Here is a 51,203-nt window from a genome sequence, read left to right as displayed (position 1 = left end):
ACCCATTTTTTTAAGTTTATTAAAAATACTATGATAGGGATGCCTGGGTGGTTCAGTCAGTTAAGAGTGTGTCTTCTGGTCAGGTCATGATCCCAGGGTCCTGGGATTGAGTCCCACACCAGGCTCTTTGCTCAGCAGGGAGCCTGCTTCTCCCTCTGCCTGCTGCTCCCCTTGCTTGTGAGCGCTCTCTCTCTCTCTCTCTCTCTGACAAATAAATAAATAAAATATTTAAAACAAAACAATATGATGTCTTGCTTATCCTATGGAACCATATTGTGCATAATTATATTTAGGCCTTTAGACATTAGCTCTTTTTTCCCCCTCCAGTAGGAAGCTCAGAAGCAAATACTATTCCCCTCTGACTCCAATGTCTGAGCTTTCCTATAGACAGCCCTTATCCTTTGCCCTGGCCTGTGAGCAGAGCATCCCTAACATTTATAACCTAGGACAAAAGTAAGCATGGAGGCCCCAGCCAGTTCCACCACCGCCCATTTTCAGCTCCCCCATCCGATACCCTAAGCCTGATATCCCGGTCCATGAGGCCAAGTTCCATCCGTATTCCCCAGCAACCATTCTGGCAACCCTTTCACTGGCAAAATCAGTCATCAGGGGAATGAATCTGGGAGAGCACTGTGTTCAGGGTCTGGAAGCAAACTTGTGGCCCTTGTGACAGATAATAACAGGATCCCAGGTATTGGAGCAAAATCACAATACAGAGACAAGGACTCCTGTTCTGAGGGTTCGAGTGCTGCTGAAGGAGGGCCAGATCACATCCCTCTGAGGTCACTGCCTATGGCCTTTCTCCCTCCCCATAGACCCATCCACACCACCTCCATTCTGCTCCCTTTTGTGCCTACTCAAGTGACACCACCAAGAAAGAGTACTTCTGCAAAACAGCTGCCAAATATGAGGAGCTAAAGCTTCCAAAACAGGAAGGGGGGAGAACCCAGACTCCCCACACTTAACTTCCGAATTGCCCCAGCCACACACACACACTCAAACTCGAGATGACCACAAACCCTGTTCCTGTGTGGCCTCACATGTACCTGGTCTCCCTCCTTTTTCCCAGATCCCCACTTTCCCTTTGTCTGCTCCTTCCTCTCCTTCCTTTCTGGTTATAGTGCCCCAGGGCCCCCGACCCTGAGCCATCCTTAGATCCTACAGTTCCTCTCCCATCCCTCATCACCCAGCCTGCCACTCTTAGAGAGAAGCTGTCAACTTTGAGACTGCTCCTGACTGAGTTAGTGGGTGTTGGGTACATTTGGGGGACTATCTGGGCCCTGAGGATAGTGATATTCTGAGCTTCAACCATCCCTCTCTGGCAGGAAGCCTGGCAGATCTCTGGGGTACCTTCTTCCCACTTCACAGAGGCAGGGAGGCGGCTTTTGTAGTCAGGCCATCTGCCTTCCTTGTCCCCCCACCTCTCACCAGCAGCTCCTTTCCTAGGCTTGGCAGGGTTCCCCCAAGGACTGGACTCCTAAGGGACTACAAGGACCCCCTTAGCTCTGGACTTGGGCCATCTTCAATTTCTCTGCTTTTAATGTCTGGCTTCTCTAGTCTGTAAATATCAGAGACAATTTTTCTTTCTTTTAAAAGATTGTATTTATTTATTTGAAAGAGAGAGTAAGCGAAAGAGAGAGAGAAAGAGAGAGTATGAGCATGGAGAAGAGTGGAAGGAGAGAGAGAAGCAGACTCCCTGCTAAGCAGGGAGCCCGGATGCGGAACTCGATCCCAGGACCCTGGGATCAGGACCAGAGCCGAAGGCAGACACTCAACCCACTGAGCCACCCAGGTACCTCCACAAACTTCCTCCCTCCATACCACATTAGCTTCCTATGACCCACAGGCTCTCTGGCTGGATCCTCTTTCCCCAAGGATAGGACTCTATGAAAATCCTCCTGTGGGTAAGAGAAAAGTTATCAGCATCCTCTTTGGATATAGAGGAAAACTGCCCTTCCATACAGCCCCTCTCAAAAATCCTTCTTACCCCACTTTCTCTTGCTGTCCGTTTCTTCCCCCCTGAGCACTGATAAAGGCTTAGCTCCCACCTCTGCTCTCTTAGTTCCAAGCTCCAACCTCTTCATCTTATTGGCTGGTCTGGCTGGGGAAGGGGTCTACCTGGAGAAGTGGGGCAGATGGAAACCAGCCAGGTAGAGTTACATGGCAACACTGAACAGAGGCAGAAAAAGGCCAGAGTGGGGGCTTAGGGTTAGATAAGAGGCTGTAGGGAATAGGGGTTTTGGTGCCCAAAGGGATGGGGACATTCTAGGTGAAAAATAAATATAAGGAAAAGTGGCAAGAGTCTAGACCCAGAAACATTGAAATACTTGGTAAGCATACAAGGTACAAAGGGTTTCAGCTCCCCTTCTCTCCACAGGGAAACTGAGTCATTCCCCTCCCCTAGCTGGAACATTTTCTTTGGAAGCTTGCCTGAGTCCCCCTGCTCTGGGGAGTTAATTGGCAGCAGAGGCATGAAGAGTTGTTCCCACACACTCATACACAGCTGGTTCCAAACCAATTCCCTTCTCCAACAGGTCCCACATTAAAATCTCCACTTTCTTTCTATCTGGGAGAGAAGAGGATGGGGGAGAAGCCTACAATGTGGACCCACTTTAAAATAGTTCCTGGATTTCCCCTGCCCTACAGAGGTCCAGAAAGAGACCAGCCAGGACAATGAAAGGCAGAATTTGAACTAATTATTGAAGTAGCTTCCTCTCCAACACCCTGAAGGATGCCTCCCCTTTCCACACTCCTTCCTAGCTCAGAGAAGAGACGTCCTGTGATCCTGAGGCCTGGACAGTGGCAGGGAAAGGAAGCCCGCTTGCCATTTCCTTTGCACCACCACCCCTCCCTTCAGGCCCTGAGAACCACTGTGTGCTCCTGGCCTCCACACCAGCTTGTCCCATCTCCTTTCATTGGAGGGGGAGGGCTGCAGTGTGGTAAGGCTCAAACCTCTTTCTTTTCTCCATTTCCACTACCTTTTCTCGATTGAAAGATCTCTAAGGGGGAGAAACATCTGGGGGTTGGGTTCTCTTAGCTGGTTTCCCCTGCTGCTTTTCCAGAACTCCCCAATAAGTGGGGCTGTGTCTGCAGAGTCAAGGGGTATCCGCTGGACACCTCATCACTTGCTGACATCACCCAGAGTGCAGGAGCTGGAAATGGGGGAGAGGTGGGGTTACTGAGGCTTGGGCCCTGGCAGTAGTTCCAGGGCAGGTTGGTCCAGGGCCTGTCCCTTGTTTCCCTCACCCCCAACTGTTTGTGGCTTCTTGGCAGGGGTAGAGGATACTGTGTGGGGTCTTAGCTTCCAGGCTTTTGGGGAAGCTCTTCAGAAAGATATTTGGATCCTCTGGCTTCTAGGGGGGACCCTGAGAAATCTTGGGGTGCTTCCTAGCAACAGTCTGAGAGGAAAGGAAGGAGGAAAGGAGAGAAGGCGGGGCCCAGGCATAGCTGCTCCGATGGGAGCCCAGAGAACAGGCTGTTCCTGCTGCCTCCTTGGCAACCAAAATCTAAGAGGGAGGGGGCCTTCAGGCAGATCCCCCTCAGAGGGTCTTTATCCATCCTTACTTGTGCCCCACCCCCCTACTATCCCCAGGGATTGGGCCCTAAAGCAGAGGTGGGGGGGATGAGAGGAGACTGCGGCCCCGGGTGGGGGTTTCCTGGCAAGGAGACAACAAAAGCTGGGGCTGAAATGACTCTGAGAGGAGCTAGAAGCTTCAAGAAATGGGGGTAGGCAGGATGAGTGGGGTGGGAAGGGGGCTGATGCAATAACAGGCAGGGGCTATAACTCCAGACCTGGGCTGGATCCCGGCATCTGGCGGGATGCCTGCTTTGGAGGCAGTGTGCCCTTGACTTTGCCCTTGCCCAGGTCTGTTACCAGCCCATATTGGGAGCCAAGGAAGAGAGGTAAGGAGAAGATGGGAATGGTAAACTTTGGTCTTTGAGTTCAAGCTGCCCCATTCTGCCCCTGGGGGAGGTAGGGAGATGGATCAGGAAGCACTTCATTTTCTATGGCTTTGGGTCTAGGATTTCAAAAAGTCTCCCTCACTAGATATCTTTAGGGCCTTTCGTCAGAGATGTGGGGGAAGCCATAGTGGAAGGGAGACAAAACCATAGCACTTCGTATTCCCGCTCTGGACTCCGTCACCCTGTCCTAATCCAGATTAGTGCCAAACTTCCCCATTGCCTCCTGGTTCTGCCTGACGGGTGCACAGTATAAATGCAGCTCATCTCATAAATGTATCCCATGCACAGGGATTCCATCTCAACTCCCTGGGCAGGCTAATCCCAAGAGACTATTTCCATACAGGAGAGAGCATGCACCCTAAGCATTGCACATTACAGCCTTGCTCCCCCGGGTTTCAGCCAAACATGATCATCGAGGACGTGGCATTGACCCGAAGACAGTCACTTCGCACTGCACACTGCCCTGATGCTGCACGATGCAGCCTACTGCCCCACACTGAGCTGGTGCATGTCCACTGCAAGCCCAGGCTGAACCCACAGGTTCACTTATTGCATGCTGACTCTGCACCCTGCAGGCTCCCTTCACCCACTGTATAGTCCTCATCACCACCCACTCTGCATCCTGTGGGTTTCATCCCAGCTGCCCCTCTCATCCCCAGGATTCCAAGGGGTCCCAAGAGAGGCACCCTCCTCTCCCCTCCTCTATGCATTGCAGACCCCAATTATGCTCTCCCCCCAAGAGGAGTCGCTCCAACAGAGCTGAGGAGGCAAGAGCCTGAGGATAATATGAACAAGGGCAGCCTGACTCAGATAGACTTAGAGCCCCACTTGGCAAGTGATTCTGCCCATTATAAACTGGGCAATTGGTAGAGCAGCTCCCCTTAACACACACACACACACACACACACACACACACACACACACACACACATACACACACACCTTCCCAAGAGCAGACTATAGAGACTGGGCTCCGCCCTGGGAGCCAAGGGAAGGCTGTGGCCCCCGCTGGTAAAACTGGGCTAATGATAGTGGGGGAACCGGCGGGACCAGGGGGGTGCTGGGGTAATTAGGGTTCTGCCTGGCGCTGGGAGATCCTGAGATGAAAGGGGCTCTGGCGTCACTGAGATGGTTTTATATCCATGAATGCAGGTGTGTGTGTGTGTGTGTGTGTGTGTGTGTGCACGCACATGGGAGGTGGAGCTGGAATGGCGGAGACCTCTCCTTTGGGGAAGAAGATCCTTTTTTTGCAGCCTGCCCTCCTCTTTAGTTTGGCCCTAGTACCATTTGGATTTGGGTGGGGGCAAACACAAGAGGAAATACCACCACTGTAGGGCTGAGAGTTGAGGAGGTAGGGCAGGCCTTGCCCCCTCCCCAGCTCACCAAGGGGACCAGTTGTTGAGGAAATAGCTGGTGGCAGTGAATAGAAAGCCTATATTGAAAGAGGGTGACATTTGAAAGAGGAGGCAGTGGATCAGGTAATAATGTTAGAAATGAGAAGGGGAGGGGGTAATAGGGAGTAAACCTCCAAAAGGATTAAAAACGTGGGATGATTGAGGGAGAAAGGACCTCAGGGGTCACTTGCCCAGCCCTAACATTTTAAGGTTGAGGAAGCTCCGTCCCGAGAGCGGTGGTGATTTGCTCAAGGTCACACAGTGAGTAACTGGCAAAGAAGGGCCCCTGAACTCAGAAACAAATTCTAAAGCTCCTAGGGCTTGGTATTTAGACTTTCTCCCCGACTTAGAAGGTGCAGGCGGCCCGTCTATATTCCCTTCTCCATCCCCGTGGTGCAAACCCAAAAACCTCCGATTCTTCCAGCAAGCCAAAGCTATTTTTTAAAATATGTCACCGAGCACCACTCCTGCCGGCGGCGCCGGGAGTGGGGCGGGCGAGTGCGAGCGGGGCGGGGGCAGAGGCGGCCGAGGGGCGGCGGGGCGGCTGGCCGGGGTCCCGGGGCGCGGCGGGGGGCGGGGGGCGGGGGGCGGGGGCCGGCGGCGGCGCGGCGGCCTGCAGGGAGCAGCCGCGAGCCGGCCGGGCGCGCCGAGCCCGAGCCCCAGCCGGAGCGGGGCGGGGGAGGGAGGAGCCAAGAGCGGCCGCCGCCTCTGCCGGAGGAGCCGCGGGGCCGCCACACTCGCCCCCCGCCCCCCCCCGCGCTCACTCGCACTCACACCCGGGCGCTGGAGGCGGGCGGCCCGGGCCCCACCGGCCCCCCATGGACGCCCCCGGCACGGGGCGCTGAGACCCTGCGTCGCTGCCCAGCCCTGTCCAGCGCGCCACGCCGAGGTAAGAGGGAGGGAGCGAGGGGGCATTAATATGCAAATGCCTCGCAATTGATTATGCAAAGCCGTGGGGCTCTGGGGCCAGCTCCCCGGCGGGCTGGGGGCGCCGGGGGTACCTGCTGCCAGCCTCGGCTCTCCCCGGCGTCCCGGTCACCCTGTCACAGTCCGGGAGCTCGCAACTTACACCCTGGGGAAGGGAGGTGTTGCTGGGAGGTCGGTGGGCCCCGGGGTTCGCCGGCAGAGATGGCGTCCAGGCCTCCCCCTCGAGGGCCCGCCCGGCCTCTGTCCGGCCCGTCTGCTGCGCACTCCCGGGCCCGGCCCCGCTGCCGGCCGCCGGAGCTCCCCCGCCCGCCGCGGTTTGTTTACGGTGCGCCGGAGGCCTGCCCCCCCCCCCCGCGCCAGCCCCCACCCGTAGCCTCCCAGGCAGAGGCCGAGGCCGTGGCCGAGGCTGAGTGGCCTTTGCAAAGGCGCCTGCAGCTGCGGATGGCTGTTTGAGTGGGGTGGGGGTGGGCTTGCACAGGCCCCGGGAGAGGGAAGCCTCCCCCCCCATTCCACCCGCCTCCCCAATTGAGCATGGCTCTCTGGTTGCAACACTCCTAATTGCAAAAACGCTGCTTGGAGGGGAGGGAGTGTGTATGTAGGGGGGAGTGTATTTGAGGGTCCCTAGATGATCAGGAGAGTTGCAAGCTAGTATGGTTGGGGAAGAGAGGGAGGAAGGGACCTGTGTAGTCTGCCCCCCCTGTTTCCCTCCCCTTGCAACGTGTCTCTGGTGCCCCTTCTGTGCCTGGGGCCCTCCCTTGTCCGGTGTGAAAGAAAGGCCTGGGGCGGGGGACAGGGATGATAGGGCCAAAGGAGAGAGCCACCGTTTACAGGGGTGGAGGTCGCAGAAGGAAAGCCAGTGGGATAGGAGCCTGCCCCTCAATGCTGGCTCTGGCCCCGGGAAGGGGAAGGGATGAAGGGGGCTGTTGTCCTCCATGAGGGAGGGGAAGCAAATGTGACATGCAGGCACAGAGATATGCCCACACAGACAGCCACATGCATGCACACCCAGGGACACCCAGGCAGACTCAAGGACAGGAGCTGTTGGACACACCCACATGGGGACAAGGGAAGAGGCAGGCTGCCGCTGCTGGGGAGAGCTCACAGGGGTGGGACACACCCACGGGAGACCAAGAGTGGGGAGACCAACCTATGCACATACCCACGCACAGGGTCACACGGAGATGCTGTCACACACAGGGGCAAGGAGGAGTTGCTGTCACCCACACAGAAAAAGTCACTATCGAATGCATGCATGAACACAGAGCAATTGCACACAGCCGCACATTACAAAAGACCCTGTCACTCACAGGCACACACGTGCTAGCATGAGCCCAGTCACACAGGCATCATTGCCTGCCTTGACAGTGCCTGTCACTCAGTAAAAAGCAAACACAGTTACACATCAACACATGTGTATACAACTTAGCAACAAGTATTTTCCTGGACTCTTACTGTGGATCTCTAAGGTTCTGGATACAACAAAACCTCTACTCCAAGGAAAATCAAATTCATCTCTGTGAAAAGAGTCCTCCTGCATAATGGTGCAACACATGCATTCACGATAATATTATCAGTCTCTATCACTTGTCATCCCCCCACTGCTTAGGTGGTGAGCTCCTTAAGACCTCAGAGAATCACTCCAGGAGCTCTGGATCCCACCCAGAGCCTAGCACAGGAAGTGCTCTGTAAATACTTGTTAATTGATTGACTGGGAACTCCAGACACAGGTGTGCTCATTTGCACACAGTCTCAGGGACTCAGGTGCAGTAGGCATTCACAAGGCTCAGGTCTATGCAGTCACAGGTCCACGCCCACAGCTGTGTCCAGACAACCCCCAGACGTGCACACTGTACACTGTAGCCATGCAGTCAGGCGCACCCCTAGATGCACACACAGTTGTAGATTTTTTTTTCTCTTGAGCTTCCTCCTGTCTTCCTCCATTCTCAGCCTTTTTTTTTTTTTTTTTTGAGGGACAGAGAAACAAGAGCAATGAGAGCAGGGTCAGGGGGGTTCCAGAGGGCCGAGTCATGGGGCTGAAGCAATGTCCAGTGGCTTCCAGCAGCTGAGATTATCCTAGCTGCTGGGGGGGAGGGGGTGGAGTTGGGGAGAGCCAGCTCCTAGGGAGCGGTCCCTATCGCCACCTTAAAAGCAAATGTGGGATCTAGCGGCTTCTGCCAGGGTCGTTTATCTGAGCCTTTCCCTGAGCCTTTCCTGGGGCCATTGACTTGCCCCCAGCGGAGTTCCTGCCTCCCACCATGAGTCTGGCCCCTCTTCCCACCTCTGCCCTCCTGTCTAAACTTGGAAGCCTTCCTTAGGAGGCCGTATGCTGGTGAGTGTCTGGGTGAGCGATGTGTATTTTTGACTTGGAATTTCTCTCTAACGCGCTGTCTTTCTTTGCCCTGTCTTGCTGTGTCTGATTTTCCCCTCTCCTTGTTTCTCTGACAGTCTGGAACTCTCTCTCACCCGGTCGCTGCCCCCTGTCTACCCATGTTCTTGTCTCTGCCACAGCCTCCTTTCTCAGAGCTGGGAACTGGCAGTGATGAGCCTCATACTTTTCCAGTTGTTAATCCTCAAACCCCGCCCCTCGCCCCGCCTGCCCTGCCTCTGGGGTCACCAAGAGGTTTCGGGTGGGGGGGTGTGGGGGGCTCAGCTGGCTGCTCAGGACATCCTGCGCTTCCTCAGCACTGCAGCTGCAGCAGCAAGTTTTAGGGTCTGAGAAGGGGGGGACAGGGGTCAGTGACAGCACACACTGACCTCTTAGGCTGGCATGCTCAGCCAGGGCACACCAGTGGAGTGGAAGCCCCTGGTATGCGGCCTACAGCCAGCTAGCTCCTAAGAGAGCCAGTGAGGAGGCTCCCCACCACATTGACCCACTGGAAACAGTCACCCCCATGGGCAGTGGCGGGAGTTGGCAGGGCTCAACTGAGCAGGGTCAGTGGCAGTACTCACAATGGCCTTTCTCCACACCCCTGGCAGCTGAGATCCACCTCAGAGATGCCCAACAGCTGTGCCCTTTGCCCAGCCTCAGAGCCTGGTCCTGAGGGTACAGCTGCCCAGATTATGTGGGGGGCTGAGTGAGGCCCTGTCTCATGAGTGTAGGCTCCAGCCCAGAGTGGGAATTGGGGCAGGAGGTAATGGAGCAGGGAGCCCAGAACCCAGGGGGCACCAAGCATTTCTAGCCATGCTCCCCTCTAGCCATGACCTATTTGGATGAGATGGCATTGGTAGTGGTTCTACATTAGATAATCCATTGGCCACTACAGAAGGGGAAGTTGAGGCTCAGTCACAGGGGAGACAGCTGGATCAAAGAACAAGGTATTGTTCCTTTAGCAGATAATAAAATGCTTAAGAGAAGGGATTTTTTTCTTCTTCTTTTTTGGGAGCTGGAGTGCCTGGGTTGGCAGGCCCAGCTCTGCCACTTGCTGGTTGTATAACCTTGGGCAATCAATTTAACCTCTCCCTTGCCTTATCTGTACATTGAGAATGGTAATACCTATCTCATTCAGCTTTTTGAGGATGAGAGGAGTTAGAATATATAAAATGCTTGTAAAAGTGCCTGGTGCATAAAAGCATTGTATGTGTTAGCTGTTATAATGAGGAAGCCTGTGGGTCTGGGATCCCCTGGATTTCTTGGGGAAGCTGGGTAGAGAATTGGATCTCCAGACTTCATAGGAATGGGGTGGGGGTTGGGGAGGATAGTGGGTTCCTAATCTCCAGCCTCCTCCGCCTTCATATCACATCTCTCTCCCCTATAAGTTTTTGCAAGCTGGAGCCCCTCTACCTCTGGCATGTAGAGTACAACACCCTACCTCTCTGCTGGAGACCCAGCGTCCAGCTACTTAACCATTAGTTAGTCACCCAGGATCTAGCACCAGCTGATAGATACCAGAGTCCCCATCCCTGCACCAAGGGGGCATTTGTGTGAAGGGTGGTGGCACTGAGTAAAGACCAGCGGGTGGGTGTGGCACCTTGAGGGCCAGGGTCTGTCCTGAGTTGCCTCTCTACTGTGGTGAGTCTGGTGATGAGATTCCTCTCTCCCCAAAATCCCTTTTCTTCAGCACTTCCTCTTGCAGGTGCAAGCAAAGACCGTACAGGGATGCCCTGTGGTGGGTCACTGGGGAGCTTCAAGGTTGGGAAGTTAATCTCAACTCCAGTTCTCACGGTTGCAAAGGGGACTTGTGCCTCTTGGGGAGGGAGGCAAGCATGCTTATAGTGGAAAGAGCACTGGCTGGGAGTTGGAGGCTGGGTTTTTGCCATTCACCAGTTGCTGACTTTGGCCTGAGTTTTCCTCATCTGGAGACAATGATGCCCCCTCACTCCAAGCGAGGATAAATAACATAATGTGGCCTGACACCTGTGGTCAAACCCTGTCACGTCCTGGCTTGATAAGCAATGCCCATGGGTTCTCCTGTTCTTCTGGGGGCTGCATGCTCCAGGGTGGGGATCCACCTGCCCCCTGGAACCAGAGATCGTTCCCAATCTCTCACAGAGGCATCTGGGGCCAGTGTGTGGTGGTGATGGTGGTGGCGGTGGAGGCATATGGTTTTCGGTTTTCGGGCATAGTGGGTTGCCTGCCCTCCTCCCTGGTAGGCCAAGGTTGAGGTAACAAAGGGGGCCTCCTTCTAGCATGCCTTTGTATGAAGTGGTCCAGAGGGAGGGGACAGAAGTTCCCCCGGAAGACAAGGAAAGCAAGGTGGAACTCACTGGTGCCCAGGAAATACTATGGTTTCGTCCCTGCTCTGAGGGTGAGCCCTCAGTCTGGGGACAGGGGACTCAGGTTAGAAGTTAGGGCCAGAGGCACAGCCTCACCCCCAGCAGTGGCAAGGAGCAGCCCCAGCCCACCTCCCCTCCTTCCTCCGGTCTTCCTCTTGTAAGGAAGAGATGAGTTCTTGGCTTCCAGAGCCTAAGCTGTTTCATTTTCTCTTTTACCCAGGCGCGTGGGCGGGGGAAGGGGAACGCGGACCCGAGGCTATCGGCTATTGGTGGCTATCGGCGTTTTTGTACACATCAGTGAGTGGGTGTGTGGTGCGCGCATCCATGTGTGCGTGTTTTATGCATGTGTGGGCTGGGGAGGGCTCTGAATATCTGCTGGAACCGGGCGCCGGGCTCTGCGCATGCGGGGTGAGTGTGTGTGTCTGCACGTGTCTGTGTGTGTGCCGGAGACTCAGCTGCATTCACTTGCTCGCGCGCTCTCTCGCTCTCTCCTGCTGTCTCTTTCGCGCGCGCACACGTACTCACACACACACAATTTTCAATCTCTCTCTCCCCTTCCCTCCCTCCCCTTCTCCCCCTTCTCTAGCGCTCGCGCCGTCTCTTTCTCTCTCCCCCCTCCCTCTCTCCCTCCCTCCCTCTCCCTCCCTCCCTCTCTCCCTTTTTCACTCTCCCTCCCTCTCCCCGCCCCCTCTCTCTGCCTCTGCCAGTTCTGCCTGGGTGGGGGCTAAGTCCCGCGTCCCTGGGGTGCCTGGGAGAACATCCCTGCCTGTCTTTGCGCCTCCACGGTTCCCTTCCCTCCTGGGCGATGCTCCCCAGGGCTTGCAGACAACTCTATGGCCTCCTGGGAAGAAGAGAGTGGGGAAGGGAGGACCCCAAGCTCTGTGCCCATGGTGCCATCTGCAGCGAGTGCCTTGGCCCCGTGACATTCATGCCTCTAGCATTCAGCTGCCCTAGCTCCCAGCTCCGATTACCCTCCCCGGCTGGCTGCTGAGGGTGGGGGGGGGCGGGGAGGGGGGAGAATATGCCATGCCCAGCTTGGGGGTGCTCCTAACTGCCTTCTTGGCTACTTGGATCTCCTGCTTCCCTTCCCGTTCCGGAGGGGAACTGGGACAGAGGCAAGAAGTTCTGTGGGTTGGCAGGGAAGAGGCTAAGCTCTGGAGCGTGGCTGTGGGCGTGGGGAATGGAGTTGACCTCTAGACCTTGGGCACCCACCTTGATACCTGACTGGAGCTGGCCTGGGGTGGGAAGGGGGAGAGGAGAGCAGCAGGTGGTTAAGGTTATGGCGGTGGGGGGGTAGGATGCACACAATCTTTCCAGTCTTTGATGTTAATACTGGGCATCTGGCCCAAGTCAAGGCTGCTGTTTATGTCTTTCTGTCTCTGATCTGCAGGGGGGAGTTTCCTGTTATATTCTTTGGGGGGAGAGGATCTTTTGTTTAAGTAACCATTCGCCCCCCATGTCATATCCCCTACCCCCATCTCTCATTCTCTAGCCTCCAGGGCCCCTTGGTGAGCTAGGAGAGCAGGCTTAAGGGTCACTGCTCTTAAGTTCCAGAATCCCATCTCAGGGGGCCAGTGAGAGCCCACCAAGGAGTGCTGCCTCCCTCTTCTCTTCCCTCCTGCTTGCCAAGCTGGTCTGTGTATTCCTCTGCCATCTCATTCCTGCCAAATAGTACCTTTCTTCCCGCCTTCACTCTCTTCTCTTTCCTGGCACAAGTCTAACAGTGAGTTGGGTGGGGCAGTCCTACTCAGTCCATACCTGAGAATAAAATAGGGTGACCTGGGAAAGTAGAAAGAGGGTCCTAACCCTAAGAGGTGCCTACCTACCCTTCCACACGGGGGCCTGTGTTGTGCTGTAGCCTTCACTCTCACCAGACTTCCCTGGGGCTATTGGTGTTTGTGGCTGCCCGTGGGAGCCCACGTTGGCACAGCGGTTGTGTGCACACAGATGCCTGTGTTTGCCTGTGCATGCCCCTGTGTATATTTGGGCTACAGTGGCCACCTGGGCCCCTTAGCATCACCCTTCTTGGCACCCATAGTGTGGAGTCAGGGTATTGATGCCAGGCTATGGGGGGGGAGTACTGCCCCCCACCCTAGCATCAGGCAAAGGGGAAGGGGAAAGGGAGGCGTGAACCTACCCACAGCACTATTAATAACCCACATGCCAGGCCACCAAGAACCAGCTGTCACCGTGGAAACCATTTCTACTTCCCCCCTCCCCCAGCCTCTGTGGGGTGGGACTTAGGCGGGGCATGAAGCACCCCCCACCCATCTTTCTTTGTTACCTTTCTCTCTTTGTCTCCCCTCTCCTTCATTTGTCTCTCCTCCCTACCTCACCCCTTCTGTCCCCCATCCCCCATCTCATTGCTGCCTTTCCCTCTACTTCATTGTCATCCCAGCTCGACCCCCCCACCCCTGCCCATCTCTTTGTTCTTGCCTCTCCTCATCTTTCTCCCCCTCTTCCTCCATCATCCCTTTTGCCCCTCTCCTCCTCCTCTCTCTCCACTTTTCTCAGCCCCCTCTATACATGTGTGTCTCTTCCTTCATGGTTGGCAAGGAGGAGGGCTGGGCTTTCTCTAGAGCATTAAGGACAAAGTCCGAGGGCCCCACACAGATGGGGCCAAAGCCAAGAGCAGACACTCAGAGGAGTCGTGTGTGTAGAATTTGGGGCCAGAGAGGCCCCTTGGGCCCACAGGACTACAGAGTGGGGCAGCCCAGCAGTGGGAACCTGGCATGGTGCCCATGGATGCTGCATTGGCCTCTTGTCTCTGTCCCCCTCCACACCCCGTTGCAAAAGCACTTAAGCTTAATGAAATGCTTCCCCCTCCGCGGGCACCTTGCCCATACTGCCACCCAACAGCTCTTATCCGACAAAGAGGGAGTGGGTGGCCAGCCCACCTGACAGGTGGGTCTTGCCATCCGGCAGTCCAGTCTAGTCTCAGAACCCCACAGCTCCACCTCCCCTTCCTCAGGCTGAGCCTCCACCTCTGCAGGCCGAGTGCCAGGAAGGAGCTTGGGGAATTAAGCTAGACTCCAGGAAGAGGGAATAGAGGCTGCCCTGCAGGGTGGACATCCCTACCTCACCCCCTCTTCCCGGCTGAGCTTTTCATTCCCACAACTAACCCAGGCTCACATGCTATCCACCTCCCTGCATGCTGGACCCTCTGTTTGCTCTTATGATGTCTCAGAGGTCCAGGTATGTCCCTAGAGCCCAGGGGTCCCCCGGGGTTCTCCAGGCTCTTGCTGGGTGCCACGTGAGGGTGCCCTGAGCATGAGGGCAGCACCTTGCTCCTCTGCCCCTTGACAAGGGTCAGCATGGCCAGGGCACCAGAGCACCATTCAGCTCAGCACAGAGGTGGGGCAGAGAGAGAGCTTGACCCTCCCCCCAGCAGGCACGTGCAAGCCCTTGGCAGTGCCCAGACACATTTGGAGTGAAGGCTGGGCTGGGGAGGAGGAAGGGAAAATAAACATGGTGGCTTAGGTTGGCACTACCCCAGGTGTGCCCTGTAGCAACTGGCAGTGGCAGGGAGCAGGAGGAGGGGGTCCTTTGGAGCTATGGCCCCAGGTAGGAGCTGTCCGGGCCCTGTGGCTGCTGCTAGTGTTGCCCGCCTGGCCTGGCCCCCAGCTGCTAATACCCATTCCCATATACCCTGGTCCTCTGGGCCTGCCCCCAGGGCCTGCTCCTGGGGGCTGCCCTTCTCTCAGCATGCCCACTCCTGTGCTTGCCTCCTCCCATCCCTGGGGGCGCTTGGGCCTCCGGCTGGCGAGTGGATTTTTCCAGCTTCTGTAAACAAGTGGTGGCAGCGTGCCAGGTGGGCAGGAGACAGGCGAGGGCAGCACCGCAGCCAGGGTGTGCCAAGCACCGAGGCACAGCCTCAGGGGGGAGACAGGGAGACACCCAGACCCAGAGAGAGAGAGAGACAGACAGACACATACACACACACACACACACACACACACACATTCAAATGCAGACAGACGACCAAAGGAAGCCTCGCTGGGGCGCAGATAGAAGTGGAAACAGAGGTGACGCAAAATAGCCCTCACTTGTGCAGTCGCACCCCTACGACTTCCCTGGCCCCCTACCTCTCAAGTAGCAGGCCCCAGTGCCCAGTCCCTGGGCATCCCCACCCACTCCTTCTCCTCCCCCTACCTCTACCCCTTAGGGCTGGCTACGCCATTATAAATTTATAACAGGAATTTCTTCACAAGCCAAGAAAAACTTGACCTACTTTCTTGACGGCTCCCTGGGCTAAGACTCCCCGCTCATTGCCCCCCCCCTCAGTCTCCTGTCCAGCCCCCAGTGCCCAGTCCTGGTCTGTGGGGGTAGCAGAGGCACCATGAGCCACCCTTCTGTGCTCCTGCCATGTTCTTCCAGCTGGGGGCTCGGTGGGGTGCAGAGGCCCTGTCCTGTTGCCCTGCCCTGCCCAGTGACCTGACTTATCTCTGTCTCCCCTCCCACCCTGGCTCCTTATCAGTTCCTGGGGGTGGGGCGGGGGGCCCAGGAGTGAGGTGTCTGCAACTGCAGCCACGTGATGGAGGCTGTGTGTGGGGAACTGTACCCTTTGTCCCCCACTCACATGCCCACACCTGCCTGTGTGTGCACAGGCTGCAGTATGCCTCAGGTCTGTCACCTGTGGTCAGAGGGGCGGTGTGGACAGAACAGTGGGCCCTGGGCTGGCACTGCCCTGGACCCCAGCTAGTGGACCAACACTAGCGTTGAGACAGGCTGTGAGGTTCTAATCCCGGAGTCACCTGCTTCCTAGCTACATGCATGGGAATGAATGATCCAGCCTGCAAATTCATCTGTAGAGTTCTGATGCCCACCCCGGAGGGGGCATATATTATGTATTCAGGTGGCACATGTTGGTTTCCTTTCCCCTTTCCCTTGCTGTCCTGGTGGGTGGCAGCACACTTAAGCCAACTGGGAAGTCTGATCCTCAGGCTGGGAAGTGTGATTTGGGACCTTGGACAGGAAGTTCTGGAGTCCTTGGGGGACTGGGACTGGGGAGTCATAATTTGGTCAGCAGCAGGGGGGGATGTCAGCTCCCCATTATTTTCAACATCTCTCTCCATAAAGGCACTCAGGTGGGGGTTCATGATCGCTGGATGTTGCCCCCACACCCCACGCTTCCTTCTTGAGTACCCCCCCGCACCTGGGCTGAAAACTGCTCATTTTGGGTCTCCTCTTGCCCTGTAATACTGATAAGTCTTACAAAAACTCGACGAGAGGGGTGGTAGCAATAGCTAACGATTAATGGGTGCTTTGTCAAGGGCCAGGTGCTTGATTGAACATCAGGATTGAGACATGGGAGGGCACCTGGGTTGCTCAGTGGCTGAGCCTTTGGCTCAGGTCGTGGTCCCGGGATCCTGCGATCGAGTCCCGCATTGGGCTCCCGGTGCCTGGAGCCTGCTTCTTCCTCTGCCTGTGTCTCTGCCTCTCTCTCTCTCTCTCTCTCTGTCTCTCATGATAAATAAATAAAATCTTAAAATAAAAAAAAAAAGGATTGAGACATGGTACATGATCACCTCATTCTTTTCCTCCATACCTTCCCAGGTCTGGGGCTTAGAACGGGTATCTCCAGTCTTGCCTGCTGCACCTGTTGATCTAACAGATTGTCCAGATCCCCTCCCTGTGCTTGCCCTCCATGCCCCCCACCATCTTTTTATGAGCCCCCGAGAGCCCAAAATGTTGCCACCAAAGGAATCCTATCTACCTACTCCTACCATGGCCCTGCCTTATCCCTGCTTCTCTCCTCTCTTTGCAGGGACTTCTGGACAGAACAAGACTCTAAAGCTACTCCCCCAGTCCAAGACCCCTCCTCGGACCCACACCCACCTTGCCCTCAGCCCTACCACCTGCCACTCCCTGGCCCCTCTCACCGCCCGCCCCCCCTTGGGGCACAGGGCATGGTGTGAAAGGCCAAGTGCTGAGGCAGGCACCATGGGTGCTGTGCCCTAGGGCCTGGGTGGCAGGGGGTGGGTGGCCTGTGGGTGTGCCGGGGGGGCCATTGTGCCCACCCCAGTCTCTTGGCGTGCTGGAGGGCATCCTGGATGGAATTGAAGTGAATGGAACAGAAGCCAAGCAAGGTGGAGTGTGGGTCAGACCCAGAGGAGAACAGGTAATGGGTCTGGCAGCCAGGTCATGCCAATTCCTAGGCAACAGGCATGTTCACCTGGCTGGGCAAACGAGAACTGAGCTTGGGCTTTTTAAGCACCTTTGGAGGGATGGGCATGAGACCAGCATATCTGCTGCCTACCTTTGCCCAGGAGGTGAGGTCATGGCCACATGTGGCAGGGAATTAGGCACCTGGATTGAGAGATGTCCATTTTGGAGGGGGGAGGTGATGCAGAGCGATTACAGCAGCAGGCATGTGGTTCTTCTCTTGACAGTGCTAGGAAATCTCACATGCCCTCCCAGTGTCCCTCGGCAGCTCTCACCTGAGCACGTGGAATGCATACAGCCTTGCCGTTTTCCTATTCTTCCTACCAGACTACTGTGTGGTCCAGAACCCATGGTGCATGGGACATGACATTTCAGGGCACATGCACCAGTGACTGTTGGTCACGGCCCATGCTTATATTTGGAACCTATTGGGAGCCCCACAAGCTCTTCCTTGTTCATGGGCAGGAGCGAGCAGTGCTGTGCGGCTCCTCCCAGGAAGTGGAAGTGAATGCCAGCTCTGAAGGTTTTACTCAACACGTGGAGGAGGAATCAGCCCTGTACACACAACTAGGGATGGGTTACCTATTATCTGCATTGCCCTTGAAGAGCCCAGAGGGTCTCCACTTCTCCCATCAGCCCTAAGTAGCACAGAGCTCTGTCCCAGTTGGCATGATGCCCCAAGAGCTGGGTACAGCCTGTGCCTATGGCCAGGGAGAGGTTGGGGGTGAGGGTGCTCTGGGGAGGAGTGTGGCCGTTGCCTTGGAGACCAGATCTTGAGCCAAGAGGCCAGAGGCTTGGCCAGGCAAAGCCTTGGGGCCCAAGTCTAGGTCCCTGGAGGGATGGAGGAAGTGGATGAAGCTGGCAGTTGTATAGGACACCTCAGGTATCCCTCCCAAAGCCTCACCCCAGAGGGCCTCTGAAAAAAAGATCTGGCCTGTCACTGCATACCTCTCACTTGCAGCCTCTGTACCTCCCTGCTCAGACTTATGTGAGTCTGGGAGAGTCTGCTCCTAATTCAGAGAAAAGTAAGAATGCAGGTTCCTGGTCCCCAGCACTACCCTCCTTCCCCCATCTTCCTCCCCTCCCCCCATGTCCGTGCGCCACCTTGTGGCTGTCCCTGGGACTGCACCCAGAGGCTGTGAGCCATAATTGCTGAAAACCGCCAGCTCAACTAGGGGCTGGAAGGCCTGGAGTTCTCCCACACCTACTCCTACTGGAGGCAGGAGGGAGATCTGAGTCTCCAGTGGTTGTAGAAATCAGACAGGGGTAATCCCCTGGGGGCCTAGAACACAGACTTGTCTGTGACTGTGACCCTGGCCAAGGTCACTGTGTCAGTGTGTTGGGAGCCGCATCAGGCTCTGGGGGGAGGAGCCCTGCAGTATGCCACATGCAGGGTGGGTGTGGGAGGTTATACAATCCGAGCATGCATGTAGAGGCTTATATAACCTGTGTGTGCTGATGTTATGTAACACATATGGGCAGAGGCCAGTGACATATATGTGCAGTGGCTGAGGGTTGCTGATACCTTGCATGGAGGGGTCCAGAGTCCTTGTCCTGGCTCTGACTCCAGTGCCCAGTGTCACCAGGCCACAGTGGGGCTTTGGTTTGTTGCTCTGTTAAATGGAGGCCATGAACAGGGTGACTCTGGAAGTCTCTTCTTATTCTCATATTCCAGGTTCTAGGTTCTAGTTGCTAGGCACTATATGTTTTCAATACTATGGTTATTCACCATGTGTGCATGACCTGGAAATCAAGCAACATGTTCACTGGGGGGAGGGAGATGGTATTATTAAGTGTCTCTCCAGAGGGTTGTGTAACAGACGGGCATATCCTAGAGGTCATATAATGCATTTGAGAATGCCCAGAAAATTTCATAGATATATAGATTTTGTTGCTTATTTACTATGCTTAGGTTTATACTGAAGGCTTAGTCATTCAGATGTGCTGGTCTTATGTTACGTATATCTGGGTGCTCTAAAGGTTATATAGCTTTAAGCGTGTCCTGAAGATTCTTTCTGCATAGGTGTCATGTATTGAAGGCTAAAACGTATGGATATCTTGTGGATTATGGGTGTTCAAGGATCTATAATGCGCGTGTGTGCATGTGTATGCATGTGCATGTAATGTGTGTTTGGGCCCTAGAACGTGCCTGCGTCCCAGCCAAGCCCTTTATGTCTCTCCTCAAAGCTTCTAGATAGCTGGACCCTCCTCAGTTTTGTCACCTGACCTAGGGGTGGAAGTAGAATGAGGACACAAGATGGAGGGAGTGGGGCCTGGGGGATTATATAAACCTAGTGGATGAGAAGGGGGCTGCCCAAAGAGACTGCTCTGTGATTCTGCCCACTTTGCCCCCATCCAGTGCCAGGTCACCAGATGGAAAGCGAAAAAGAAAGAACGGCCAATGTTCCCTGAAAACCAGCATGTCAGGTGAGCCAGGCTGTGTGTGCCTTTCCTCCCCACCCACAACCCCACTAAACCAGGCCAGGGCTCTTTCGGGGCCTGAGCATGGACCAGCAGCTCCTGTGTCCCTTGGGGAGAGCTTCCTAGAGGGCTTGGGACCGACTTGTCTGAAGGTTAGAGGGGTGAAGAGGGCATGCCCCGGCCTTTGAGGATGGATTAGGTCAAGAAGGGCCTCTTCCCTTCTCCGGCAACCCCCTTGCCTGAGCCCTACCCCCCTGCACCCTGGAATCAGAGTCTGGGCTAAGGAGCCAAGGGACTATATTTTCCAGAGATTAGCTGCTGACATGTGCTTCTCCTGCATTCCCCCTCCCTGCCCCTCAGATGCAGCAAGAGAAAATCCCCAACTGGGCAGTCGGAAGAACTGGGATTCTCCATATTCTTAGGGAAGGGGATGGACAAGATGACCTCTGACGTGTCTCCAGGATTCTACCTGGACACAAAACCCTTCAAGGAGGCTGGGCTAGGGGATGGGCCAGGAAGGAAAAAGTTGGGGGAAGAAGAAAGTGTAGGAGCCTCTCTGCTGGGGGCCCAAGCCATGCCTGCCTGCCTGCCTCCCTTCCTCCCTCCCAGGGTATATCCCTAGTTACCTGGACAAAGACGAGCAGTGTGTCGTGTGTGGGGACAAGGCAACCGGTTATCACTACCGCTGCATCACTTGTGAGGGCTGCAAGGTATGGACCAGCCAGCTCCTGCCCCTCCCCTGCCACCTGAGCCCCCATCTCACCCACCTTAAGGCCCTCAGCACCTGGCAAGGCCAGCCCTATGAACATGTCACCTAAAGCCCACCTGTTGCTCCACCATTGCTCTCTCTCATTCATTTGTTCATGCACAATCTCTGCTCTGCCACTCATATGTAAGATGCCTAATTTCTCTGGGCCTCAATTTCTTCATCTATAAAATGAGCATAACCGTCCTACCTACTACTTCAGAGAGCTGTTGGGAGAATTAAATGAGCTAAGTCATGGAGAGTATTTAATAACAGTGCCAAGCACATAAGAAGTGCTCAATAAAAATCCCAGCTATTGTCCATCCATTTGGTGTATCAGCTATGAGGGATGTAATATGTGCCCTGCCCTTGGGCTGCTCATGGCCTACCCAAGAGAGGTACACTAGAAACAAACATCATTTTTCAAAATGTGGTTCATGGGTTCAGTGCAGAGCCCCAGGTCCCATTCCAGCCCCACTCAGTCAGACCTCTTTGTGGTGAAGCCTCGTGGACTCTGCCTTGAAACTGGTTCCCTGGTTGCTTCCCCTGCATCTAGAAGGTTGAGAACCAGTGTTGGGGGTCGGGGCATGGTGGGGCCCAGAGTGGGAGAAGATGACAGAGTGTCCCTGGGCAGACGGGACAAGGTCATAGACTTGGGGAGCCTTAATTAGATCTCACTTTGCTCATTTTAACCTGCTAGGGTTTTCCAGGATCATCACCTCGTGAAAATGTAAGACCTTCCAAGAAACAAAAGTATTTAAAAATATGTTAAGGCTTCCAGTTTCTCTCTTTCTTAGTATCAACCAAGCCAAGAGCACCCGGGGTTTAGCATCCTGTAGCATTGTTCATGGAAGCAATACAAATAGCGTAACATAGAGCAAGGATCCTCACCCTCAAGGACAGCAAAGTCCTAGAGGAGCATCCCAGAAAGACAGAAATGCCTTGGCCCTACCCCAAGAGAGTCTGATGTAAGTCTAGAGTGAGACCCAGGAATTGGTATTTTTTCATAAGTGCATTAGATGATTTCAATGCACTGCAGAATCTGTGAACTCGGACCTTGTGTCCCATACGTCAGGTCCAGTTCTGGCTCTCCTGCCCATCTAGCCAGTATTACTTTGGGCAGATTGCTTACTCTCTCCAAACTTCAGATTCCTAGTCTCAAAATGGGTTCCTACCTCATGGGGTTGACACAGCATCAAATATGATGATGCACCAAAAAACAAAGCAAAACAAAACAAAAAACCCCACAAATGCTTTAAAAAATAAACAAAAAAATGCTTTTAAGTGCCTCATAGCATTCAGCACATGTTAATTCTTGGTATTATTACTGCCATCTTGATTCTTGAGGTTTTTCCTTTATTTTTTTTAAATTTTATTTATTCATGAAAGACACACACAGAGAGAGAGAGAGAGAGAGAGAGAGAGAGAGGCAGAGACACAGGCAGAGGGAGAAGCAGGCTCCATGCAGGACGCCCGACATGGGACTTGATCCCAGGTGTCCAGGATCACACCCTGGGCTGAAGGCGGCACTAAACCACTGAACCACCCGAGCTGCCCAGGTTTTTCCTTTAAAGCAAAGATGAAACCCTATATATAGAATTAAACATTTTCTTTTAAAGCTGGTAGGGTCCACATACACAGTGCATTTTCTTGATTTTTTTTTTTTTTTACCCCCTGCCCCATTTCAAGAATTCCACCTGCATGAGCAGCAGGCACCATGTATAGGAACGGTTTGGGGAGGTCAGTTTTATTTTCAGAGTTGGTTAGCAAGATGGAAAATGAGATATCAGTTGGACTTCCAAAGCTGCTCTTCCTTCAGGCGTCATAGCACCTGACACCATCCCAGGCTCATGTCTCTGTACTGTGGTCCTCATCCCTACCCCTGCCACCACCACTACCCACTTGCCCCTGCCCCTCAGCAGCCTAGGAGCTGAGGGCACATGTTTCTATGGTCCTTTGACCCAGCCAAGTGATCTTGGGCTTGCTGGTGTCAGGAGGATGCCAGGCTCCCTCACTAATCCCCCCACACCCCAGTGGACTGCATGGTTGGTTAGGGAAGGGGAAATCACGATCACTCCATGCTTCATCTCCCTCCACCCCAGGGCTTCTTTCGCCGCACAATCCAGAAGAACCTCCATCCCACCTACTCCTGCAAATATGACAGCTGCTGTGTCATCGACAAGATCACCCGCAACCAGTGCCAGCTCTGTCGCTTCAAGAAGTGCATCGCCGTGGGCATGGCCATGGACTGTAAGGGGTTGCAGGGGGCAGAGTTGAGCCAGATGGCTGCGGGTGGGGGTGATTTCAGGTATGACTGCTTCCTGCCAGGGAATCCTCAGGACACTCAAGGCAGAGTGACAGTCCACCTCAGGCTGATAGTGGAATGAATGTTCGGGATCTTGGTCCCTGCTGCCCTGAGGAAAAGGAAACAGGATCTCTCTTTGAGCCCTACATGTGGGCCCCAGTGCCTACCTGCCTTTCAGCACTCCAGGGCTTTAGAGAGAGTTGTCAGGTAGAAAGGAGTCCTGAGCATCCCACCCTAGCACAGGGTTCTTGACTATAAGAGAAGGTACCCCACTTCTGGGTGAGAGAGGGCATCTTGCATCGCATCGGCTAGAGATCAAATAGCAGGGTCTTCTAGTAACCACTTATTGGAACCCTTTAGACCAGGATATGCGAGTCACCTGGATCAGCTCAAATTAGCATTGATGTGGTCGCACTGATTCTCATGATCCCAGACTGCGCCACCCAACTGCTAGGTGATTTGGGAAGTCACTTAACCTTTCTGGCCCTCAGTTTCCCAACCTGTACATTGGGAGGAGTAGTTTCTGAACAGGTTGTGGAGAGTGCCATGCAAAGGGCATCGTGTCTCTCTGCTGTTGATAGTGGTTCTAGATGACTCAAAGCGGGTGGCCAAGCGCAAGCTGATTGAGCAGAACCGGGAGAGACGACGGAAGGAGGAAATGATCCGATCACTGCAGCAGCGACCAGAGCCCACTCCCGAAGAGTGGGACCTGATCCATGTTGCCACAGAGGCCCATCGCAGCACGAATGCCCAGGGTAGCCACTGGAAGCAGAGGCGGAAATTCCTGGTAAGGAGAGAGGCCTCCCCGCCCCCCCCCCAAGAGCTGCAGCCAGGTGACCAGGAGGGAGAGTGAGTTCAGAGTCTTGCCTCCTTCAGGAAGCCTTCTTAGTTTAATCTGACCCAAAGCTGATGCTCTCTACAATTTGGCAATCCTGACTCATACACCTGAGTATATGTTGCTGCTGTCTGAGCATGGCCTATTTCATCAGACTGGGGGGCTCCATGAGGACAGGACCTGGCCTTCCTCCTTGAATTTCCAGAGAGCATGGGTAGCTGCTGCTCTTTTCCCTGCCCACAGTGACTGAGAAGAGAGGGTGAAGACTCAGTTATGTAACAGCATTTCGGGGCCCCTGATGGGTGCCAGGCATTGCGTTAGGCCCTGGCAAAACAGAGTGCTCAGTGAATGGTCAGTTAGGGAAGAGATGGACAGTTGGTTGTATATGGTGAGTAAAGGCAGAAAACTGGTGTCTGGTTCCCGGTGGAGTGTGCCAGTGGGTGGAACAGTACACTGTTCAGAGCACAGGCTGCAAGACCAAGCATATGTGTGTATAATGGTCAGGAGTCAGACTGCCTGAGTTTTAATCCTGGTTCTGCCACTTACTAGTCATGTGCTTATTACTTGGCTTATTACTTGGGCTTATTACTTAGCTACACTATGCCTCAGTTTTCTCATCTGTGAAATGGTGGCAAGTAGAACATCCTCCTCATAAGGTTAAATGAGATATATAAAACATAGCCTAGTGTCTCCTGTATTAAATATTCAGTAAACATAGCTTCTATTATTATGTTATTATTTCTACTACTGTTATGATCATTGTTATTATTAGCCGACTTGGAGCTCTGGCTCTGCTCTGTTTCCTGCCCCAAGGTGAAGGAGAAGCCTTAGGTCCTGGATGGGGCCTTCCCCACATACTGGTGGCCCCTCTTCCCCAACCTGCCTTGGAGCTCCCCCTGGTGGGCAGGCAGCCTCAGTGAGAGGTTGAAAGGGGTCTGCAGCCCCAGCTGACCCCTTCTTCTTCTTTAGCCGGATGACATCGGCCAGTCACCCATCGTCTCCATGCCGGATGGAGACAAGGTGGACCTAGAGGCCTTCAGCGAGTTTACCAAGATCATCACCCCGGCCATCACCCGTGTGGTGGACTTTGCCAAAAAACTGCCCATGTTCTCCGAGGTGAGTAGCTGATGGGAAGAGGCATGGTGCCACACTGGAAGAAAACCTGGGGCTGCTCCCTAGGTCACTTGGTGTCAGCACATGCTCATCTGAGGTTCTCTGGACAGGGAGCGATTCCTGTAGGTCAGCACACAGCTAACACACACACATACCCAGTGCCTATAACACACACACACACACACACACACACACACACACAGCCCATGCCTAAGGAACCAAAGGCTCCAAGTCCCCAGCCTCGCCAACCCTTCCCTACCCCTCTCCCCCCACATCTACATAGCCATCCTGGCTATAGCAGCGTGAGCACCACCTCTGGGCACAGACTGCCCTCCTAGCTGTGGGATCTTGGCCATGTTACCTACCCACGGACCTCATTTTCCTCCTTGGCAGTGGGATGGAGCTAATGATGGGAGGTAACTCACATAGGCGTAATTGTGAGGTTTAATGGCTTAGGCCATGCCCATGGCCCCAGAGCAAGGTTAGCCGCTTGGAGTACACCTTACTGGCTGAGGCCAGTGGTGACCTCCTGGCTCCCAAAGGGCACCCACAGGAGACAGGAGGGGCATGCTGAGTGTTCCTGTGGCCCTGCCACTCTGCAGCTGCCTTGCGAAGACCAGATCATCCTCCTGAAGGGGTGCTGCATGGAGATCATGTCCCTGCGGGCGGCTGTCCGCTATGACCCAGAGAGCGACACCCTGACGCTGAGCGGGGAGATGGCCGTCAAGCGGGAGCAGCTCAAGAATGGCGGCCTGGGCGTGGTCTCTGACGCCATCTTTGAACTGGGCAAGTCACTTTCTGCCTTTAACCTGGATGATACAGAAGTGGCTCTGCTGCAGGCTGTGCTGCTAATGTCAACAGGTACCTGCCTACCAGCTGGGAGGGCTCAGAAGCTTCCAGGGGCCCAGAGGTTGGGTGGGCCCTGGGCACATCACACTCTTCTTCCCTGACCCCTATAGTTTTTCTCTGCTTCCCTTTGTCACTGAGCCCATTCTCTGTCCCCTGTGCTCTGCTCTGTCACCAATACCCCCTGGGTTCTGATGTCCAGGCCCATCTGTTGCCTGCCCATGCCTCCTCTGCTCCTCGTCCCATGTTTACCCCGTTCTTTCTCTCTGCCGCCCCCCCCCCCATCCGTTCTGTTGCCTGGATTCGCCTTTGTTCCCCACCCCCAGCCACCTTCTATCCCTCATCCCTCCTCAGTGCCCAGTCCCCTCTCCCTGTGCCTCCTCCCCTCTGCACTTCCTCCCACCAGCCCTGTCTCCAGGTTTCCCCTCCCTTCCCACCTCTCAGCCCCTCTGTGGTCTTTATTCCTTACCTCTTCAAGCCCCCAGCACCCCAGCCTCCTCCTCAGCTGGGCCTCTGGCTCCAGCTCCAGTGCATGTACTACAGCGGGTTTCTCACCCCTCCCCCACCCTGGCTCCTCTGCCTCAGTCTCCCTTCGCTGGCTCAACCCCCCCCTCCCCCTGCACGTCCCTCCTTCCCCACAGATCGCTCGGGCCTGCTGTGTGTGGACAAGATCGAGAAGAGTCAGGAGGCATACCTGCTGGCGTTTGAGCACTACGTCAACCACCGCAAACACAACATTCCGCACTTCTGGCCCAAGCTGCTGATGAAGGTGACTGACCTCCGCATGATCGGGGCCTGCCACGCCAGCCGCTTCCTCCACATGAAAGTCGAGTGCCCCACCGAACTGTTCCCCCCACTCTTCCTCGAGGTCTTTGAGGATCAGGAAGTCTAAAGCCTCAGGCGGCCAGAGGGTGTGCGGAGCTGGTGGGGAGGAGCGTGGAGAGAAAGGGCAGAGCTGGGGGGCTGCGGGAGGCCCCCCACCCCTCCTCTCTCCTTCCTCTCCCACACACCCCCCTCCCCGCACTGCCCATCCCTCCTCAGAACCTCCAGCCCTGGGACAGGGCAAACACATGAACTTGCTATGAAAAGGACAGTGTGGGAGGTTGGGGGGCCGTGTCCTGCACTTCCCAGGACCCTGTCCTCTAAAAAGGTAGGGGGAGGGAGGGACAACCAAGAGGGGACAAGCCATCTTGACCGTAGGGGATAGAGGAATGTGGGGTGTGGGGGGGATGCCCTCGACTCAGCCCCTACACACACACAAGAGAGAGCCCCCTGGCCCAGTCCCTTGACTGAGGTTCCCCCCCTCCAGGCTAAGGGCCTCTCCGCTTCCCCAGATGCCTGGGTGCAAAGAAAGGCTTGGCTTGGCTCCTCCCCCTGGAGGTTAAAAATTAGTCATTCTAACTGCACTTTGGAAACCAGGCAAGGGGAGAAGATAAATGAAGAAAAACTAGACAGAGAGAAAAAGAAAAAAGAGAGAGTGAGCGACTGATGAGAGAGAGAGAGAGATGATATTAAGTTATTAACCGAGGCTGGCCCCCTACCACCCCTAAGCACTTTGAGAGCTGCCCCTCCTCCCCCCAAATCAGAGAGAACTGCCCCCCCATACCAGGTCCCCAAGGGTAGGGCTGCCGATCAGAGCTGTGAGTTACCACAACAGGGTCCTGGCCATCCCTCCTCGCCTTGCCCCTCTGTGCCCCTTCGGCACCCCCGCCCTCCACTCCTACCCCACCCTCTACCCAGTGCTCCCTCTGCTCTCTGCCACTCGTGCCCGCTGAGTTCCATCTACCTCTCACGCTGGATGCCAGCTGGCCCCTCACCAGCCTGCCCTGCTGCCCACACAGCTCCCCTTTCAAGTGCCCAGCCCCAGGGGCCTCTCCCCACCCCCACCCCCACTCCTTCCACACCTTGGCACCCACACAGGGAAAACTGTGGCTCAAACTCCTGCCCTCCTCACACCTGCAGTATTGGATACAATCCAGATGCTGCTGCACTGGGGGGCGGGGGGGTAGTGGGGCGGTATGCGTGAGCTTCTCCCAGAGCCTACCCCCTTAGGACCCTGTCCCCGTCTGTCTTCTGGGCTCTCTCTAACCTCTGCCCTTTTCCTTCCCCACTCCCACTCAATGCACTAACCTAGACTCTGGGCAGGCAGGCACCAGAATGGGGTTGCCTAGACAAATGGCACTTAGCTGGGGCCCTAGGAGAGGGGGCGGTTGGTGCTCCTCCTTTTTCCTTTGAAGCTCTTTAGGCCAGCCGCCCCTCTGCCCCTGGGACCCCTTTCCCCTCTTCTTTTCTCTAATTCAGGGACTTTGGCTTGAGCCACCTCCCACCCTCGTGGTGAGGAGTGCTCTGTTGGTCTGCACTTGGGTGAGCTGCCCTCCTCTTCGTTTTGGCTCTCGCCCACTGCCCACTCCACAGGGAAGAGAGGGAGGGAGGAGGTAGCCCTCCCGTGGGTGTGGGGAGGAGGATGGGGAGGGACAGAGCAGACCAGAGGGCCCCGGGCTCAGGGCTGCACGTCGGCAGGGATGGATGGGTGGACACAGATGCCCCCGGAAGCCATGGGGAATGGGGCAGGGGCAGGGGGAGGGGTGCCAGGGCTTCCTGCGCTTTGCACTATTGGGGCAAAATGTCTTAAGCAGTGGGGAACCTGCCACCCCACCCTGACCCTCAGCCTGCCACAGCCCCCTACACACACACACACACACACACACACACGCACGCGCACACACACACGCACACACACATACACACGGGAAGGCAATGCTATGCTGCCCATTAGGGCATGCCCTTCCCCCACTGTCCAGGTGTTCTCACAGGGGTGGAGGGCCTGGAAGAGCATCTGCTGTCACCTGTGCATGTGCCTGCCCTGCCCCCCCCGCCTCCCCCCTCGGGCTAGTGGGCTGCCCCTGCTGTCTTTGTCTCTATCCTCTCTCTCTCCTGGGGTACTGATTCCTGTATTACTCCAGTCCTATGGGTAAGCCCTCTTGTACCCTCCTCTGGGGGGACACCACCCCTGGGGGCCCAGTGGAATTCCTGACCTGTCTGCTGTCTCCCCATCCTTCCATCCCAACCTCCACCCCTGCATCCCCATTCTCAGCCATGGATATGGTGGAGAAAAGGCCTTGAAGGGGCTTGGCCTCTTACAGGCACTTGGGAACCCTCCCCTGCCCCTCCCCAATCATAAGAGCTGTGATCCCTTACTCCTTCCCCCACCTCTGACCCCTCCCCCCTCACTCTAGGTGATGTGGGGTGTATGTGTGCGTTTCTCTGCGTGAATGTGTGAGCAAGTACATGTGGGTGGGGCAGGAGCCAGGGGACTCAGGAGCGCCACGCACCTGCTCTAGAGAGGCAGCTGTCCCAGTCCCTGCTTTGGAAGTGGGGGACAGGGCCCTCTCCTGGGGGCCATTGGTGCTAATGAGGGGGATGGCCTTGATGTGGGTGCTTAGCATGCCTCCCCCAGTATTGGCCCGGGGCACTAGGGCAGGCGGGGCCGGGCAGCAGGTGCAGTATTGGTGGGAGGAGGGACTGCTGGGAATGGGCCAGGCCAGGACAAGGGGGTGCCAGAGCCATGACCACTCCCCCGTGCCCACCACCCGCCTCTCCATCTCAGTATCCCCCCCCATCACTCAGAACACACATACCTCATCCAGCCTCCTCCCTGCTCAGCCTTGGGGAGGGTGGGGGTGGAGGAGCCCCTACCCCTTCCCCTGGTGGCGGGTCTACAGGGCTGGGAGAGGGCAGGGCGTGTGACACAGACACTGTCCATAGGGGCACAGAAATTCCTGCCCCAGGAACTCCTGGGTGGGGGGAGGAGACACTTCCCTGGAGGCGCTACTGAATGTATGAGAAGCTGGTGCTGGGGTGGGGGGAGGGGGTGTGTGGCCAGAAACAGGGAAGGAGGTAGGTCCCCTTCCCCAGGGAGGGGGAACCGGTAGGGGTGACTTGGGGGGCTCCTACTCCTGCCCCACATTGACAATCAGTATGTCTGTTACGTGCGATTTTTCACCCCGTTGTGTTTTGGGTCAGGATTTTAAAGAAAGATATTTTTATGGTAATTGTTGCTCGTCTATTTTACTATATATTTATGTAATAAATATATGATGAAAATAACCCCCTTGGGCACCCCCCTTAGACTTGTGTGCTGTTTCCCTGTATCCTCCCATCTGCTGGCAGAGTACCCACCCCACAAACTGACCAGATGGAGAGGTGTGCCCCAGCCTTGGCAGTATTTCTACCCCACCCCACCCCCAAAACGAGCACACACCACAGAAGCCAGCTCAGCTGTGAACTATTGGATTTGAGACAGGAATAGAACAAATCAGGGGGCTAGCGAATGAGGGAGGGGGGAGAGTGATTTAAATAGGGGAGGATGGGAGGGTCAGTGATGGGGGAGGGAGGCAGTTATTTACAAGAAGGCTCGGGGGGCCGGAGGCTCATCTTGGAATATTTTATAACAATATAAATAAGATTCTGGTTTGCTTTTCCTTTTCGTCTCGTAAAGGAGAGAGAAGTGCAGAGTTCGATTCTGTACAAGGGGGCAGCGGCAGAAGGCCGGCCGGGCGGGTCACTGGGCGTCCACCCGGAAGGACAGCAGCTTCTCGGAATGCATGTTGTTCAGGGTCCGCAGGTCCGGCAGCTTGAGCAGCAGCTTGGTGAAGCGGGAAGTCTCCGAGGGCCGGTTCTTCAGCACCAGAGCCCGAAGAGCCCGCAGCAGCGTCTCCTGGAGCTGCTCCACCGAAGCGGAGTTCTCCATGCCCGAGCGGTCTGTGGGGAAGACGACAGCAGTGAGGCAGGCTCCCTGAGCTCCTCTGAGGAGGAACCGGAGGAGGTCTGTGAGGAGGTCTGCCAGGAAGTCCGCCAGGAGGAGGAGGAGGAGGAGGAGAACACGGCTGCTGCTGGTGCTGCTGCCGGAGCAGCCTCTCCCTGAAGCCCCTCGGAGGGCCCACGGGGAAGGAGGAGGAGGGGAGCGTGACTGCTTCCCCCAGACCTCTGCCCCGAGAGCAGGAAGCGGTGGAGAGAGCCAGGAGCATGGTCTCCACAGGGCTGGTCACCTCCCATCCCACAGGGCCATTCTCCTTCCCCGAACAGGCCACACACGTCCAGGCTCCCTTGCTCTTTGCTCTGTAGTTCCTGCTGCCTGGGATGCCCTTCCCCCTCTCTGCCTGGCAATATCTTATTTGTCCTGTGAGGCCCCACTCAAGTGTCACCTCCTTTCCCAGCTCCCCCAGGCAGAAATAGTTGTCTGTGCTTCCAAAGCCCTTGGTTCATGCTTCTACTGTGACACTTATCTCACTGTTTTATAATTAGTCGGGCATGAGTCTGTCTCCCCAGCTAGACTGTGTCTGAATCATGTCTGTATCCCCAGTGCCCGGTGCAGGGCCTGGCATAGAGTAGGTACTCCATAAAAGGTGTGTTGAATTGAACTGCGTCCGCCTCCTCCCCCGGGGTCAGGCTCAGGCGAGAGCTTGACCTACCTGCAGAAACAAGCACCACCGCGGTGAAGAGGCCCAGCTCCTCCTCGGTAAGCGCCAGGGAGTTGAGCTTCTCACTGAAGTCGAACATGGCATTGAGCAGGTCCCCCATGCCCATGGCTCCGAGTTCCTGCAGGCTATAGGTGGTGCGGCTCAAGAACATCACTGTCTGGTCCTTCACGTTGAACAGCGATGCAAAGCGCACCATCAACACCTGGCGGGGGGGAGTGGGGGGCAGAGATGGTTATCCTTGGGGGTGGGGTGGGGGAGCACTTGCTAAATTGCCCCGCAAGTTTTCCAGGGGGTTTACTGGTGCTGCCTTAGATTTCTCAGTAAAGAGTGGGGGTGGTTTCTGAATGGGTAGGTGGGTAGGAGTGGGAGAGAAATGGAAGGATGGAGAACATCACCCTGGCTTTGGAATCCAACAGGCCTGAATCTGAGTCTTAACTTTGTCACTACCCGTGACCTTGGGCAAGGTCACAAAAGCTCACCAAGGTGAGTTTGCTCATGCCTGGAGTGGGGGTAGCAATGTGCCCTAAGATGTTATTTTAAGGTATTGGAATGTTATTTGACCCCAGCTGAGAAGACAGAAGACCCAGCCATACCAAGGCAGGATGGAGAGGAATCCTGTCCCCTCCCTCAGCAGTCAGAATCTGCCAGGACAAAGATACTGGGGGTTCCAAAGCCTTGCAGAACCCCTGCCTATCACAGATACCCAACGCTGGATCCTTCCCCGGGTCAAGAACAGGGATCACAAAGGGTCACTCACCTCAAAGGTGCCAGCCTTAAGCAAGGTGACCTGGTCATGTTGAGAAAGATCGCGAAAGCCGGGGATGTGCTTGGCAAACTCTACCACCTCCCGCACAGCAGGTGTGAAGCTCATGGAGAAATCCTCCCAGATCTCTTGCACGGTTCTCCCACTGCGTCCATGTGGGTACATGTTCATGGGACATGCCTGGAGAAGGAATGGATTTGGGGAGGGGAATATCAGCTAGGTTGGTTCAGATGGGTTCCCCCAGCAGGGCTGGACCCCAGCTTCTGCCTGGGTTAGGGACTGTGGCCCTGAGGATGAGTCTTTTAGGTAAAGTAGCAATCAGGTGCCAGGTGGAGATCAGGGATTCACCGACAGAGCCCTTACGGCAGGGCTGAGCATCCTCCCCTGACAAGAGGATATTCCTGCATTAGCATACAGGCACACCCAGCTGCCTTATGCTAAATCCAGTCTCCCAGGCCCCCTGCCCACTTCACCCCCAGTGCCCTCACCAGCAAAACGTTCTTGGAGTTGCCTTGCCGTGGACTGTTGGCAGGTGCTTCGCCTTCTGGGGCTGTGTACACATGGGTGGGGCATAGACGGTGCCCATTGCTGTTGGGCTGCTGGCAGCTGTGGTGGGCAGGGCCTGGGGTCCAGGCAGGAGGGTAGGAGGAGGAAGCCTGGCGTAAACCATTCAGGGCTTCATTATGACGCTGGGCAGCCATGACATTGTTGTCATTGGGGACAGGAGGGCAGCCCTGACCTTCCCAGCAGTGTGGGGTGGTGGCTGGAGGGCTGCCTGATGCATGGTTGGCATTGAAGTTGCCAGGTGAGGTGCCCAGCTTGTCATGCGCATAGGTGAAGATTTCTCGGTGGGCCCGAGCCACCTGGGATATCACATCCTCCACTGTGGGCTCAGGACTTGGGGATCGGGGAGGCGTCAGCTGTTGTGGAAATTGGGAGAAGCCCACCAAGGGTGAGGGAGCCGGAGCGGGAGGTGGTGAGGGGCCCATGGGGCCTGGGGCTGGATGCTGGGTGGGTGAGGTTTCCAATGGACACTGGCTGCTCATTTGGTTGTTGGCCAGGTTCATGGCGCTCTGCATCTCGGCAAGCATCCGCTGCTTCTCTCGTTTGGGGATGCGCCCAAAACGCACAGCTGTGACAGGATGAGAGCAGCGTCAGGAAGTTCTCACACACACTCACATGCTTCTCTTCCTTCCTTCCTCCTGAAAGGGCAAGGCCCTGAACGCTTGGGGTTTCACATCAAAACCAGAACCACAGCCACGCCCACTGAGGGGGGTTTTCCAAGTAGGGATTGCTTAGGAGGTGGCCAGAGGAACTAACAGGAAAGAAGCGCGTTTATCTTTATGAAAGATGGGTGTCCCCTGTGCAAAGGAGACTCCCAGTGTGACGGGTCTCCGTTGGGACTTTTTAAAGGGAGGGATTAGCTCAGAAACTTTGGGTGGAAGGAAGGGAGGGGACATTGTGGGGCAACGGTGCTGCCTTACCATCTCGAGACATGCCCACGGAGAGACACTTCTTGAAGCGACACTGCTGGCAGCGGTTCCGGTTGATGCGGACAATGGAACAATTTTCATTTTTCAGACACCTCTTGTACTGGATATTCTGCTGGATGCTCCGACGGAAAAAGCCCTGGAAGGACAGGGGCAGCTAGTGAGCCACTCCATCCAGGCCAGGCCTATGTGTCCGGAAGGATGAGGTCACATGCCTCTGCCCTTACCCCCATCCTGCCTCACCTTGCAGCCCTCACAGGCATGCACGCCATAGTGGAAGCCTGAGGCAACATCCCCACACACTTTACACAGTAGCACCATGCCATTCAGCTCTGTGGGGAGAAAGAGGCAGCGGGTGAGCAGGAGGGCCATCTGAATGGCCAGAGACGTGGAGGTTTTCTGGGCTGGACAGCAGTTGGTGCAACTCTAGGAGAAATCCCTGAGGCCAGGGAAGGCCCTGGGAATAACTGTATCATGTGAACACCATGTCCCAACCTAGGCCTGTCCGCCTTTCCCCAAATCAGCTGGAAATTTACGCACTGGTGATGTTGCTGGTGCTCTTGCTGGGGGACACTCGGCTACTATCTTCCAGGGCCACTTGTAGACCCCCTGGGGGGCTCCCATTATAGAAGGAGGAGGATGACGATGAGGAAGATGAAGAAGGGGAGCCATCATCACTCAAGCTGGGTGGAATGCTCCCAAAGGAGCGAGCTGGGTCCTGAGTGAGGGAGCCAGTGGGTGACGGTGGGAAGTAGGCAGGGCAGCCTTGAGTCAGGGACTGGAAGCTGCCATTGGAGCTGTCGCTGTAGAGAGACTCAGGGCTGGTGCGGCTTGGGGAGGAGCTGCTGGAGCCAATGTAGGTGATGACACCACCTGGCAGGAAAACACAAGGGAAGGGATGTCAGCCGTCACACATCTTTGGTCCCAGGGTACCACTTTGCTCATCCCCCCACCTCCCTCCTCCAAATACTGCTGGATGCTCAGAACTTAACCGTGTGGAACCTTTAATCTTGGGAGTCCCAGGAAGAGCTGCAGTGAGCAATTCCCCAACACATATCAGACATAACATGGCCAACCAATACCCTAAGACCCTTTGCAGGGTACATTCAGCTTCTGCCTTGGGTGTGAGGTGCCTCCCTAGAGGCGGGACCTCTGCAGGCATCTCACGTATGTATCCCCTCTGCCCTGAACGCTGTCCTTGGGACTATGGACTGCAGCTGATGACCTAGTGGTCAGTGGCAGACCTGAGGATGGATGAGCCACTGAGACCCATTCAGCATGCCCAGTTTCCCCTCCCCTCACCAAAAAAAAAAAAAAAAAAAAAAAAAACCCGTGGCTGATGCATTCCAGGGATGAGACTATGGAAGGCCAGCTAGCCAACACTGAGGAGAGTAGAGGTCTTACAAGAGTAACCAGTCACATTCCCCCAAAACTGGAAGACATATTCTCCGAAGATACTGAGGGTACTGAACATGCCCAGGCTGGTTGCCCTGGGCTCCAAGAGCAAGAGTCAGAGTGGACTCTCCCTCTGAGTCCAGGAAAGACTTAGCAGTGCACATTGCAGGAGGTGGACATGAAAAACAAATTGTCCAGCATAGGGCTTTGGAAATCCCCTTCTAGATCTCTCAGCCTGGTGACAACGACCTTGGCTCTCTGGCCATTCAGGAACTTTGGCCCAACCAGGTGGCTGTGTTCCCGTGGTATTAGGAGAAAAGGTGACCTGCTTGCCACACCTTTGCCAGGCACCTAGCCTGGCCTGCCACAGGCGGGTGGGAGAAGGGAGGATCCTAGGACACGTGTGAGCCAACACAAGCCATGTCACCGTGTATCCAGAGCACATGTCTTGCTCACCCACTGACACACACTGAGCTGGGCAGGGCAACCCTAAAATAGCTCAAGGTTGGTCAGGGTGAACCTAGCTCCCAGTAAAAGTAGTTGCACAATAGATCAGCTCCTACAGTTTCAGGGTTGGAACTGAATATCCCATCAGAGATGGAGGGGGATGGGATATTACTGAGTGGTAAATGAATTTGACCTAGTTCACCCATCCCCCCAAAGGGGAATAAGACCTTCATCCAAAGATAATCCTACCTGGAAGTGAGGGGCATGCCCAAAAGGGTCTAGTCTAGATCTAGATCTATCACAACCAACTTGATTTAGAGGAAATTAACTCCACTCTCTGGGTGTCAGTTTTCCTTTCTGTGAGGAAGGGAGGGGGGGGAAAGGTGAAGGAGACCTTCAGTTATGATTCTGGGAAAGTCCTTCATGACAACTGCTGCTTGCTTGGTGGGGATGGGGAATGAGACAGTGTTTGCGGAACTAAGGAAAGAGATGCTCCAGGAACAGAAGGAATTTGGACCATGGTAACACCGAGTCTAAAGGCATTAAAGTGAGAGGAAAGGAAAGAGGCGAAGGTCAGCTAGACAGGAGGTACCATTGAGGAGAGTAAACATGAGGCCACGAGAGGTCAGGGATGTCTCCATCTTACTCTGCTTCGATGATGGGGAGAAGGGGGGCCCCAGGCAGGCGGACAGGAAAAGAGGCAGGCGGGGGCGGTGAGTCAGCCCGGCTTCACCCAGATCTTGGAGGGGCGGGGCGGGAGCCGAGCCCTCAGCCGGCCTCACGTCCCCACTCCACGTGTGCCTCCTGCACGTGGCTCCCCAACGAGGAACCCCGGAACCCGAGGCCCCGCCCTCTCCGCTTCCCGTCAATCGGGAGCGGCGGCCCCGCCCCCGTCCCGCCCCTCCCGGGCCTCCGGGTCCTGGGCTGGGCCCCAAACGCCAGCCCGGCCGGGGCAACTGAGGGAAGGAGGGAAGGGAACACGCGTTGCCGGGGCGACCGGGGGGCGGAGCTCATTATGTAACGGGGCCGGAAGGCAACGACCAATGGGGTGGCGGCCACGGCTTCTGCTGAATGAAAACAAACGCAGCACGTGGGCCGGACTCCGCAGCCATGTGAGCCCTCCTGGCCTCCCGGGCGTTGTGGGTGTCCTCCCCGGGGCAGAGCACCAACTACTCTGCTGGCTCCTTCAGGGCCGCTCCCTATTGTCACTGAGGATTCCCCAGTGAGATCCGACCCATTCCCTCAGCCCCTCCTGCCCCGAGCCCCTATCGCCCCACTGCTTCTCAGGTTCCCTTGAGCTTGCAGGAACTAGGGGAAGAGGAAGAGAGAGAGGAGGGGGTCCCCTTTCTGAGAAGGCCAGGCATGCCACAGCTGCAGGCGAGGGGGGAGGGGAGATAGGGGTGTTTGGGGCACTGCTCCAAGGCTCCCAGTCCCTCAAAACTGTGCATCTTACCACACGTACCCGCTCTCCTTTTCCTCCTGCCCGGGATCCGAGTCCTTCAGGCTAAAAGGAGCTTTGGGACTCTGAGAGGTGGTGGGGCGCCTCCGGGCTCTTTCCCAGAACGAACAACTCGCTCAGGAAATCCCAGCCTATGGTCCCCATTATGCTAGCAAATCCCCGGGCCGAGGGAGTCCCCAGTGCCTTACAAAGTTCCTCCTGTTCTAAGGCATATATGAAAGTGAGGAGACAACTACAAAGGATGATGACGGTAAAGGAATCTCAGTACCTGTGTTATTGTTGGAGTCCAGGGTCGTCATGTCTTCACTGGCCGAGAGCGGTCATTCAAACCGGACCTTGACACAGGCTGGAGGTTGCAATTGCCGCTGTCTCCCCCTGGGCACTGATTGAGGGCGGGGAATGGACCCCGCGGATCACAAGCAGGATCCGAGGCACGCTGCAGCAAGGTCTCGGGGTGGCCGGACTGCAGCCCTGCAGAAGGGTAGGACGCAGAGGCAACGGAGGTCTGCTTTGCATGGGAAGAGCAGGGTGTGGGGGAGGGGGAATCAGCCTGCTGTAGTTCTGGCTGGAAGGTAGCTAGGAGAGTCGGGTCTCTGCAGTGCACGGGGTGCCACTGCCTGACGGCTTCACAGCGCTGCAGGGTAGCGAATCTGGAGCTCCCGGTGCCAAAGTCCCAGAGGGAGAGAGGTTGCAGTCAGGAAGTAAGTAGGTGATGGGGAGAAACGGGGCACCCAGGCGCAAAGAAGCGAGACGTGTGCCCTGCTACGTTCCCTCGGCAGCAATATTTCACTCTGCCAATCTCAGCCGCCTTTTGCCCCAGCCTTTTTCCCTGGGACAGAGGGCTCTGCGCAGGCGCCAGCAACCCAGGGTTCCCGGGCCGCACGCGGCACTGGAGCAGGTACCATGTGATCCCAGGGAGCGCCTCGTGCCCCAGTGACACACTTTTCCAGCAGCAGGCACGTTGAGCTCCGTGCGCCTGCGTAACGCCAAGCCTGTCGGGATTTGTAGTCCACTGGCAAAGGGGGCGGACTGCGTCTATTTCCCCCTTTCTGCCTTGCAAGAAGCGGCTACTGGGACGCGGGAGGAGCTAAGAGCCGAATGGGGTGGGGTACACTGAAAAGTCAGGGTGGCGTGTTTGGAAAGCTTGTATGGCAGAGGCATGTGAATTCCTGGGGAGGGACTGGCAAGCTTGGCTGCTCCCTGGCAGATCAAAACTAACAGGCTCTTTCTGCAAACCTTGCAAACGTGAGGGCTTCACGTGATTGCAGGACTGCGCCTTGAGGTTACTGGTGACACAGGGAGAGATGACAAGTAGGGAAGGGAGATATTCCCAGAGTCAGGAACTTAAGCTGAATTTCTGCTGCAGAACCAAGTCCTGAGACCAAAAGGAAATGTGACCCCTTTTCCCTCCACTCTCCTTAGGGAGAACATCTTTAGGAAAAGGAGTTGCTATGGGGGTGAGGTTGTCCCTAGGGACTCCCTGTTTGCTTGTATGACACCACCCCATTCATTCGAGGTGACTTTGGGGTGAGTCACTTCCCTTTGTCTGGGAAATAAAAAAGACCAGGGAGGGGAACTTTATGGTGAAAGTGCTTTGAGGTCCTAAAGTAATGGGGCAAAACGTGAGGCAGGGGTCTGGGGGCAGAGTGACCCATTCCCACCCCCAACACCTGGTGCTTGAATGCAGCATGTAGATCCCACAGAAGGGAACCCAAAGATCATCTTAACTCCTTCCCCTTTCCTTAGCATCCTTTCCTTGGTAAGAAGAAAATGAAGCTTAGAAGTGAGTGGCCCAAGGTCAGACATTCATTCCTAGTTCCCTCTGCCCACCCTAAATAGCAGGGAGATGGACAGACCTGCAAGGGAAACACTGCCCAGAGGGGTTAGAGATGGCCAGCATCTCCCTTCAGAGCAGCAATTGCCCCACTGGTGAAAATGGGTCCCCTCCCGCTTGAGGATTTGGACTGTGGGGAGAGATGGGGCCTCTTCAAGCAACCAAGGGAGCCTGAGCCACCTGCTGCTTCCTACTAGTTCCTTCCTGTCCCAGGGTTTCTAGGGAGGGTTTTGTTCTGCACAGGAAGCCCTTCCCCACTTGTTCACAGACAGCTCCTGGGGCAGCACTGAGAGGTCCCTGGAAACATGACAGTAACCAGAGAGGTAGAGAAAAGGAGTGTGGGCACTAAGGAAGGAGGGACCTGGGTAGTGAGGAAACCAGCGAACCGAGTGGACCATGAGGTTGAGAGGAGGTGACTGAATAGCTGCCTTGACCACTGACCCTCTGACTCCCAGGAGATGTGCTGTCTAAAATGGATTCCTTTGAATACCCTGGGTTTCAGCCTTATCCACCCCACCCCCCTCGACCCCAGGAAATGTGGGAGAGAGCAGACAGTGAGCTCTTCCCTGGCCTGCCCTGGTCCTCTAGCCTAGAGCTGGGAAGCTGTGGCAGAGCGTGGGAGGGCCTGGGAGGGGCTAGGACAAACACGGAAAGAGGCTTTTCAGGAAAATTTGGTTCTGACCTCAGCCTTCTCCCCTCCCCCTCCTGCCCGGCTCTGGAGGGAATGCTGGGAGATGAGCTGCCATGTCCAGTATTGCATGCCCTCTGTGTTCTCCCTGCCTCTTCCTCACAGCCAGGGCCAGGGCTAGATTCAAAATCAGGGCCCTTGGCATGAGCTCTAGTACTCCACCAGTTCCACCAACAACACCAGCACACTCCCCTTGCTTGTCCTGGACCCTCCCTGAGGCCCAGAGCTCTGTTCATTGCTCATGATCCTGTCCACCCCCTGTTCTGCTTGTTGGTCTTTTTCCCTATGGGGAAAGGGCCAGGGGTCAAGACTCCCTGCGTTTGCAGCCAGGGAGAGGGAAGAGGAAGCAGAAGCAGGGAGCACTGAAATTCAGTCAGCCTAACTCTTGGCAAGGACTTGGGTTGTTTTGCAGTCTGAGTGAGGTATGAAAGCGGAGGCTGGGAGGAAGAAAGTAAAGGAGGGGGGTTACCTCTGCTGCCTCCTTACTCTGCAGCGCTTCTAATAGGGCCCCACTTTCTTTTTTTCCCTGACAAAGAGGTAACTTTGGGATCTTCCTTCTACAATTGGAGGGAAGGATACAGAAGAATGAAGAGGCAGGACTCTTCTTTGGCTCCAGAAGCTTCTAGTCTATCTGCCCTGTTCCTTCTACTGCCAGCAGCAACTGGCAGAAGTACAGAGGCCCATGGAACCCAGAGCCACCAAAGGGAGGGAGAAAAGGCTGAGTTGTCTTGCCTTTGGGGACCTGGAATAGAATCTAGCTTTGGCCTCTCTTTAACCTCAACCTTGACCTTAAGACAACAGGTGCAATTCAACACAGCCTCCCACCTCTCCTGCCAGCTGGACATTCCAGTTCACTTCTACACTACACACACACACACACACACACACACACACAACCATTCCTCCTATAGCCAAATTCAGCTCAAGAAGTAACTGGGTTCTTAATAAACAGTACTCAGATTAGAACCGTGTGGAAGGATACGTATCCAAGACCTGACACAGCAAGGCAAGCCCTGGCTCCATGTTGCACATACTTCTACTTAGATTTCTCAGAGTCTGGGATTTAGGGACTGATCTCACCATTTGGGGGCAGGGTTGGATCGTGTGTGTGTGTGTGTGTGTGTGTGTGTGTGTGTGTGTTTCCAAATATGTCTTCAATTCTCCTGGATTTCTTTGGACTGGGGGTTAGGGGAGTGGACAGCACAGATAAAGCAGTGGAAGGAGAGGGATCAAGAGCTCCAAACTCTACCCGAAGTATGCATGCAATTGTTTATGAGTGAAAAACTGCATGTGTGAGTGTGTGTGAATGGTATGAGTGTGCAGGGATGCGTGTGTTCGATCCAGGATCTATGCTCCTTGCCAGTGTGTTGTTCTGGGTAACAGGGCAACGCCCCGTACAAATCCTGGGTGGCCTAAATCTTGGGCTGACTGCTTGACTGACTGTCTGAGGGTGGATCCTTTCTAGAAACCAGGTCAGGCTTCAGTAGGTGCCTTCCCTTCCCTCTCCTTTCTCACCAAGCAAACTATGGCCCAGGGGAGTAACCTCCCTGCCCAGGTGATGCAAACCTGGGTCAGAAACCCCGGGGATTCCCAGAATCAGGGAAGCAGCCATGTGCCTGGGAAAGACTCCTGCCTTGCCCTCCTACGTTCTTTTCCTAGTCTCTAAAGGGCTAGGTGGCTTTCCTTCACCTACCTACTCTTGGGGAGAATTTCAACAACATGCCACAGGAGGGCTTAAATCTGAGCTGATTTGTTCTTTGGGGGAACTGGAGAAAGAGAAGGTGAAGCATAGTCTAGGGTTGAGTTCCATGGATATGTTTTGCCTCAGATTCTATCCTCACCTCGCTACTACTCCTTTCTCCAAGGAAAGGAAATAATAAGCACACATTAAGTACCAACTGTATGCCAGGCACTGTGTTGTGTTTTACACATATTATCTCATTTAATATCCATAACAACACTATGATGAAGGTCTCATTCTTATTTTAGAGAGAGGGAACCCGAGACTTTGAGATGTTTGTTAGCTTGCCTGAGATGCAGTAGAGGCTAGGCGATTTGCCTTGAAGCTCTACTTGAAGTGAAGCACTGAGAATTGAGAAGATGTCACATCAGGGGTGCCTGGGGGGTTCAGTTGGTTGGGTGTCTCCCTTCAGCTCAGGTCATGATTTCAGGTTCCTGGCTCGAGCCCCACATTGGGCTCCCTGCTCAGCAGGGAGCCTGCTTCTCCTTCTCCCTCTGCCCTTACCCCTGCTCATGCTCTCTCTCTCTCAAGTAAATAAACAAATCTTTTTTTTTTTTTTTTTAAAGAAAACCAAAGAGAAGATGTCACATCAAATAGTGGTGGAGTCGATAGAGAATTTTGGAGAGGCTGAAGCTCCCTCAGCTATCTCTTAGAACTACCACTGCCAGTGTCACAGTGAAGACTCAGGGGTGTTGGGAATCTGACCTCAAGTATGAGGGTGCAACTATTTCCACTAGCAAGACTGCCCTTCCTGGAGAAAGTGATCACTTCGACTCAAACACTGAAACGTCTGAGCAGCCATCTCATCCTGGTGTTTCCTAACGTGAGGTGTCAACAAGAAGAGAAGCCTGAAGCACCCTAACCCCTGTCCCACAAGTACCTCACCTTCCCAGAGCCATTTCCTTTTTCCTCATCCTCTCCCCTGTCTCCCTCCCACATTCTCCTTGCATGATTGTAAAGGTAGACAGGGGCCAGAATAGGGTACAACAAACAAAGCAAACAAATGACCACAGTGACTGCTTCACAGATGAGTCATTGAAGCAGACACCTGAACCCTCTTGTCTCCCTCTGACTTTGGGATCCACAGCAGGTGGAGGGGGCAGGTAGGTCAGGGCCCTTTAAAGCACCACTGTGCTTCCTTCAGTGGATGTATTAAGAACGGATTGGTTCGGGGATCCCTGGGTGGCGCAGTGGTTTGGCGCCTGCCTTTGGCCCAGGGCGCGATCCTGGGGACCCGGGATCGAATCCCACGTCGGGCTCCCGGTGCATGGAGCCTGCTTCTCCCTCTGCCTGTGTCTCTGCCTCTCTCTCTCTATGTCTATCATAAGTCAATAAATCTTAAAAAAAAAAATTAAGAACGGATTGGTTCATATGACTTTGCATGGTGACAGATGGTAGCTATGCTCACCATGGTGAGCATTTTGTAATGTATAGGTATGTTGAATCACTATGTTGTAAAAAAATAATAGTAAAATAAAAATTTGTGGGATCCCTGGGTGGCGCAGTGGTTTAGCGCCTGCCTTTGGCCCAGGGCGCGATCCTGGAGACCCGGGATCGAATCCCACATCAGGCTCCCGGTGCATGGAGCCTGCTTCTCCCTCTGCCTGTGTCTCTGCCTCTCTCTCTCTCTCTCTGTGTGACTATCATAAATAAATAAAGAAAAAAGTATTTTTTAAAAAAGAGAAGGCCCCCTAAATAATTGTGTACAAAGCCCTAATGAAACAATTCCCACTTCCCCATTTACCTGCTTGAACAATGTGCCCCTCCTAAAGCCTTCCACCATCCTAGGCCATGCTTCATCAGATGCTTTGGGGAACTGGAAGGAGGGTCCCCCTTTCAGAGCCCAGGATCCAACTCACATCCCAGGATCCAGGAGGTACATGACTGGCCTTGGCAGCGAAAGACTTAAGTCTCAGATTACCCTCTTTTTGGCATGGGGTTCCTTCTCCTGGGTTGGGGAATGGTGCCATCCAGCACATGCTATGCTAAGGCCATCCTGTCCAACCAGAAGCTATGCTGCTTCTGGAGCCTACTGGTGTTTCTTTATTCCAGGTCTGGCAAAAGCCTATTGTCTGTCCTTGAGCCTCTGTAGGACTGAGATACAGGGGAGTGAGAGGGGGAGTGGAGGGGTACCTGTGTGCCTGCCTCTGTTTCCACCTCTTACCACAAGCTCTAGGTCAAACCCTCTCCTTATTCCCATACCTTGGAATGGATCTTCTCCTAGCTGCTTGGGGAGGCCAGAGGCTCATGACAGTCCTGGTGAGCAGAATGGACCTTCGGAGGAGTGACGGCCTGGGCAGACATTAGGGGCTGTGCATAGCTTCTGGGAGGCCTACATAAACACTGGCTAGGATGGGGAGGGAAAAGAAGGGTGCAATGGGCTGCCCAGGAAAAAAAGCAGCTTTGGCCCCTCTAGTTCAGCCTGCATGGAAAGAAGGAAAGAAGCTCATTTTCGTCCTCCCATCCCTCTCCCCTGGTCTGCAGCTGTGAGTTGGGCCCGGAAAGACTGCAGTATCTTGAGGGGGGGGGGGCAGGAGAAGGAGGGAGAGAGAGAATGCGACTTTGCAAATTTGGGATCCCCCCCTTCTTCTAAATTGGGGGGGTGAAAGGGGGAGAAGCAATTTGCCAAAGAGATTTTCAATGCCACAGGAAGGAGCTTTGGCTCATTAGAATGCACAGTTTGCACCCTGAAAAAAAAATCTGTGCTGGTTGCAAAAATGCAGACGTGTGTAGGGGCCCAGCGGAGATTAAAAAAAAAAAAAAAAAAGCGCTAGCTCTGCAATGCAGGATCTGCGAAGTTTTGGTGCGATGAGGAAATGTGGGTCGTGCTCGTTTCGTTTGCTTGTTCCTGCTAACCTACTGTCCGCCTGACTCCAGCGCGGTCTCACATCCCAGCAAGAGGCACTGCTGCTCAAAAACGGGGTCACGGGGCAGGGGGCCCTGAGCAGAGGGCTGAAGTGGGGGTCTGGGGTTAAGTACTGAGAGAAGGACTCTATGGGGCTGGGAGGGCCAGGTGGATGGGAGGGGACGCTTCCATGAGGGATGGAGGCTGAGCTTGTCTTTAGCACTAGCGTTTGTTCTCCAGCTGGACCGACGTTAGTGTGAAGTTCCTCCAGATCCCCCACCCCCCACCCCACCCTCAGCTCCTCCCTATCCCCGATTGGCAGAAGGACTTTCCTTTTCCTGTCCCATAGACCACTGCTGCAGAAAGAACCCTGTCTTCCCATCCCTGACCCCACAAATTCCCGAACTCTCCTTGTTCTAATCCTGGAATGGGCATTTGCTGCATCTCTGTGTGGCATCTTTCTTCCTAGAAAGAGGGGGCCAGGCAGCCTGATTTGGGGAGCCCAGGCTTCAGGGAAACCAAGTCTTGGCTCCGGGCTGACATTGGCACATCAACTCCAGGGCTGGGGGGGCCACTCTGTGCTCTTGGCTTGGGAAGGCCCTTTGTTCATGTGGGGTCTAAGGCTTTGGGTAGTATAAACGCCAAGGGGTTGCCTGGGAGGAGAATATGCCTGGAGAAACCATGTTTCCTACCCGGGTATTTGCTCCCCCAGTGGTTCAGGAGAGACAAAAGGAGACAGAAGCAGGATAAAGAGCCAGGAGGCAGGGAGAAGCAAGCCTAGTGCCCTTTTGCTCCTTCCCCATCTTTCCTCCTGGTTCTCTGGCCCGTGGAGGACAGGGCCGAGGGTGTTTGCGCCGGCCGAGGCTCACGCGGGCTGCCCAGGTCACATGGCCTGGGCATGTGCAGCCTGCTCCATTTCTACCACAACAACTCGCTCATAAACAGCCCGGCTGCTGCGGCGGTGGTGGCGGAGACATGTGCAAGCGAGGGGGTGGGGCACGTGGCCCTGCCCGAGCCAAGGGAAGGCTCTCGCTCAGCACTGCCTCTCCCCTCCCCACGCTGGCGCTGCCTCGCCACAGGAAATTCCTAGTGCTCCTTTGCTGCTGCTGCAAAACATGTTTTTGGGAAGTGACTTTCAACCAGGATCAAGTCCATGGGCTATTTTAAACGACGTAGAAGAGATAATCAGCCCGACACCAACTTCTGCTGCCCTTGCCCTATCTTTCTTAGATCCCTATACACGTTGGGGTGGAGGGCTGAGCAGGAATCACGTTTCACATTTCCAATTCTCACCTGTCTTTTCCTCTTAAACTATATAATATTGGAACCAGTCAGGTCCCCATGGTGAGCACTGGGGTCAGGGACTATGCTTCCCAAACACAGTAGTTCTCAGGATCCACTGGTGATCCCAGGATTAGTAGTGGGGTCAATATCACCTAGGCACCTATTCTTTTTATGTTTTTTTTAAGGTTTTATTTATTTATTCATGAGAGGCAGAGAGACAGAGAGAGAAAGGAAGAGACACAGGCAGAGGGAGAAGCAGGCTCCATGCTGGGAGCGGATGTGGGACTCAATTTCTGGTCTCCAGGATCATGCCCTGGGCTGAAGGCGGCGCTCAACCGCTGAGCCACCCAGGCTGCCCTTTATGTTTATTTTTTAAGGATTTTATTTATTTATTCATGAGAGACATACACACAGAGGCAGAGATACAGGCAGAGGGAGAAACAGGCTTCCTGTGGGGAACCCAATGCAGGACTCTATCCCAGGTTCCTGGGATCATAACCTGAGCCAAAGGCTCAACCACTGAGCCACCCAAGCATACCCTGAGCCCCTATTAGAAATACAAATTCTCTGGTCCCATTCCAGGCCTACTGAATCAGAAACTCTGGCAGTAGGGCCTAGCCCTGCAGGGGATTCAGATGCACGCTGAGGTGAGCACCACTGCTCTGAGGTTTTGTTCCCCAGCAATCAGTCCTGCAGGATCCAGCCCAAGATCTGTGGAATGTCCACTTTCCCCTTTCGTGCTGCTTCAGCTAAGTTTAGCCAGAGAGCACAACTGGATTCAGTTTGACTCAGTGTAAAAAGCATTTATCAAGTGCCTACTGTGTGCAAGGATTCTGGAAACGAGAGCAGAAAAGTATTGGGAGGATGAGTGACAGAACTGAAAAGGGCAGGAAAGGTACTGGGTGAGAGGGATAAAGGAAGCGAGGGTTAGGGTTGTAATAATTTGTCCTTTTTCCATCTTACCTACTCTTTGTCCTCTCCTGAGGCTTCTACTAGAACAGTTGGTTGTGGCTTAAATTGTTTTGAGGCTGGAGATAGAAACTGGTTCCTTGTCTATTTTTGCTGACCATGGGAACCACAAGCTAGTTAGAGCCATAGTTCCTTGACTCCTCATGCATAACTAAGAGAATATGAGCACTGTCATATAGGCACATGCACACACACGCACACACACCCTCCTTGGGATCTCGGAGATGGGCAGGGACAGCCAAGAAAAGGAATGAGATCCCAGAGGGTTGGAAGTACCCCAGGCAAAATGAGTTTAACAGATAACAAGCAGGAAAAGTCTTTCAATGGGGGAGGGTGGGGACAACTCTGGCCTATTCTAGCTTCCTAAGCCCCAGAAACTGCAACCAGAGGAAGCAGAGGGTCTCTGAAGCAAATCACAAAGGCTCCTGAGAATGAAACCCGAACCTGGAAAGCAAAGCGAGTAGGGAAGTAGGGGAATGGACATCAGATCAGAAGGGTTCCCTTTCAGGGTGCCTGGGTGGCTCAGTTGGTTAAGTGTCTGCCTTTGGCTCAGGTCATGATCCCAGGGTCCTGGTACTGGCCCCACATTGGGCTTCCTGCCTGGTTCTTCTCCCTCTCCCTCTCTCCCTGCGTGTGCTCTTTCTAGCTATCTCTCTTTCTCAAATAAATAGATAAAATCTTAAAAAAAAAAAAAAAAAAAAAGAAGGGTTCCCTTTCACAAGCAAACAGAACAAGGATGAGGCATGGGGCAGGGTGGGGTGGGGGTGGGGTTGGTGGAGAGCAGAGACGGGAGCCATGCTCAGCCAGTCTCCTCTGGTCTTTTCTCCTGCATCACCATGTAGCTTCTCAGGAGGAGAGGTCCTATTATTGTCTCAGGTGTGACAGATTGACTCCTGGCCTCTTCCTGCTTCATTTTTTGAGGAATATGCTTTCCTCTGGTTCTCACAGAGCCATTTCTCTCACTTCTCTCTGCAAGGGTTCCTCTCTGTGCCTGAAAGGCTGTGGGCTCAAGGAGCAGACAGCCCTGCAGGCTCAGCTGCAGTGACCTACATTGGCTCTCCCCTAGGCCCTGGGTGTGGGGGCTGAGGTTTCAAGATAGGAACTTGGGAATCTGGCACAGGTCTGCAGATGACGTCAGGGAGAGAGGCTGCAAAAGTGGCACTGAGGCACCACAGGCAGGGGATACTGCAGGACTGCATTCTCAGTTTGTCGTTGGTGGACAACATCAGAAGACAATCCAAACCTCAAATATGAAAACATTTCTGAGCAGAGGACCCCTTGGATCAGAGGCAGAGGTCTCTTACAGGCCCTGGTCTCTATTCACTAGATTTGGAAGTGGTTTCTGCCCGCTTGCTCCCCATTCTTGTTGAACCCACCCCAGCCTGCAGAGGCTGGAAAGATTTCCTTGGCTTGATGTGGATCAGTGAGTTCAGATTTCGGCTGATTTATTTCAGGGATATGAAGGCTGAGTAGAGGTGGTCAGATATGCAGAAATCCACTCCCAAGCTTTACTATATAGAGACCCATGTGCTTCCTTGGATCTGAGGTTCTGAGCAGGATTCAAAAGAAGCCCTATAACTGAATTACCATTTATAACTCCCTTACCTCAGGACCCTGGCAGATGAACCTCTCCTTCCAGCTATAGGCTTCTGGAACTGGAAGGCAGGTTCGAAATAGGTGTTTTCCCTCTCTCTCACTATAAACCAGTGTTTAGGATGCCCGCTACCTCCAGATTGTGGATTTTTTTTGTCCTGGTAAGGAAATGCTATTGTAGGGGAAGAAATTAGGTGGTGGTGACAGAGAATGATAGATGAGCCGTTTACTTACGGGGTGGGGGTGGGTGGGGATGGGGGGGGGGGAGATTGCTCAAACTCCTGAGGGGGAGAGCACACAGCCAGTGCAGGACTGGATGGCTCTTCTCTCCAAAGGGCTTCCCCTCCGCCAAGCCCCACCCCCAAAGCCCAGGAAGTCCACAGCCTGGCACCCAGCCAGAGTGAGAGCATTCCTCAGGACTCTGACAGGCTGGGGGCTGGGGGAATGGTGGTGGTGCTCCCACCCTGAGTTTGGGGAGAGGGTAAGGAAACACGCGGGGGAGGAAATGACCACAGAGAAGAGGGTAAGGGTAAGAGATGGAGAGCTAGTTCCCAGTGCCACAAGTCCCTTTTAGACAGAAGAGTTGAGGCTGGATGCCTTCCCAACGGCCCTGTGAAGGGTCTGGAGCTTCAGAGCAGATGACCTCCAGGTCACCTCTCTGCGCCCGGTTGTCACTGACGTCTCACGCAGTCGGGAGGTTCTCTCTTCGTCCCTTACTCTGGGGCTGTGGTTGAGCTCTGGAGCCCCGCAGTGGCGAAAGTCTGGAACTGCAGCTGGGCTGGGGGAGGAGCCCAATGGGTCTCCCACTGTCTCTCCACCCGGGCCCCTCCTTTTCCTCCTCTAGGCCCGGGACTCTGGAAATAGCACCTGGTAATGGGAGCGCTGACAGATGTTGAGTTATAGGAGAGCAAGTGTCCCTAGTCTTTAATGTCCTAGCTTACTCGCTTTTCGGCTGTTTCCCTTGAAAATAGGTGCCCTTGGACTCGTCCCATTCCCTTCCACACATTGCTCCTTAACATGCACACGGAGAGCCTGCTACTTGGTTACACTAAGGTCCCCCTTTTTGGGGCCCCTGGACCTGTAGCTCTTCGACTACTATTCATGACCTCTATGACTGTGAATGACAAATGGCCCTGTGATCATTCTGATTTTTTAAATCTTTTTTTAATTTTTTTTATTTTTTTATTTATTTATGGTAGTCACACAGAGAGAGGGAGAGGCAGAGACACAGGCAGAGGGAGAAGCAGGCTCCATGCACCGGATCGCGCCCCGGGCCAAAGGCAGGCGCTAAACCGCTGCGCCACCCAGGGATCCCTCATTCTGATTTTAAATTTACCCTTCCCTACCCTTCCTTCTCTAAGCACTGCCTGATAGATAACTCTTTCTCCTAGTCAACCTCCTAACATATGCCTTCCATCACCCCAATTCCCAACGCAATCTCCCAACCTCACATCCCATGTGGGGAAAGGGAGTGGGGATGAATGGACAAAGCCAGGTGAGAATTTTTTTTTTTTCCAAAGAAAGCTGGTTCCCTGCTTGATTTCATTTGACCTATATTCTAGCCTTCCCTGATTAGTCCTCTTGATCCATGCATCAAGCCTTCCCACTGGACTAATTTTGCTGTCCTGCCCACCTCTCCCTCCAACATGATCCCCTGTGCTCTTCCCATCTAGGGCAGATGTCCTTAACGCTGAGACAAAAAACTCCGCTTTGGAAATAAAATTTATGTCAGCTCTGGAGGAATACCAGCCCATAGAGGGAGAACTGCTTCCAGTGTGGGCTGGGGAAGGGGAGGTGATGAAGGAGGCAAGAAGCAGAACACTTGCTCTAGGAGAGGCCATGTAATTAAAGAACTCCTGGTTCTTGTCTGCTATCTGTGGATTTCAGAGAGCTCTGCCAACAACAATGAAGAACTCTGGGAGAAATGGGAGTTGGAGTAGAGGTAACCAACTGTGCAGTGAGGGATTAAAACTTTACCCAACTCCACCCCTGGCCGTTTTCTTTGATGATATCTCCTCTTGAATTTGCCTCGTCTTTTAAACTATGTGATCCTTAAGGTTATTAATGGGGGAGCTATGCGGCATGAAATCATTATTTAAGTAGACACAGCCACGTTCCCATATTGCACTGCACACCTCAACCTTCCTCTCCTCCCAGGCTGCTGCCCCACATTCACCCTGAAGGGGGCACTTTTGTTCAGTCGTTGGTGCCAGAGACAAGGGAGCCCCAGGAAGGAAACATAACAATTGGTCACGTGTTTGGGGGGGCGGTTCTCGCAGGGGCTGCTGGGACCGGGAAGGGAGGTACACGTGGAGTGGGCGGAGTCCGCTGAAAGTTTTGGCGGGGCTGGTAGTGGGCGAAAAATACCCAAATTTGAGTTGTGATTTAAAAAAAAAAAAAAAAAAGGCAGCAGAGAGGGTGTGTCTTGCCCTCGGAGGGGCCGCTGCAAAGGGGAAAAGAGGAGCAGCACACGAGCCTCCTGCTCGCGGAGGCCAGGGACGCAGGGCAGTTCTGTTTCTGCCAGAAACATCTCTGAGCCCTATGGGGCTTCGGAGCCGGAAACCTCCGTGGACCCATGCTGGTTCCCCATTCCCCATCCTCCGGGAGGAAGGAAAGGTGGCCTCTCCCCCTTGATCTCATTTCGGTGCCATTGTGGGGCTGGGCTAATGCCAGCATCGCAACCCCAGTCTTTATTTACCTTTCCAAGAGCCTCAGGAAGCCGCCCAGATGAATCCTTTCTCCTTGGGGAGAAGCCAAAATAAGCCTCTTTTACTTTTACCTAGTTCTGCCCCACAGTTAGCAGAAAAACACAGCTTCGTACAGTCTTTAAGAGGGAAGGGGCCTTAGAGATGATCTACTTCAATTTTCTTTTTGGTATAGGAAAACCAAGACGCAGACAGGTAGAAGGGCTTGTTCTTCGCACACCGTAGGCACTCCCTTTAAAGAATGTAGGTTATAGAAATGGAATTTGCCATCCTGAATACGTAGAGTAGTGGTAGCCTTGGCTCTAACTCCATCCATATGATCAGCCAGAGGGCAAAAGGGAATGGTCCTTATCCCATTAAGGATAACATAGGCAGATTATTACTTAGGGACTTAATTAATGGGTCCTAAGATTTTCCTACTTGCCCTCAAAAGGGAGCACTTCACTTTATCCCTCTTGGTCTTTAGTCTTTGATATTGTGGGCCCTTATGTGTCTTAGTTCAGGAATGACCTTAGTTCAGTTTAAAAACCTAACGGTTTATAAGGAATTCTCTTCCCTTCTTAGAAGAGTTTCTTTTCCCAGGGCTCCATTTTCTGGTTTATCTACCGCATCCTGTGACTTGAGATCAAGAAGATCAGACCTCTAAATCCAAAAATTCCAGCTTTTTGGCTTGGGGGAGAAAAGCATGTTTACTTAGTCTGGAGTAGTGAAATCTTAGACTTTGGATTTCAGAGCTGTAAAGTTTCCAGAAAAAACAAAACAAAACAAAACAAAAACAAACAAACAAACAAAAAAAAAAAAAACGTAGGGGACAGATGTAGAATTGCCAGCATTCTATTTTGCCAAGTAAGGACATTAAAAGACTACTACCACCGATTGCTCTTTACTATCACCATTTCACAAAAGAAAGTAATTTTAACATATACAAAATAGGAACCACATAATCTCAGAGCAAATAACAGTTCTAAGCCACTCTGTATTGATTTACATAGGTACTATATAGTCAGTCGTCTTTGTTGTTGTAGATTGGTTCTAGCTTCATTTAGATCTCTAGATGGTCTCTAGATGAATGGTAGTAGCAAA

At 54.3% G+C, this 51,203-nt stretch overlaps 2 protein-coding genes across 3 annotated transcripts; one reads left to right on the top strand and one right to left on the bottom strand.

Annotated features, from left to right (window-relative positions):
• The first annotated feature begins 6,008 nt into the window (after positions 1 to 6,008).
• THRA (thyroid hormone receptor alpha) lies at positions 6,009 to 29,479 on the top strand. Its single transcript, NM_001286862.1, is given in 9 exon segments — positions 6,009 to 6,246; positions 16,765 to 17,118; positions 19,522 to 19,589; positions 20,193 to 20,293; positions 22,431 to 22,578; positions 23,215 to 23,420; positions 24,438 to 24,584; positions 25,184 to 25,442; positions 26,069 to 29,479. Coding segments are annotated over 8 exon segments (1,233 nt in total). The 5' UTR covers positions 6,009 to 6,246; positions 16,765 to 17,065; the 3' UTR covers positions 26,320 to 29,479.
• Positions 29,480 to 29,701: 222 nt separating this feature from the next.
• NR1D1 (nuclear receptor subfamily 1 group D member 1) lies at positions 29,702 to 37,376 on the bottom strand. 2 transcript variants are annotated; one of them, XM_038547403.1, is made up of 8 exons: positions 36,730 to 37,376; positions 33,701 to 34,033; positions 33,404 to 33,492; positions 33,155 to 33,299; positions 32,159 to 32,802; positions 31,665 to 31,850; positions 30,899 to 31,109; positions 29,702 to 30,188 (listed from the first exon to the last, which is right to left on the bottom strand). In XM_038547403.1, exons 1-8 carry the CDS (start codon positions 36,758 to 36,760, stop codon positions 29,989 to 29,991), a joined length of 1,839 nt encoding a protein of 612 aa, XP_038403331.1. In that variant the 5' UTR covers positions 36,761 to 37,376; the 3' UTR covers positions 29,702 to 29,988. The 2 variants fall into 2 exon arrangements, with proteins under 2 accessions (XP_038403331.1, XP_038403332.1); XM_038547404.1 differs by lacking the exon at positions 36,730 to 37,376 and adding an exon at positions 35,595 to 35,888.
• Positions 37,377 to 51,203: the final 13,827 nt, after the last annotated feature.

Source organism: Canis lupus, chromosome 9, assembly GCF_011100685.1.
Source record: "Canis lupus familiaris isolate Mischka breed German Shepherd chromosome 9, alternate assembly UU_Cfam_GSD_1.0, whole genome shotgun sequence".
Taxonomy (NCBI): Eukaryota; Metazoa; Chordata; class Mammalia; order Carnivora; family Canidae; genus Canis; species Canis lupus.
Note: the sequence above shows the minus strand (reverse complement) of the source record. Positions and strands in the feature narration are given on the sequence as shown.

What these genes read in the sequence shown, in the direction of transcription:
- NR1D1 (XM_038547404.1), bottom strand. Translation starts at nt 35,643, where the DNA reads ATGGAGACATCCCTGACCTCTCGTGGCCTCATGTTTACTCTCCTCAAT. An exon ending in CGTGGGCATGTCTCGAGATG is followed by an intron (nt 32,803 to 33,154) that starts GTAAGGCAGCAC and finishes ATCCTGTCACAG; the next exon opens with CTGTGCGTTTTGGGCGCATC. An exon ending in GGTGGTGCTTGTTTCTGCAG is followed by an intron (nt 30,189 to 30,898) that starts GTAGGTCAAGCT and finishes TCTTCCCCACAG; the next exon opens with ACCGCTCGGGCATGGAGAAC.